At 54.0% G+C, this 69,987-nt stretch overlaps 3 protein-coding genes across 4 annotated transcripts in view; 2 read left to right on the top strand and 1 right to left on the bottom strand.

Annotated features, from left to right (window-relative positions):
• Positions 1–7,535, top strand: part of CDH23 (cadherin related 23) — a gene marked incomplete at both ends in the record, with an annotated part of 290,863 nt that extends 283,328 nt beyond the window's left edge. Inside the window, 3 exons of the mRNA XM_080694821.1 lie at positions 455–603; positions 5,435–5,570; positions 7,090–7,535. Coding sequence (XP_080550947.1) covers positions 455–603; positions 5,435–5,570; positions 7,090–7,535 — 731 coding nt within the window. The remainder of the gene's footprint in view (positions 1–454; positions 604–5,434; positions 5,571–7,089) is intronic.
• Positions 7,536–24,151: 16,616 nt separating this feature from the next.
• VSIR (V-set immunoregulatory receptor) lies at positions 24,152–42,651 on the bottom strand (the record flags this gene model as incomplete). The annotated part of the gene is made up of 7 exons (XM_080694591.1): positions 24,152–24,189; positions 24,337–24,530; positions 25,547–25,574; positions 28,989–29,096; positions 33,856–33,912; positions 34,231–34,659; positions 42,570–42,651. 7 exons carry the CDS (start codon positions 42,649–42,651, stop codon positions 24,152–24,154), a joined length of 936 nt encoding a protein of 311 aa, XP_080550717.1.
• Positions 42,652–63,739: 21,088 nt separating this feature from the next.
• The window catches only part of LOC308262624 (cadherin-23), a gene marked incomplete at both ends in the record, with an annotated part of 17,466 nt that continues 11,218 nt past the window's right edge, over positions 63,740–69,987 (top strand). For both annotated transcript variants that reach the window (XM_080695160.1, XM_080695161.1), the window contains 6 exons: positions 63,740–63,848; positions 64,844–65,068; positions 65,575–65,744; positions 65,879–66,016; positions 66,966–67,085; positions 69,732–69,909. In XM_080695160.1, coding sequence (XP_080551286.1) covers positions 63,740–63,848; positions 64,844–65,068; positions 65,575–65,744; positions 65,879–66,016; positions 66,966–67,085; positions 69,732–69,909 — 940 coding nt within the window. The remainder of the gene's footprint in view (positions 63,849–64,843; positions 65,069–65,574; positions 65,745–65,878; positions 66,017–66,965; positions 67,086–69,731; positions 69,910–69,987) is intronic.

Consider the following 69,987-nt stretch of genomic DNA (forward strand, 5'->3'; position numbering starts at 1 on the left):
GAATCAAGAATAAACATACATAAACCATGTGTGCTGAATGTAGGGAACGGTGATTCCCAAAGAAAAATCAGGGGGCATTTCCAACCTGGAGATGTCTACTACTCCTGGATTCAGCCACTCACAGAGAATTTGTTTTGGTCCTTCTGGCTGTAACATTCCAGATCCTTGTGCATTTTTTAAAAGGCCTCACTCTGCCCATGTCTGGGGGTGTGCAGGTCCAGGGAGACCTGCAGACATCCCTTAAGGCGGGACAGTTGAACTTTTCCCACTGGCACCTCAGCCAGGCCAGAGCAGCATTAAACAGAGACCTTCTGGCCATTATGGGCTTCAGCCAAGTTCCCAAGACCTCTGTGCAGGGCCAGCATCTCAGTGGACCTGGGCCCCTCCCTTCCCCCATCTCACTAGCATCCTGCTCCAGGCTGAGCCCATGCACCTCATGTGTCCCTCCACACAGGTAACCAAGGCAACAACTTCCGGATCCACGTCAGCAATGGGCTGCTGATGCGAGGCCCTCGGCCCCTGGACAGGGAGCGGAACTCGTCCCATGTGCTGATCGTGGAGGCCTACAACCATGACCTGGGCCCCATGCGGAGCTCCATCAGGGTGAGCCGGGACAGGCGGGGCCACGGCCACAGCTGACCACCAGTTGGGGCCTGGTGAGGGCAGGGGCACCATAGACTTAACTGCTAAATGGCTTCTGGGACTAAGTGCTTGGGGACAGGGCCATCCTGGAATCTTGGAAGTGTCCTTTTGCTCTGCTGTGGAAGGGGATCAATGGTCCCAATATCTGTCTAAGGGTCAAAAGAGATATCCTTACTACAGTAAGCCTTACATCTACACAGCTATCTAGGATGAGCCACAGAGATCTCAGAGAGGACGGCGGAGGTGTAGCTTCCAGCCTTACTTTACAGACGAGAGAACTGAGGTGCAGAGAAGTCTAATGATAAGACCAGAGCCCACATCCTCTGTGTCCAGGTTCAGTGCTCTTTCCATTGAAAATGCCCCTCAAATATTTTAGTTTCTTTTCTTTTTCATGATGGCACATACCTGGAATCTCAGTACTTGAGAGGTTGAGACAGGAGGATTGCAAGTTTAAGGACAGCCTCGGCAACATAGCAAGACTCTCATCTACCTAGCAAGACCCTGATTCAAAACAAAAATAAAAAGAACTGGGGGTATAGATCAGAGGTAGAATTCCTCTGGGTTCAGTCTCCAGACCCCCCCCCAGTAAAAAATTCCAGTCCCCACTGCCAACTGCCCCCTCAGATGTATTTCTTCTTGCCCACCGCCCATCCTCACTGGTACATCTGGAATCAAATCTGCCTTAACCTTCCCAAAGAGTCAAAGCGAACACACAGGTGTTCCCCAGGCTTACGCACACTCCGCCCAGCTGCAGGGGGATGGCTGAGAAGGAGAGGCCCTCCCGAGACCACCTCTCCCAGCCTCACGGCACACTCAGCAGCTCACAACCCCTTCCTCTAAAGCGGAGGGAAGTGAGTCAGGCCCCACGTCACTCACGAGTAGGCAGGGATGGGAAAACGTGTGTGAGAGCAGGCAGGGACGGTTAGCAGGGCGTGGGGCAGAGTCAGCAGCCCTATCAGCCCATCTCCAGATGCTGCTTCCCTGCCTGGAAACTATGAGCAGAGCCTACCTGGCCGCCCACCTGGGCGGTGCCAGGCAGAGGGCTCAGCCCTGGCTCTGCAGATGCCCAGCAGCCTGGCCCCAGGGAGAGATGGGAGGAGATACCTGGGCCCTAAGCTGTCCCTCCCAGGAACACCTGCCAGGTGGAAATGGCATGAAGGATCAGATCCCTCGGATTTTATAGAGTCCAGTGACTGAGTCCCTGTTACCTGAGTGCGCCGGGACAGTCCCATGCAGGCATGCTCCCCGTGACTGAATTTCCCACTCATGTGGCTCTGGAAACACCCACGGCAGAGCCCGCCCTTTGAGGGACCCACTTCAGGCCAAATGTCACCAATACCAGCGAAGCGTGGGTGGGTCCCACTCCTTTCCCTCCTGAAGTGGTGGGCACCCCCACCCAGAAGGTCAGCACCTTGGCCCTGTGGCTGCAAGCCATTTTTTAGCCACCAGTCTTCCTTTTAAACCAAGTGAAATGTAGCACACCTGAGTGCTGTGTAAAACAGAGTAAAGCCAGATTGTGCAGAGCAGGGCAGGGGCAGGGTGCCCCGAGCCACCCCGCTGGCCCCCAGGTTCCTCTCTACATGAACCTACGGAACAAGAAATGCTCACAGGGTACTATGGCAGACATTTCCCTAAGTGTGCCATGTTCTTTAATTCTGGCTTCTGAGTAAACACTGTTATTACACCCACTTTACAGATGAGAATGTTGAGGCAAAAAAAGAGTCACCAAGTAGTAAGGTTCTAGCCAGGCCTCACACCTGGGTTCAAAGTTTGTTCTTTTAACCACCATGCTACGCTAACCACAACACTACACTGCCACCGAAGGCTCCTCTGAGCAGTCAGAAGCCACTGTCTCACCCCAAGAGTAACTTTAAGGTGAGAATTTGTGGGCTACCTCTCACCCCTGAGACCCAGGAAAGCCAAGGACCTTTCTGATGATGATGTGAGGACTCCGACTTTGCCCCAGATTCAGTTTCTCAGAAGCAGTAGAGATAGCTTGCAGCGGCCAGCCAGGCAGCCCAGGTGAGGGCCCAGGAAACATGGGGTGAAAGAGTCCTTGTGACGGCTGGGCACCTTGGGGTGCACCCTGCAGATGCACCTACCTCCTCTCCCATACAGAGTACAGCCCTGGACAGAAAGCAGGTCTGGAGCTCCGAGAAGCCCTGTGGCTCCCTCCTGCTCGGCAAAAACTGGGCAGGCTTCTGTGTTTCCTGTACATCTGTGTCTCTCAGGTTTGCAAACCGCACACCATCTTGCCTCTGCTTCTGTTACTAAAAACAAGGCCGAAATCATCGAGAGCTGGTGGCATGTGGCCAGGCTCTGTACCACCCCCTCCTCCACCTCTGGCACCGTCAGACTGTCCTCTTTCTCCCCCACGATCCTGGAACAAGCAGATTCAGAAAAGGGAAGGCTCACAGTCTTGAGAGAGGGATGGTTAGTTTCTGTTTACAGAGAGTTCCCGGAAATTCATCCATACACAATTTTCTCCCCACACCCACCCCACCCAGGATCTCCCCAACCAAAGTCTGTATGAAGCCAAACTTAGAAGGTCCCAGCCTGTAAACAGCTGTGCTCTGCGGTGGGCACTTTAGTCTGTATAATGGGTTCTCAGTGTCTAGACATGAAAATCATTTGACAGATCAGGGCTGTGGGACTTCATGAGCAGCCACACAGGGGGAGCTCCATGTGCCCCCACAGGCCTACAAACCTCTCTTCCCCAGCTCTGCCCACTACCCACTTGGAGGCCTCACCAGTTACACTATTTTCTGCTTACACCAACCAAAAGCTCCTCACTTCCCACCAGCCAATTCCACCTAAGCCTGGCTGACTCCACAGGAATTGACCAATCAGAAGTCAGATGTAAACTGAGCATGATGATGCCTGCCTGTTAATCCCAGTACTTGGGAGGCTGAGCAGGAGGGTCGCAGGTTTGAGGACAGCCTCAGCAATGTAGCAAGATTCTCAAAAACCTAGCAAGACCCTGTTTTCTAAATAAATAAATAAATGCTTGGGGTGTAGCTTGTAAGTAAAAGGTCCCTAGGTTCAATCCTCAGTACCAAAAAGAAGAGGAAGAGGAAGAAGAGGAGGAGGAGGAGGAAGAGGAGGAGGAGGAAGAGGAGGAAGAGGAAGAGGAAGAGGAAGAAGAAGAAGAAGAAGAAGAAGAAGAAGAAGAAGAAGAAGAAGAAGAACAACCCACCAAATGCACACACTCTGAGCTTCCTGTGCCCCTGGCCTTCCCTCGGTGTGTGAACCACATGTGTACTCTGCTCTGAGCCTCACTGCCCCTTCCCTTTTGCACCTTCTCCCTGCTGCTGGGTGCTTCTCCTGCTCTGGGGCCAGCTCATCCGGCTCAGAGCAGAGCGCCATAGGTTGGGAGACTGAAAACCAGGGCCCCTGACCTCTTTCCAGTTTTCCCAGTTACTGTGAGGCCGTGGGCAAGTTACTACCCCTCTCTGATTCTCTGTTCCCCTCTCTCCAAAAGGAGGCCTGCCTGTGTCTCCTTAAGCACTCATCTTCTGTGACATCCTCCCCTTTCCCTGCCTCCACTCTGGTCCCTCCAGACAGCCCTCCCATGTTTCTGTGGTGGGGTGGAGTTGTGGGGGAGATGGCAAAGAGAAAGGCATCCACCCATAAACGTAGCTCTCCACAGACGCCTTCTAAACGGCGTTACTTTTGCTATGCATAACATGCACACTCATTAAAGAGGATTTACAAAGTACAGATAAACAGTGAGGGAAATTATGCATAATTGTACAACTCAGCCATAGTCTTGGGTGGGGTCCCCAGAAACGAGCCCTGGGGCAAAGATTGCTAAGAAAGTAATTAGTAATACGTGTCCCCAGGGAAAGCTGGGAGGAGTGGCAGCCAGCCAAGAGCCTGGCGCGGTGCTGCACGCCTGTAATCCAAGCTGCTTTGGAGGCTGAGGCAGGAGGATCACAAGTTAGAAGCCAGCCTGGGCAATCTAATGAGGCCCTGTCTCAAAATAAAATAAAAAGAGCTGGGGGTATAGCTTATTAATTGAATGCCTCTGGATTTGATCGCCAGTACCAAAAACAAAACAAAACAAACATGCCAGTACAAAAAAAAAAGTAGCACAGAGGGGACTGTCCTCGGGCACAGGAAGTTCCAGTGGGAGCCAGCTCACTGCCCCAACAGAGCCTAGGAGAATGCGGTTGGGGGAGCTGTATTCCATGCCCTTCATCGCTGGCTAAATGCTGCCAGGGCAGTGATTCCCAGACACATCTGCTCTCTGGGTGTTGGTTTCCAGCAGCCCAGGTGGGGTCAGTCCTCCTCAAAGAACAGTGTGTGGCATTATAAAGGGGTCCAGTGCTGACCTGCTCTGCTGTGCCGCCGCTGCACTTTTATACCTCTGCCCCTAGGTGTATTTTGATGTTTGAGTGGGTCACTTTCAAGCCCTTCTGCTGGCCCTGGCTCGTTTTATCTTAACAGTCTTAAGAGTGGCATGCCACCGGTCTGAATTATTGTTATAGGAGTGTTGCCATTGTTGACAAACCTGATAGCCCCAAAGAGTCACTAATTACCCACAGGTCCCACAGGGTTCCCAGCAGAGCAGAAGGCAAGATAAATTTCATTCCTAAACAAACACAGCTTAAGTGCCAGCCTCCGGTGCCAGGTCCTATGCAAGAGGGGAGGACACTGGTCAGCAAGACGGCCTCCAGAGGGCGCTTCCAGCTGGCCAGGGAGGGCAGTGACCACAGCAGGCTACTTCAGGCCATACCCGGCTCACAGCCTGCCCCCACCTCCTGCTGACTTTTTGCCCCGCCCCACGCAGGTGATTGTGTACGTGGAGGATGTCAACGACGAGGCTCCGGTGTTCACACAGCAGCAGTACAGCCGCCTAGGACTCCGGGAGACTGCGGGCATCGGCACCTCTGTCCTCGTGGTCCGGGCCACAGACAGAGACACTGGTGAGGCCGGCAGAGAGCCAGGGTCCCCATTGCCCAAAGCAACCCTCGTGCTCACCCAACCCACTCCCAAGGAGCCTTTCATCCGCGAGTGCCTAAGGCTTCCCACTCGGCTGCTCCCAGGCCAGGGTGGGGCTCCTGGGACAGTCTTGGTCACTCCCTGCCAGATGCTCAGGCCAAAGAAGATTGGAATCAGGGAGTTGTCCCAGTCTCTGGGTGGACAGAGGGGAGGTCATAAGCTTAGAAATTCAGATTTGTCATCCCAGGACCCAGCAGCTGCCTGCTAGCCTTTGGCAAGGGGCTGGCCGGGCAGGAAGAGGCGGAGGGACTTGTCAGAAAGCTGGCTGAGGCTCGCTCGCTCTTCCATCCAGTCCTGACCTCATGTCCTGCAGGGCCAGCTCAGGGCCTGGCACTCACAGGCCTCCTAAGGGCTGGTCCACAGGGCAGCAGTCTGCACTGAAGGCAGCCTTAACTGCTGAGTGTCCCAAGCCCAAGGGGGCCACAATCAACAGTGCAAAGTGAAGGAGAAGGGAATCGGGGCACCGACCCCTTTATGATCCTGGACTGGCTAGATTTGGGCCGGCTAAGACAGGACCTCTTCTCAGAGCCCCGCTGTCCCCCAGAGAGGCTCCCAAACTGATTCCTGCTTCCCTGGATCCTCCTTTCCTTCATATTAGCTACCCTGGTAGCCCCCAAGCACTGTCGGCATCCCCAGATCACCTGAGCCATAGACCAGGTGTGTGGGGACATAGCTGAAGAGTCTCAGCTGGCTCGTCCTCCCTAAGCGGCACTTCGACACAGCGCAGGTCACACACACTGCTGTGGCACAGCTCATGGCCTTCTCTGGGTCAGGCGTCACTTTGAGATACTAGCAAGAGCTGTGCATCTCCCCACCCGAGTGCAGATCCAGTCAGAGTTTTGCAAGTGATTGCAAGAATTCTCAGACTTCCTAAGTGGTTTTATGACCACTCCCTTCCCAACCCCCTTGAGGTCTATGGACTTCAGCAAAGGAATCCCAGCCCTGGCTGCCGCTTGACGTGCATCCCAGGCACAGGGGCTTTGGGGTGGGGAGGACAGGGGCCTTCTGAAACCCTTCCACAGAGGAACCGAATGCAGGCCAGGCTGCCTCTGAGGACACTGCCTTGTTCAGCACGTTCTAAACCAAAGGCCCCACTACAGGAGCTCTCCTGTCCAAATCTCCCAGGCAGACACTTGAACTTGAATTTTGAGGCTGCAGGGGCAGAGCTGACCCCCTCTGATATGTCTCTGGTGCTGAGACCAAATCCCAAAGAGAAGGTCAACAGTGTGCAGGGCCTTGTCGTCCACGTGAGCTGGACCCCAGTCCCTGCCTCATCTCCTGGGACAATCTAGCCCTGGAGGTGGGAGCAGTGCATGCTGGGTGGCCAGCCAAGACCCACCTCGCCCCTCAGAAATTGAATGGCACCCCGTATGGGCAGCTCAGGAAGCCACAGGGCGGCCCTGCTCCTGTCTGGGACCACACGGCTTCTGTGTCTTCTGGCAGGAGCCGGCGGCCTGGTGAACTACCACATCCTGTCGGGCGCAGAGGGGAAGTTCGAGATTGATGAGAGCACCGGGCTCATCACCACCGTGGATTACCTGGACTACGAGACCAAGACCAGCTACCTGATGAACGTGTCTGCCACCGACCAGGCCCCGCCCTTCAACCAGGGCTTCTGCAGTGTGTACGTCACGCTACTCAACGAGCTGGACGAGGCCGTGCAGTTCTCCAACGCCTCCTACGAGACGGCCATCCTAGAGAACCTGGCGCTGGGCACGGAGATCGTGCGGGTCCAGGCCTACTCCCTCGACAACCTCAACCAGATCACCTACCGCTTCGACGCCCACACCAGCGCCCAGGCCAAGGCCCTCTTCAAGATAGACTCCTTCACGGTGAGGGGTGGCAGCAGGGACTCGCCCCAGGCACAGGAGCCACCATTTTCAATCTAACCCACATTTGTTGAGTTCCTTTTTTATGCACGGAACTCTCTTCTTCCTGTAAACTGGGTGGGGTGGTACACACCTGAGGCAGAAGGATTGCCTGGGCAATTTAGCAAGACCCTGTCTCAAAATAAAAAAAATTTTAAAAGGATTAGGAACTGGGTATGGTAGCACACCCAGTACCAGTACTTGGGAGGCTGAGACAGGAGGATCTCAGGTTTGAGACCAGCCTCAGCAATTTTACGAGATTTTCAGCAACCTAGGGAGACTCTGTTTCAAAGCAAAAGCACAAAATGGGAATACCTCTAGGTCCATCCCCCAGTACCACAAAAAATAAAAAATAAATAGAAATTTAAAAGGGGCTGGGGATGCAGCTCATAGATGGAGTGTTCCTGGATTCATTTCCCAGTACTGTAAGTAAAGTAAGGCTCATATCCCTACACTGTTACTTATTTTTGTATTTAGGGGTTAGATAACATTTATAGCTAGACAGCCTGGTGTCCTTCTTGTTAATAGATAGTGAACGTATCTATAATTACTGCTCACCCAGATGTGTGTGGGTGGATGGCCACCAGTCATTTCTCTGGCTCTGGACACCTGCTGGGCACCCTATGATGCATTCAATTCTGAGCTCTCCACCTGGAGTCAGAGTCAGAGCCACCGTCAATGAAGACCCAGCCCGAGCCCGCCCCCACTTCAGGTGGCAGTCACGTGCCCCGGGGTATCTCACCTGCTCTTCTGACCAGCTGGCTAGGAGAGGGTTCCCATGCCCCATCCTCACCTTCATTTATTTATTAGGGCTGCTCAGAGCTCCAGGAACACTGCTTACTATGCCAGTTTATTATAAAGGACGTTTTAGAGGATGCAAATCTCAGAGCTGGGTGAAGAGAGATATGTGGCAAGGTATGGGGGGAAATTCAGGGTGCTTCCGTGCTCTCTTTGGGCACACCATCCTTCCCTTGCCAACCTTTCAGCAGTCTGAAGCTCTCTGGACCACATGCCAGGGAATTTTATGGATTTTTTTTTTTTTTTTTTTTTTTTGTGTGTGTGTGTGTGTGTGTGTGTGGTACTGGGGATGGAACCCAGGGGCTTTTCTACCTCCGGGCTACACTCCCAGACCTATTTTATGTTTTATTTGGAAACAGGGTCTCTTAAATCAGCTGAGGCTGGCTTTGAACATGTGCGATCCTCCTGTCTCAGCCTCCTAAGCACTGGGATTACAAGCATGCGCCACCACGCCCGGCTAATGGAATTTTATTGACTTTTTTTCTTCTTCTTTTTGCTTTTTGGTACTAGATGCAGAATCAGGGCATTCTACCTCAGAGCTGTACCCCCGTCCTTTTAAGAAATGTGTTTGGTTTGGTTTGGTTTGGTTTGGTTTGGTTTGGTTTTGAAACGGTCTCACTAGGCTTTTGAATCCTACTGAGTTGTTAAGGCTGGTCTCAAACCCGTAATCCTCCTGTCTCAGCTTCCCAAGTACTGGGACTGTAGGCATGTGCCACTACACCTGGCTTCCAACAACTGTGGACTGAATCTCCAGCCTCTTTCCCTTGCCCAGAGGACAGGCTAAGACTGAAAGTTCCAAGCTTCTAATGTGGCTTAGTCCTTTTGGTGACCAGCCTGTCATCCAGGAGTCCACTGAGAGTAGTCTCATTAGAACAGAAGATGTTCTTATCAACCAGGAAATGTGAAGTATTAAGAACTCCAAAATTCAGGGCCAAAGACCAACTATTAGAACAAAAGATTCTTTTAGCACCTTTATTGCTCAGGAAATTACAAGGGTTTCAGGAGCTCTGTGCCAGCAACCAGGGACAGAGACCAAAAATATATTTTTCACATCACAGAAGGTTATGCAAGCTTATCATATTTCCTTTTTACCTTGGCTGTTAGGAAGCCCGCAGTGCAATAACTGCAATAGCTATTCATAGTTAGGATGTCTGGATGTCTTATCTACCACCTGTCCCCTACTTTCTTTCTTTCTTTTTTTTTTTTTTTTTTTTTTTTTTTGTGGTACTGAGGTTCCTGGAAACCCTTTACCTCTGGGCTACACTCCCAGACTTATTTTATACTTTTTTTTTAAATTTGGAAACAGGGTCTCTTAAGCCAGCATGACTGGCTTCGAACCTGCGCAGTCCTCCTGTCTCCGCCTCCCAAGCGCGGGATTACAAGCGTGTGCCACCATGCCCGGCGCTGTCCCCTACTCTTCTATCTTTGCCTTAGTGTGTCCTATCAGAATCTCTTCTTTGAAAATAGGCAAGATTTGAATCACTACAGGGTGCCGGCCCTTGTCCTGGGGGATATTGGGAAAGCAAGATGAACAAGACCCTTCTAACCTTCAAAGAGTTCTCAGGCTAGGAGTAGAAGTGGGAATAACCCAGGGTAGAAATCAGACTGGCCCAAGGAAGATGTGAGGGGGCTGCTGTAGGAGGATAACCACATCTCTGAGGCCCAAATAAGAGTGAGCTGGGACTCAGCCAGGAGCAGGAAGCCTTTGTGGGAGAGTTGGCCTCTGGAGGTGACCTGAGAGCAGTAGGATTTCCATCCCCAGCTCCACTGGGGAATGAGGCAGAGGGACTGACATGTGGTGTGGTGGGGGGAGTCCGGTCTGGCTGGCACAGAGCTACAGGGCAGGTGGGGGAATCTGCCTGACGGGTCTGATGGCAGCAACCCTCACCCATCACCTCCTCCCTGCAGGGTGCCATCACAGTCAAGGGCCTGGTGGACCGGGAGAAGGGTGACTTCTACACCTTGACAGTGGTGGCCGATGACGGTGGCCCCAAGGTGGACTCCACTGTGGTGAGTGGGTCCTCACGGGAAACCCCTGGACGCAGACCATCCCTCACCCAAGATGGCACCCACCCAGCAGGCCAGGCAATGGGTGCAGGCAGGTCCACAGCCCATGAACCGCCCTGTGAGCAGCATTGCCTTGCCTTCCTGGGGCGGCCTGGGCCGGAATGAGCCCTCAGGCTCCCGGGAGGGGGCATCACGGAGGGACTATGGCAGGAAGTGGGGTCTGGAAAAGCCACAGAAGCTGCTAACCACATGCATCTTTCTCTCCATGCTCTCCTCCTGCCCATGCTGCCTACAGAAGGTGAGTAGCCTGTGACTGGGGCCCTCCTGCAGCTTAGCCCCATGTGGCCCTGAACCTTATCGCTCCCCAGAGAGAAAACACAGGGCTCCTGCTCAGACCCTGCACAGCCTCCCAGTCCATCTGCTCCCTGACTCAGAGTGCCCCTGAGCCCCTGCCCTGAGCTCTAGGTCGCCCCTCTACCCTGTGTTCTGCACAAGTTCCTATGGGGTCCTGGGATGGAGGCTTCCCTCTCTCTGCTTCCCTTCCTTGGGTCTAAAATGAAGATGGCACCAGCGGCCCTGGCCTCAGAGGATGCAATGAATGGGGGACCCCACAGGAAGCCCCTGGGTCCCTGGTGGCCCTGCAGGCAGGCATGATGGTGGTGGCGGTCCCAATGCCTCAGCTGGCGTGTCTGTAAAGGGGACCCCTTGCTCTTAGGGGTTGTACAAGTAGTATGCTCTACTGACGTGGGTGTGAGATGGGGTGTGCAGAGCTGGGCCTGGGATGGCAGCTGTGGACTTGGGAGAGATGACAGGGAAGTCTGCTGGGGGCTTCTGGAAGGGTGGCACTCAGATCAGAGGTGGCAGACAAGTGCCTGGAGGGCCCTACTCAAAGGGTGGGGTGCTCAGGCTGCAGATCAAGGAGGGATGGGCCTGGGAGGCCACCTGAGGGGCCCAGCAGCAGCCTGCTGAGACCAGAGGTGGGGGACAGGGGGAGGCACTAAGCCAAATTCTGCATCTGAGCTTCTGGAAACCACATGTGATACTGACGCCTGCTACAGCCACACTGTCGCTCCTCACACCATCCCGACTGTGGAGCCTACTGAGGTCACCCCAGTGACCAGGCCAGGAGCCAATCACACTGCCTGGGGCCTCTGCTCACAGCTCCCTAGCGGTGCCAACTGGTGCGTGTCTAGGTGAGACTCAGCCATGCCAGACCCCTTCCGTGCTCAGTTGGCCCTGGGACGAGCAAGCTTTGATCAAAACACAAGTCTACATCTCCGCCCAAGAGGCAGCTGGGGAGCAAGACCCTCAGTGGTGGTGGGTGGGTGGCAGCAGGTGCTCTTCATCCTCTGGGTCCAGGCCGAGGCCCCTGGCTTACCGCTGGAGGGTCCAAGACTAGGGCATGGTACCTGGGCTTCTTACAGGGCCTTGGCATCCTCATCCTGGGCAGGGCCACTGCCCCTCAGTGAGCATGAGGAGTGGGGATTGGGGCAGCTGGGATGGCTGGGTACCCCCGAGGCCACTGGCACCCCTCCTGTGGACCTGAGGCTCTGCCTCTGTGTGCCTTAGGAACATGGCTGCTCCTCCTTGGCCCCAGTGTTCCATGTCCCTCACCTCTTCCAGGAAACAGGGCCCACAGCCCTGCTCTGCCCAGCTTCCCCTAGAGGCTCCTGGGACCGCTGCCCCAGATACACAGCCCTGTGAGCCCAAACTCTGAGGGACTTGGGTGGAGGCACAGGAGGAGCCCTTAAAAATGTCACTGTTTCCTCAAGGAGGCCAGAAAGCAAACCGCAGCTCACCTCCACCTGACTCCTCCCTGCACAGGAAGGGGCGGACTGTGAGTGTGCTGTAAGAGCTCCTAACTCCTCAGGCTATATGGGTGGCATCACCAGGCTGCAGATCTAATGCCCAGGTGCCCAGGCCCTGTCCCTCTCTCTAATCCAGAAGCGGCCAGCAAGGAAGCTGGTATTTGGCCGCCACATATGTTTCAATGTGGTGGCATCGCCAGGCTGCAATGGGGACATATCAACTAATTTCACTTAAAAATCTGGATTCCTTAAAAAGAGGAATCTATGCCAGGCATGGTGGTGCATACCTGTAATTCCAGGACTTGGGAGCCTGAGACCAGAGGATCTCAGGTTCAAGACCAGCCTTGGCAATTTGGCAAGATCCTTAGCAATTTAGTGGAGTCCTATTTCAAAATAAAAAGGACAAGAATATATACCTTAGAACTAGAATGCCCTTGGGTTCAACCTCCAGTACCAAAAAAAAAAAAAAAAAAAAAAAAGAAGAAGAAGAAGAAGAAGAAGTGTGTGAGTGCACTGTGTCATCCCAGCCTCTGCCTCCGGTGGCCAGGGCCATGCTTTCCAGTTCTCTCTACCCCACCACAGCTGAGAGCCCCCCCCCCAGGCCTCTTCCCTTCCTCTCCTGCCCCATCATCGAGTGTGTGTATCCCCTGCCCCCTTGTGTGCAAGGAGAAATGGGCTCTGGCCTCCCTGGGACAGTGGGACAGGCTTAGGCTGGCTCTGAGAGCTTGCTGATGTTCCAGAATAGATTGGGGACCTGATCTCCATTGGACCCATAGCGGTGCCCCAGAGCTTGGGGCAAGGCGGGGGGAAGGAGGCGACAGGTGTCTGACCATATTCACCCACCAGGTCTATATCACTGTGCTGGATGAGAACGACAACAGCCCCCGATTCGACTTCACCTCTGACTCTGTGGTCAGCGTGCCCGAGGACTGCCCCGTGGGCCAGCGTGTGGCCACTGTCAAAGCCCGGGACCCTGATGCTGGCAGCAATGGGCAGGTGGGCACAGGGTGAAACAGCAGAGATGTGCCCTGTCATGGGGCTCCCCCAGCCCCTTGGTGGCCATCTAAGCCATTTGCATCACCAGCAGAAGCCAGGGGTGTGCCACAGATTTTTACCTCTCTCTCCTGGCTCCCAGGCCACCGTGTTTACATCCTCGGGCCCCAGAACCCACCACAGGCGCTGCTGCCCCTCGGTGGACCCCGCACCCCTTCAGAGGGCTAAGCAGCTTCTGCACTGGGCTCTCCTCTCCAGTGTCCTGGCTGGACAGAGGCTTGGGCAGGGTGGGGGAAGAACAGGCAGTCCCTCAGCCTGACCTGGCCCCTTGCCTCCCCATCTCCTCCCCTCTCCTCGCCCTCTCTCCCCTAACAGGTAGTCTTCTCCCTGGCCTCCGGCAACATTGCTGGGGCCTTTGAGATCATCACTGCCAATGACTCCATTGGCGAAGTGTTTGTGGCCAGGCCCCTGGACAGAGAAGAGCTGGACCACTACATCCTCAAGGTGAGGACTGGCCTGGCTCTGGTTGGTCAGTGCTGACAACTCAGGAGGGAACTCACCATCAGCAACTGAGTATCACAGGAACAGGCTGTACCTCTCAGGGCCAAGAGTGCAAGGCAGGTGGCCTGGGAGGAATCTCTGGGGCTCCCAGGCAGAGGATAGAGGGGCTGTCCTCACTGTAAGAGCCAGGAGAGAAGCCAGATGGAGCGTTTGAGCTCTGGCCTTTCCACAAACACGGTGCTACCTTAGGTCATGTATTTACTATGTCCAGACCTTAGATTCCCCTTTATGCACTGGGCACAAAAACCCCTCCCCAGCCTGCCTCTATGGAGTGAGATAGAGAAGTGAGGGACAGGTTTACGTGTGAGAGAGCGCAACAGCCACCATCGCTGCTGAGTTGCGTGGTGACTGCCCACTGCCGGGTCTCTGACACCTCAGGCTGTGCTCAAACAGGGCCTGAGCTTCAACAGCACTTACACCTGCCCATGGCCATCTGGGCAGCACAGGGGCTCCACACACAGGCCTGGCCTATGGTTAGGACTCCAGCTCCTTGCAAAAAGATTATAAAAAGATTATTCCAGGCTCTGTCCCTGTTTGCAGGGACCAGATCTGAGTACATGGAACAGAGGCCTTGGAAAGCTAATGGCAGGTGTCCTGGGTCAGATCACAGGTTCGGGGTCACAGTCAGGGGCTGGCCCAGCCTGCAACACACAGGCAGGGGCAAGAAGGAAGACTTAGACACACTGGTCGGGTTGCAAATGAGGTCCCCAGGTCTGAACAGATTTAGGCAAGAATCCTTTGCAGTGTGGGGCAAAAGGAGAAAAGAATGTTATGGAAAGCCCAGACTGAGCAGGCCACCAGGGACAAGGATGGCTCAGTGAGCCTCCCTGTCCCCCCAGTCCTCCTCACCAAGGGGACAGTTCTTTGGGCTCCATATTCCTGCTCGTTCCCCACCCTTTAGCCCTGACTGGGATCCTCCTTCCCACAGGTTGTAGCATCTGACTGTGGCTCCCCTCCGCGGAAGAAGGACCACATCCTACAGGTGACCATCTTGGATGTCAACGACAACCCTCCAGTAATCGAGAGCCCCTTTGGATACAATGTCAGTGTGAATGAGGTGAGAGCTGGTCCATGCAGCTAGACATGCAAGGTGGACTGTGGATGTGAGCTGACGGCAGGCACCTGTTTCAATGTCTATCTGGCCCACTGGTCCCTCAGATTATGGGATGGAGACTGTGGCTCACTCAGAATCACATCCTTAACCCCTAGCCTAGATGGTAGAAGTCAGCACAGTAGAGAAGAAAAGAAGAAGAGGGAAGTGGTGTCCTTTTGCCCAACAGAGAGCTAAGGTTTGCCCTGAAGAGCTGTTGTTGTTTTTTTTTAATAATGTATTTACTAGTTGGTCCTGAGATTGGGCCAGTCTGGGAGAATATTTGCCCTGGCATTTCTGGGCGTGATGCCAGGTGGGGTCCTAGGAAGGCAGAGTTACATAGGTAGAGCCCAGCTCTCAGGCCAGATACCCACGATTCTGGCCTCTGGCTGGCTGTGGGCTTACATACACCTGCACCTCAGATTTCTCACCAGTAAATGGGGAGGATGCCAGAGTCTTTGCCCCAAAAGCCTTAAGTGCAGAATGACCACTTTCTTGCTTGCCCCCCAGAACGTGGGCGGGGGTACCGCTGTGGTCCAGGTGAGGGCCACCGACCGTGACATCGGGATCAACAGTGTCCTGTCCTACTACATCACCGAGGGCAACGAGGACATGACCTTCCGCATAGACCGCCTCAGCGGCGAGATCGCCACGCGGCCCGCCCCGCCGGATCGCGAGCGCCAGAGCTTCTACCACCTGGTGGTCACCGTGGAGGACGAGGGCACGCCCACGCTGTCGGTGAGCCAAGGGAGGAGCCAGACGGGCAGCTCCATCCTCTCCTCTAGTCCTCCAGCCCAGGGTCCACATGGGGAGCACCTGAGGCTGCAGCTGCTCTGAGCCTCCGTTAGTCCTCTTTGCTGTCACAGGGCCGCTCTGAGCCTGGTGTGGGGGACTGGCCTGGGGAGCAAACGGGGGGAAAGTTCAGCCCCCATAAGCTACTCACTGTAGACCACACTAAGCCATAATGTGGTGCCTTATGGAAAGGTACCTCTCCAGCCCTCACCCTTTATTATGTTGGTGTGACCTGGGCTAATGTCTGTGGTCCAGTCTGATGCTCTCATGAATGGGGACACTGCTCGTGGCAGTGTTTATTATGGGTTGGGGGAGGAGCAGGCCTTGGGGGTGGTGGCTGTGCAGGGTAGTTTGTGAACTGAGAGCAGGAATTTGGAATCGGGAGCACCGTGAGCTGGCTGTATGGTGATGAGCAAGCCAGACCCTCTCAGAATCTCGGTTTTATCACCTGCAAAAGGCAGATAACATCTACTACACAGCTGTTGCTTGGGGAAGCAAGTTAGCACAAGCCTGTAGAAGTGCTTCATAAGCCACGAGGAGAGCTATATCAGCTGTCTATTGCACAGAGGCGTTAAACAGCAATCGCTCCTTTAACTCCAGTTCTGCTGGCTGGCAGTTCAGACCAGGTTAGCCGGACGGTTCTTCTGGTCTCAGCTGGGCTCCCTCAGCTATCAGCTGGCAAGCCTGTCTTCATGGTGTTAGGAAGAGAGTGTTTCAGGCCTGGAGCTGGCACAGGGTGGATCCTTCTGTGGCATTCTCTGGGCCAAAGCACGTTACAGGGCCAGATTCAAGATAAGGGGAAATAAGCTCTACCATTTGAAGGAGCAAGCCAAGGAGAGGTGAAGACTGGGCACACTGCTGCAATCTGTGTCCACTCAGAACCTGATTATAAGCCAGGCCTTCTTGCCCCCAACCCCGGGCCCCAACAGGCGACTTTCGGCCTCTCCCCCTGGCAGTGGTGCTGTGGTCAGAGTGGGCCTAGGCCAGGCTCTTGTTCTGGAGTGTCTCTGGGACAGGGGTAGGAATTGGGCCCGTAATCCCAGGAAACCTAACCACACTGAGGAGCCCAGGACATGGATTGGCCCTGGGTATCCCGGGTACCCTCGTGGGCCTGCCCAGTGGCTAAATAGGAACACACTTATAGATACATGTAACACTGGGAACAGGTGTCAGACAAGTAGGTGTGTCATTTATCTTGGTGACATGGAAGGACTCAGTTTTTTTATTTTGTTTATATTTTTTTGAGGGTCTGGGGATGGAACCCAGGGGCATTTGACCTCTGAGCTATACCCCCTGCCCTATTTTTATTCTTTATTTCGAAATGGTCTCACAAAGTTGTGGAGGGCCTCACTAAGTAGCTGAGGCTATCCGTGAACCGCGATCCTCCGGTCTCAGCCTCCCGAATGCTGGGATTACAAGCGTGCGCCACCACGCCCTGCCAGACTCAGTTTTGACATAACCTTTCCCCAACCACTTCTGCCCCTTTATGAAAAAAGTGTGCCGTGTGTTTCCCAGAACTAGCTTCCGGGGTTCTCCTATGTCTTATTGGTCTGAGGTTGGTCACCTCCTGCAAGGAGGTTGGGAAAAATGAGAGACAGGATCATAATGATTGGCTTAGTCCTTGAGGGTCACATATGTCACTGCCCCAGGCATCAAGAGGACTCTTCAGTGAAGAAGAGGTAGAGGATAGATGTCAGGTAGCCCTCTGCCCTTCCTCATCCTGATGCAGGTCCATCAACACCCCCTCCTACCCCGACAGCCCTGGAGCTTCCCAGGGCAGTCATTGGACCCATAACATTCCAAGACCCTGAAGTGTGGAGACCAGATCAGGATTCCTCTGTGTGTGTGTGTGTGTGTGTGTGTGTGTGTGTGTGTGTTACTGTGGGTGGAACCCAGAGGCTTTTCTACCTCCGGGCTATACTTCCAGACCTAAAATAGGTCTTTATTTGGAAACAGGGTCTCACTAAGTTGCTGAGAGCCTCACTCAGTAGCTGAGGCTGGCTTCGAACCTGTGCGATCCTCCTGTCTCAGCCTCCCAAGCGCTGGGATTACAAGTGTGTGCCACCATGCCCGGCAGAATTCCTTTTGGTACCCCCACAAAAATAGGAAATCACCTAAGCCCCATTTAACTATAGAGAGTGGAGGGCTGCCATCCAGATACCCTCCTAAAATCTTGGGATTGGTCTCCGTAGTCAGGAGTTTCCAGCTGTTGGCCAGATCCTCTCTGGAAACCCATCCCAGCCCTGTGGGGAGTGCAAACCCTCCCTCATGGGCAGCCCCTGACCTTTGGCCTTCCCTGCAGCACTCTCAGCCTGGTGTCTCCCTGGTGGACATGTAGGAAGTTGGGTGGCACCCACCCTTCCCAGTCTGTCAACACCAGCTTTGCTCCCCTGGGCCCCAGAAATATCCACAGATGGCCCGGAGCAGCACTGGGGCTCCTGCAGCCAGCAACCGGGGAGGATGCACTTGGCCGCCTGGGTGGAATCAGACCCAGGCTCTCTCTGGACTGTAATACAAACAGCAACAGGGACCAATGTGAAGAGAGTTACTGGAGAAAACTTAAGTGGAAAGGAATCTCTCCCTGCTCTAGGTTTGGCCCTGCTTCCTCAAGTTGGGGGAAGATCTCTCTTAGTTAGAACTTCGCAGCAGGCACCACAGTGAAGTTCTGCGGTGAGACAGAGGCCTGGTTTGGGAAGATGGCCTGGGTTCTACTCACCCACGCATTTGGCCTGTGCTCCCTGAGTGCCCGGAGACCAGGCACTGGATATACGCAGATGAAGACAGGGTAGTCTCCGGCAAGAACTGTCATTGAGTGAGGAAGGCAATGGGAATGTCCATGTAGGGGCTTCTGTTCAGATGGGGCACTGAAGGGGTTCAGTGAGGGCTTCCTGGAGGAGGTGGCACTGGGCTGTCTTGCCCAAGTAGCACAGTCAGAGGAGACAGCATACTCTGACCTGGGATCAGCCTGAACAAGGGCCTGAGAGCATGCAACAATCCAGGCGAGTCCTAGGAGCTGCAGGAGCTCAGGGCAGGGCAGTGTTGAGAGGGAGGGCAGGGCTCTCTACCTGCAGCCTCCCCGAGACATTCTCAGGGGTCACCCACGCCCTGTGGCTGAGCTAAGCCCAACCGAGATGGGCAGAAGCTGGCAAGCAGGACCCTGCAGCCAGTCTCCCAAGGACACGGACCTTGCAGGTTTGCTGCCTCTGACCAGATCCTCACTCAGGGCAGTGGCCCCAGGGACAGAGCCAAGCTGAAGGTGACTGGAAGGCCCTCCTCAGCCACCAGGCAGATTTCATTGGATGAGTGTGCAGAGAAGGAGGTGTGTAGGGATCCCTCCTGGAGCGTCTGAGCCCAGAGCAGCACCAGGCCAGCCATCCTGAGCATCCAGGGAAGAGCGCATGGTCGAACTGAGTGCAAGGCCCTGCCACCTGCACTGATAGTCCGGAGAGATCAGCGGGCCCCGCGTCTGCCTTTCATCGCCATCTGCATTTTGCTGCCTGGTTTGAAGCCCGCCCTCACTGGCATGGGACCACCTTTCCCAAGGGGCAAGGGCATTTAAGAGTCATTCATTCATTTGACACTAAGGAATCCCATGCTAGAAGGAAGCCAGGGATGAGTCAGGCCCAGGTCTACCCTCCTGGAGCCTTCGTGCTGGGGCTGGGGGTGGGGGGCCGTGGAACAGAGTTGACACTGGATGACAGAGAGCTGAGAGATCAGAGACGGGGGCCAGGGAGGTTTACTAGAGGAGGCACTGTTTGCCTCCCTGTCTTAAAGGATGAGGCTAAGCACAGGGCCTGGAATGCTGCTATCAAGAGCTTCCCCAAAGCCCAGAAAAATCCTTTATCTGATCCTTCTCCCACCCTCTGTTTTTCTCCCTCGGCTCCCTCCCCCTAGTTTCCTGAGAGCCGGACATTCCTGCAAGCAGCCCAGGCTGTCTCCACCCAGCCGGCACTCAGCCTGTATCGCCCAGGCCCACAACAGCTGGGCTGCACGGGGCATCCGGGCCAGCCCCAGGCCTGCCACACAATGGTGTGCCACCAGGCCAGAGGAAGTCATTGCACAGCTTGGCCCTCTGGCTAGCTCCAGGTCACGGGCAGGGAGGCCAGGATTGGAAGAAAGGTCTAAGTGGCCACCAGGGAGGTCCCTGCAAGAGGAAAGGCCAGGCCCAGGGAGGAAGGAGAGAAGGCAACTGGAGTTCAGGAGCTGAGCCCCACCCTCGGCAGCACCTTGGCAGTGGGGTGAGGGGTTGAGAGGGCCTGACACGGCTTCTCTGCTATAGGAACTGCAGCCAGTAGGAAACACAATCCCAGATAGCAAAGCCTGGCGTCTCAGGCCAGTGGAGACCTGTCCAGGCAAGAGAAAAAAATCTCCCATCACCCACTTCTGGTACACAAGGCCCCAGAGGTGGCCCCATGAGAGTCTGTGAGCCGGGGACATAGCCCTTGGCAGCTCACCTGCTGTCCTTAGGGCAGGGGGCTCTTCTGATCACTCAACTTGACCCCTGCTGCCAGTGCAACCCCACTTTCCCTGTCTTGAGTTTGGGAACCCAGCCCGGCCCTTTCCCTGTATGCATCCCACACAGGCCTGCCTTCTCTGGCCCAGCATGAGAAATGGAGACCATTGCCTGACCCCTGTTTCTTGAAGGATGCTCAAATGCTGCGCACAGCTGAGTTCCTCCAAGAGACCGCAGGGCTCAGCAGTTAGCTAGTGGTTCTCCCTTCCTTGTCCCTGATGCAAATAAAGGGGGGAGGCCTGAGCATCCAAGGAGCCCTGAGGCTTCAGGTTGCCAGGTGGAAGGGGAGGCAGGAGCTGATGAAGACAGTGTCACAACAAGGCCACAGCAGGGTCTTCTGGATCCAGGAGAGGAGAAGGCTGAAGCCAGGACAGGCAGAGCCCGTGCAGGAACATCCCTGGTGTGGAAAGAGATGCGGCCATGGACCTGTGCCCCTGGTGTGTACCATAGGCAAGTCCAAGGCAAAGGCCACACCAGGCCCCAGCCCACAGTGCCATTCAGTGAAGTAAAGGAGACAGGTCTGGCAAGAAGGAGACCCAAGTGTCAGCCCTACCATTCACTGGTTTTGATAAGACACAAGCCTTTCAGACTGACAATGTCTCAGAGCATTAATGGGGACAATAAAGCTTTCACATGTCTGTGACAGTGTCTTGGAAAGCACAGAACATCTATCAGGAGAGGCAAAGATAAGGCACAAGTACTGCCATTTCCTTATTCTGTGGCCAGGGTGGCATCGCTAGCCCACTTGTACTTTCTACTATATTAATACATCGGAATCCCTCTTAACACACTGTCCAGGAAGCCATACCAATAGATCAGAACTGTGAGACAAAATGAAGCTTGTACAAGCTCAGAGGAGATCCCGCCAGGCCCAGATGAAGCTGCTAGAAACCGGGCCTGGTGGGATGGCTGAAGTGGCCCTGCTCCATGTGAGTGGCCCGGAGAGCAGAACCCTGGCATGGTGGTTCAGCCCAGCACCCAGTGGCTACGTATCAGTATTAACTCTGCAGCCAGATCCAAAGGCCAGACTGTCACTGAGGCCCACCTTCCCAGAACCCGCAGCACAGTTAGGGAGAAGCAGCATGGGGGGGGGGGGGGTGTCAAGCAGAGCCCGCCCAGATAGTCGGGCCTCTCTGCGGGCTGGGGCAGGCACTTGGCTGGGCTGCTAGTGTCTTTTTTTCAAGAGGACTTTGTACACAGCATGGTAATTGGTGACCCTGCTTCCTCTTTTGCCCGTTGCAGTTCCCTGAGCAACTTTTAGCCCAACCCCCAGCACAGCCAGGCCAGCTCTGGAGTGCTCCAGCTTGACAGGCAGTCCTCTTCCAGGAGGCAAGTCAGCTAGTGGATCTCCTCTGTCCCGGGCCCTGAGCCACTGCGTGCATGGGAGCTCTGCGTAGGCAAGAATAAGGGCAGCCATGAGACTGGTCTTCTGAGGAACAGATTCCAAGGTTCCTCCACACCCACCCCAGGGCCCATCACCACAGATCCTGACCCGGCCAGCCTCACCAACATGGCGTGTCAGTGTCCCCACTGTTCAGCAAACTGTCCCTCTGTCTCTTCCTTGGAGTCCTTTGCTAATGTGAACAGCAGGACATAGGTAAGAGACTCATCCTGGGGCTCTCCTAACTGTGAATTGGTTCCTAGAAGCACAGATTTCACTCCCGAGGCTCAGACAGTGCCAGGAACCCAGCGCTGCAGGGACCTCCCTGCCAGGTGGCAGCTGTCCTCGGGCCCAGGGTCCTCCTGTGCCCTTCCCCACTCGGTCTCTCCAGGGCTGGTGTCTCCGAGGCACCACCATCCTGGGCATCGTGGCTATTTCAGAGCCTGCCCTTCCCTAGCAGCAGAGGGCAGTGTCCAGAGAGCCATCGCAAGCAGGGCCTGTGGTCCAGGATGGAGACGGAGCCTGGAGCTCTTAAGTCAACTTCACTGAAAACAGGAAACCACGAAGCTGAGATGTGCTCACTCGCAAGGGTCCAGAGAAGAAGGGAAGGGAGCCGCAGGGGAGGAAGCTGGGCAGGAAGTGCGGTGGCTGTTCTGCTGGGGGTGACACCCCTCTCCTCCTCAGCAGCCAGGCTCAGGGTATGGCAGCCAAGTTCTTAGAAGCTGTCTCTGCATCGGGTCCAGAGCTGAGGGCTGGGCTTGGGTCAGCTGCCCCCAAGGCAGGCCACACACTTTCTGGATCAGGTGGAACTGTAGTCTGGGCTGTGGGCTTGTCCTTCAACCCTCAGGACAAGTGTTGCCTCCACTCCGGCCCAGTGGCCCCTAGGAACTGTGAGACCAGCTCACTCTGCGGCAGCAGCACTGAGTGTCCACAGCAGCAGGTGGGGTAGGAAAGGACACAGGGAGCCAGGGTTTGGATGACCTGGCCACTCTATGTTGTGAGACCTGTGCTTGCTGTCTCAAGTGCTCCAGGCCCCGCTGGAGGCCTACCATGCCTCCTGCTTGACAAGGGGCTCACCAGGCACCCTGGCCTGGGCTCACTGCTGCTCTGTGGCTAGAGCCACCTGCCCCATCCCCAGGCCTCGCAGGGCCCTCTGTTCTAGCCCAAAGTGATGGCTTTCCATGTCCAGACCCAGCTCAACAGAGCAGGTGGACACCAAATCGGAACTGTGGCCTTCACAGTGCTCCCGTCCCACTGGAGGGCCCAGGGGAATTTGCTCTGCCCTGCCCCCCCACCTTCCCCAGGCACCCCCTACTCTGTTCCATCCCAGAGTCGCTGCCCCCCTCCTAAAATCGTCCAGTGGCAGCCCCACAAAGAACTGCCCTGTGTGCATGTATAAAAACAAACCCGGGTCATGCCTGGACATGAAAGACAGCCGAGAACCCTGGGGCAGAGTGGAAACAAGCCCTTCTCTCCCGCCCTCCCATCTGATGACCCGCTCTAGCTCCGAGGAGAGGGCCAGGCCCAGACTGTAAGGAACTGAAGACCAAAGGCAGGGGGTTGGGGGCGGCAAAGAGCTCCCAAGGCCTCAGGCACACCAGAAGAAAAGAGGGGTTAAACCAGTGCCTCCAGTCCACTTGCAGGGTTTGCACCAGGTGCCCATGTCTTTTCAATAGCACCCCCTTTTTTGTGGTACTGGGGTTCCTGGAAACCCTTCTACCTCTGGGCTATACTCCCAGACCTATTTTTATATTTTTTATTTGGAAATAGGGTCTCTTAAGCCAGCAAGGCTGGCTTCGAACCAGCGGGATCCTCCTGTCTCTGCCTCCCAAGCACGGGGATTACAAGCGTGCGCCAGCACACCCGGCCAGCGCCCCCTTTTTACACTCAAAAGGGTTCCAGTATGGAGAGATATTATGGGACCACCCCTGCCATTGGCCATACTGAGCAGGGGTCAAGGGGAAGGGCGGGAGAGGGGGCCATTCCATCACCGTCTAAGCAGGCCCCTCCCACCCTCCTTGCTGCCTTTTTGTGGTAGGTGGGGCAACCTCAGGCCTGCCTCGGCATTGCCCAAGATACTAGTTGGCTCACTGACCACTGTGCCCCAATCACTTCCTGTTATGGGACCTCTGGGGACTGTGAGGCAGGTAGTAGGAGCCCCAGATGCACTAAAGGCCTGTGCACAAATCCTCAGAGGCAGCCTGGGAGGCTCCAATGGCAGGGGGATGGAAAGGCTCCCAGAGCACCCATAGGTGCAAAGATGAGGCCACCAAAGGAGCGGCCTCAAGCAAGACACAGTGGGCAGAGTCTCTCCACATCCTGTCCTGTGTCTCATGCCCCAGACAGCAGCACCCCATCGGGTCTATGCCACCAGGTCCCCGGTGAGTTGGCTGCAGATCTGGAACTCCTGAGGCTTCTTAGGCTGTGAGTCGCTTGGCATCTGAAGCTGGTGAATTCTAGGTCTCAGGGGATCCAGCAGCCCCACATCCTTGGGACAGGGGTGAGCAATACAGTGTCTTCTCCCTTCCCCCATGTAGCATCCAGAAGGATGGAGGCTCCACACATCAGGGGTAGAGAAGTAGAGTTCGGGCTCAGAGCAGGAAGAAGGGAGCCAAGGCCACTCGCTGGGCCAGTCCTGGCTCCAATGCACGTGTCCCAGACACAGCCACCACTGCCTGCTGTCCCCAGGTCAGTCTAGATGTCCTCGAAGTTTGGAGAGTCCGGAACTGGGTCTGCAAAAGAAAGGAGCAGCGGGGTGAATGGGGAGCTGCTCTGTCTCTCCCACTCCAGCCCCATGCCATGAGGGTGCCAGGATTCCCCAGGGGGTGCTCTGCAGATGGTGGGGTCTGTGAGGTGCTGAGAGGTCAGGAAGCACTCACCCAGGGATGGAAAGAAGACGTCCCCAGGGCCTGGAGGAGACAGAGGAGTGCTAGGCTCTGAGAGCAGGTGCCGCCCGGACTCAGAAGGCTGCCGCTGGGCCATGTAGGACAAGGGGGGCCTGGCCTTGGCCTCAGGCAGCACCTGGGTGGGCGGAGAGGCCTCGAAGCCAGGGTTTTCAAGTCCTTGGATGTTGCTGCCAGAGAATCAGAATGGAAGGTCACTTGTGCTGCCCAGAGAATGGCCTCTGCCTCCCTGCCTGCCCTGTTCTCTTCTCTCTGCCTCCCTCACAGGCCCCAGCAGCCTCTTGTAGCACATGGAAAAGAGGAACCAGGCACTCTCCCACCTGCCCAAGCTGCAGGTGCCAGAGGAGCCACCAAAAGTGACCATAGTCGCTCCTGCGGTCTGACCATCAGGCAGGCAGACACTTGTAAAACACCTGCCTTGGGAGTCTGGGGACACATTTCTCTTTGGCCAGTACGGTTAATGGCATTGGGGTTGAGTGTCCCCAAAGCATGTTTGAGCTCCTTTCTCTTCCCAGAGGGGAAGCAGGGAACCTCTAAAGGCCCCTCCCACTCTGAGATCCCAGCAGGGCTTCCTTTGACCTGTCATGGAAATCATCCCTTGCAAACACACAGAGAAGCTCTGGGTTGGGTGCAATGGGACTAGGGCCAAGCTCCTGAGAGTGGCTTATTCCTGAGCCCGACTTCTGGGCCAGCAACAGGCTGCCATCCTGCCCAGAGGACAGAACACACACTCCCTTGCCCACCCATCCCTGACCTGCTGTTTCTCTGGCCCTTCAGCAGGCACCCTCCTGGCTGAGATGCCCCATGGCTCTTTTAAAGTGGGACCAACATCCTCACCTGAGGGGGATGAAGGATGAATTGAGGGGGGACAGATGCTGTGAGCCTGACTCCTACAGGGAGGAGCCCTGCTCCAGGGTGGACTGGGCCCCACCCGATGGCCTCCTTTGCATATTTCAATGTCAACTGCTTCTCCCCTACCCATTACAGCCCAGGCTGACCACGGAGGCCCAGAAGACAGGTGCATAGCACTTTCAAGCAGAATCAGGACTCAGCCTAAAGAGTAAACAGCCAGCCAGGACAGATGTGTGGCTCCAGCTGCAGATGCCCTGCCATGCTAGGTAGAGCAACAGCATTCCTACTGCACAGAAATAGCCCTTGCCTGACAGCTGGTCTCCACAAGTCTTACCTGTCCATCCGCACCAACTCCTGAGCACCTAGGGACAGAGAGAAGCTGGTCACAGAAAGGAAGACTCCCCAGGGCCCTATCCCTGCCCCCACTGGCAGATGACCCTCAGGGTACAGGAGCACATCCAGGCAGGTTCTGCTGGGCCTGGACTTCACTTCTGTTCACGGGAGGCCCCTGTGGCCCTACTTTGCATGTCTGTGCAGTACGTGGGCCTCATTGAGCAACAAGCAGGTAATCATCAGTAAGAGAAACAGTCCACACTTGCAGATACGTGGGGCAGTTTGCCACCAGGAAAGGCAGCTCATGCTCCTGCAGCTTGCCTTACACAGTATAAGACCTTCAGAATTAAAGCATCAGCCCAAGGCCTGGCTCTTGAGTTCGTGAAGTGTGATTTCCTGTTTGGACATTTGTCCCTTTTTGGTCTTTGGCCATGACTTACTGGGTGGAGTGGTCAAGGTCAGTTCCTAATTAGAGGGTTCCTAGTCCTTTCTTGTGGCGTCCTCCAGGTTACCTAATAGAGCTGACACCTCTCGGGGAACATCAAGGGGTCTGAGCACCTAATCGCTTCCCAACCAGTCTACGCATTTTCACCTCTCCAACCATGCTGCCGCTGCTTTGCCCCACTCTTGGGGTTCCCCAGCCCCCAAACTGGCCACCAAGCAGATTCACTGCCCACAACTTCCCCCTTTTCTCAGAGCTCCCCACCTACTCCCTCAGATCCTTCTCATTTTAAGGAGCTTTGCTGCTGATTATGAAAGGGAAACGGGCTGGGGGAGGGGCACGCTGCAAAACAAACTCAGGGGAAGTTACACAAAAGTTCCTGAAATCTACCAGAATCATGGCTCCTGTTTACGGGCAGCTCCACGTGTCAGGCTTCCTGCAGGCTTGCAGCAGCTGCCCCCTCAGCCCATCCTTCCATCCCCCTCAGGCGAGGATGTCCCACTTCAGAGATGGAGAAAAATGAGCCATGGTCTATAGCTGGACAGGAATCCATACCCAGCAAACTGCCTTCCTGGGTGTCCCCAGCCCATTCTTTTTCTTCTTTCTTTTTTTTTCCTGAGTATGGCTCATCCCTGATTACCCCCTCCAGGCCTGGCAGCTTCCTGCCCAAGCACACCACACACACAGTCGCCCCACCTGCCACCCACTCTGCCCAGCCTCTGCCCGTTCCTGGAGTTTCCCAGGCACTTTATATTTTATTCATTTGTTTTGTTTTGTTTTGTTTTTGCAGCACTGGAGATTGAACCCAGAGGCATTTTACCTCTGAGCTACACCCCCAGCCCTATTTTATTATTATTATTATTATTATTATTATTATTATTATTAGCAGGTCTGGAGATGGAACCCAGAGGCATTTTACCTCTGAGCTACACCCCCAGCCCTATTTTTTGTTCTTTGTTTTGAAACAGGGTCTCATTAAGTTGCAGAGGGCCTCACTATGTCACTGAGGTTGACCACGAACCTACAATCTTCCTATCTCAGCCTCCCGAGTACTGGGATTACAATCGTGCACCACCACGCCTGGCTATCCCAGGCACATTTTGTTTTCTGAATCCAGCAGCTGCTTCTCTGGGGTCCACATCAGGAGAAGTGACATGAAGCTCTGCTTCCCCTCTCTTACACCTGTTCCTTCTAGCATTGTCCCCGGGCATCTCTTGTCTCTGTCTCCAAGTCTGAAATCCTGACAATTTTTTTTCTCCTTTGGCTCCAAAAATCTCTTTATCAGGAGATAAAGTATTTTTGCCTCTTTGTTATTGCATGTGAGAATGCTGGGTGTACGGGCCAGAGTGGCTGCTAGAGTCTGGGGACACAGCACCCCCACCACCAGCCCCTTCTTTCAGTGCAGCTCACCTACGTCCTCCTGGGATAGGTTGGAACCTTCTAGAAAGTCCCAGGAGCCAGACTTAGAATGAAGAGGTCAGTGTGTAGAGGAGGTTCTGGTGGCTGTCCTGTCTCCTCTCTGACCCCCTCCCCAGCCATCCCTATTCTAGATAGTCCCCATAGGCAGAGGGGCATCCTGTGAGGAGGCTGGCAGGCCACACAGGCAGGAGTGCCCCCACTCCAGGCACAAACACAGCATCCTCCACCCAGAACATGCTTGTTCTCCAGTTCTGTGCCCTGCTCTGACCACATGACGTGGCTCTGTGAGCTGGTGCAAGTGGACAGAAAGCACCTCTGTATCTGGGAGCTGAACCAAGCTGGATGGCCTCCTGCCTCATCCCCTCCTCACCTAGGAGAAGCGCTCCTCAGAAGATCGCAGCTCAAGGCAACTCTGTGGCCAGCCCTCTCCGAGGGGTCCCCTCTGCTCTGGCCTGTTACCCGCCTCTGCCCCCACTGCTAGCCTCAGGGACTCCTCTGGGGAGCCCCTGTGGGTTTGTGAGGGGGACAAGGCCATTCTGAGATTACGCCCCAAGGGATCCACTGTGGGGCCTCAGGTGGGGCCTTTAGGAGAGAGGGCAGGGAAGGATGTGGAGGCCAAAGGTGTGACCTGGTGACTGCGGCCCTTCCCAGTGATCTTCTGCAGCCAGGGAGAGGAATGTGGCTGCAAGACAGAGGATGACCATCCTCCCCCTCTGGGAAGACACAGCTTGAGCAAGGCTCATGGGTAGGGTCAGAGGAGGGCAAGGGCCACTGTCACACAGAACAGGGCTACAGAGAGTGTTTGTGGCCATGAACCTGAAGCCTGACTTCATCTCTCCTTTGCTGTGTGTTTCCTTGAGCAAGCTACATACCCTCTCTGAGCCTCAGTTTGCCCATCTGTGAAACAGGAAAGATAGTGGTACCAAGTTCTCGAGAGTTGTTCTGAAGACTAATGAGGACTAATGTGACAAGCTTGGCATGGAGCCTGGCACAGCAGTCCCAGCAGCAGGTGCCATTGGCTCTAGTGCCTGTGCTGATGGGCGTTTCTATCATATGGTGGAATTGCATCCCCTGGAAGGAGCAAGGTTGAGCCGAGGTTGAGTCTTAGCTCTGACGCTCACTAAGTTCCACAACACTTGGTTAGTTACCCATCTCACTGACCTTACGCTTCTCGGTAAAAGGGGAAGACTGAGCTAAGTGATCCCTCAAACCCCTTCCACTTCGGATACAAGTCATTTTAGTCTCAGCAATTGCTATTAATTATAAATCAAACCTACCTGTGCATTATAGCAAGTCCCCAAAAGAATTCTGAATGGCACCCTTTTTATCAACCACTCTGAGCTCTTCCTATGACTCCTATGATTATCCATTCATTCACTGATAAATTTGACTCCCAGACAGCCTTGTCTGGGAGTCAAAGCAGCTGGCGGCCACTCAGGCCCCAGAAACGGTGTGCCCGTGTCCCCTCCTCTTTTGGCCAAGGAGCCTGGCTTCCTTCAGGGCATGTAGCAAGGAATGGCGCAGAACCAAGTCTGCCTGGCGCCTTTGCTAATCCCAGGAGCCAGGCTCGGCAGGTACTCACGGCGGTGGGAGGCAGCCTGCCTCTGCTTGTAGACCATGAGCAGGATGAGCGGGAGACAGAGGATTCCCACGATGCAGGCGCCAGTGGCCAGGGCTGCAGCTGTGATGTCTGTAAGGACAGAGAAGTAGCCAAGGTGAGATCCGTGATGCTCCTCAAGGGTAACTGAGGCCCAGCAGCAGGGGGAATCCACTCTCAACCAGAGCCAGAAACTCAGGGACCGGCAGAGGTTGGGAAGGTCTGGCAACCTCCTTTCCAAGACATCCCTGTGCCTCCCCACAGGTATGCCAAGATCCCCGTCACTTATATCTAAGGCAGCTCCAGGGAAGAGAGAACTGATATCTTTCCTGCCCACAAGGAACAGCTGGACCACCCTGGGAAGCAGGCTCTTCACAGATCCCCCATGCCACAGAGTTCAAGGTCAAAAGGACCCAAATGATGAAAAAAAAGCTTAGAAACAAATGGTAGCAGGTGCTCAACATTGAGAATGTGGTTTCGCTGCATTCAAAGATGGTTAAAATGGCACATTTTATGTCATATGTTTAACTGGGATTTAAAAAATAGCCCAACCCACCCCCTGAGGGGCCCCTTGGCTCTGGGGCTGGGCCCCAGGAAACCCCACCTCTTGATCTCAATGTCATGGAAGAAAAAACACTTGTAGCAAGAACATTCAAATTTGCCAGACATTTTTTTTTTAATTATTTTTTCTGGTACTAGAGATTGAACCCAGGGGCATTCTACCTCCAAGCTATACTACCAACTCTTTTTATTTTTTTCATTTTGAGGGCCTGGCTAAGTTGCTGAGGGTTTCGCTAAATTGTTAAAATTGGCCTCGTACCTGCAATCCTTCTACCTCAGCCTCCCAAGTACTGGGATTGCAGGCATGTATCACTGATTCTGGCCATTTTAAAATTTTTTAACTTAACAAAATGAATAAGTTAGCCGGGCATGGCGGCACATGCTTGTAATCCCAGCATTTAGCCGGGCGTGGTGGTGCACACTTGTACTCCCAGCATTTGGGAGACTGAGACTGGAGGATCGTGGTTCACGGACAGCCTCAGCTACTTAGTGAGGCCCTTTGCAACTCAGTAAGACCCTTTTTCAAAATAAAGAATAAAAAAAAATGGGCTGGGGGTGTAGCTCAGAGGTAGAATGACCCTGGGTTCCATCTCCAGTACTGAAAAAAAAAAAAAAAGTTAAAAAGTATTCAAAAGTTCTCTCCTCCCCCTTTAGTTGTCCCCCTTCAAAGAGGCCCTCGCTGTCCCAGCCCCTGGTCTGTCCATCTAGACCCACTCCCTGCACATACAGCAAACAGGAACTCAGAGGACAACCGCTCTTGCTGCCGAGCAGAACAGACACCTCGCCACCATTTCAGTGCAGAGGCCCAGGGCAATCTGCTTAGAGCTTTATCACGCACAGCTGACCCCAGATTTATTGAAACATCCCCGACTGCTGGGCACGTCGTTTGCTCCATTTTCAGCCTAGTTGATTCTATAGCTGTGAACTTGTGCTCACATCCCTGCTCGCTTGGGCAAGCGCATCTAGACATAAATTCCCAGCAAAGTGCTGAGCCAAAGAGTACAGGATGCAAGTTTTCACTCCGGCTATTGCTAAATTACCCTCCAAAAAGGTTGTACTGCTTCACAATCTCCACAGCGTGGGGAGGCTTGATTTATTTTAGTCTATCTGCTGACTCCAGGGGTTTAGCTGGGAACAGACGAGCCCGCGGAACCACAACAGTCTAAGCGTGTTTCCTTCCCGATTTGAGCCCTCCCCTGGGCCAAAAGACGGCCACTCTGCCTCGACACGGTAGCCGCTTTGCCCTGGAGAGCTCTGCGGGTAGGGTAGCCCTCGTCGAAATGTTGCCTCTGCATTCGATTTGGGAATGAAGGCCATTTTCATCTCATGGTACGGCCAAACAACCCAGCGGCGTAAACTAGCTTGCAGGGGGTTTGTTCGCAGGGCAGGAGAACAATCAGTGTTCAAGCATTTTAGAAGTACTCTTCCATACAGGAGCAATTGCTGGGCTAATTACAAAGCAGGTTCCACTCCACATTAAAGCAGGGTTCCTGCAGATTTAGTGAGGCTGCATTTTCACATGGAATTTTGAAAGCAAAAGCATTCTATAACTCAAGAGTTTCCGTATTTCTAAACCCCATCAAAGGACCATACTGTGGGCAATATCTGAGAAACTGGTTTGCAAACACACTTTTCTGCTCATCAAAGCAGGTCTCCTTCCACTGTTACTAAGCAACCTTCCACCAGGTGCTCACTAATACCATCTGCCTGAGCTAGATCTTGCCTGCTTCTCATCCTCAGGTGGAGGTCTCCCTCTGTGGCCCCTCTAGACAATCAGAATTGAGAGGCTGAGTGTTGAGGCTGGGGTGGGGCTTTGGGGACAGGCCTGTGGGCCCAGCTGACCTCTGAAGCTATGGGCAACTATGCAAAGCCCAGCCTGGCCATAGTTCCCCATCCCTCTCCCCAGTACCCACTGGGGGAGAGGGGCATGCTTGGTCAGCATCCAGAGCCAGGCTCATGCTGGGGAGGTGACCAGGCCTTGGCAGAAGCAAATGCCAACACCGTGCTGGAGAATGTGCCAGGCACTTGCCCAGCAGGGTGGGACAGGAGGGCTGGCCTGTGCAGTTGGTCTCTGTCGAGGCCCTGCCAGGTTCCCCGTGGGTCTCTGTGGAGGAGGGAGTTGGGCTGCTGGGGGTTGAGCCCTCTGGCTGTCAGGGAGGAGGCAGGAGGAGAGTAGATAGCACATTCTGCTGTGTTGGGCTGGGGAAAGGAAAGAGATGGGCTACCCAGCCCCCTTCCCTGAGCTCAGTGAAGAACCACAGCCCCTGTAGCTCAGGGGCTAGGTGGGCATCACCTCCCCCTAGCCTCCCTCCCCATTACTCCTTCCCACCTCAGGCCCACAGGACTTGCACTAATTTTATGGCTTGGATATTCTCCATATCCCAAAATAACATTCAGAGACTCAGGCTGAAGTTAGAAAAGGAAAATTCAAAGAACTTCTTGGCCTGCAGAATTATTAACTGACTGGGTGCTCTGAGCACCTGTCTTAGTGCAGGGGCCGGGACCTTCAGAAGGTACGTGACAGCAGGAAAGAGCATCCGGCACCCAGCCCGGATGCCTGTGAGCAGTGACACGCTCCCCATGCAGATGGTCTAGAATCATTAGGAAACAAGACCACGCCCACCACCCTGTCCTGGCACAGGGGGATGGACGAGTTGACTTTGGAAGTCAGTTCTAGAAGTGTGCGAGGAGTAACAACAGAGCCAGGCACAGTGGTTCACACCTGGGGTCCCAGCCCCTCAGGAGGCGAGGCCAAGGCAGGAGGATTGAAAGTTTGAGGCCAGCCTGGGCAACTTAGACCCTGTCTCAAGGTCCCCTTTGGCCTTTGAGGAGCCAAGTCCCGGGACAGGAACTCTAAGGAAGCAGAGGCTTAATGCTACAGCCTCAAGCATAGGAGAGAGATGAAAATGTCGAAAGCCAGGGGCAGAGGTGCCCAGCAAGGGACGTCTGGCCCACTCCTGACAGCCAAGATCCAGGTTTCTGCCTCACTCTGCCCTTTTTCAGCCTCACTCCTGGGCCTGCCCAGGCACCTTCCTTTAGCTGAACCCTTCTCTGGAGGCCAGGTCAAGAGAAATGAGCCCAGGCTCCACTCTCTCCCCTCTGAGCACCTCCTCTCTCCAGCACCATTCCAATACTGAAAGTTTATGGCTTACTTTCAGCAAATGGCGCTGATCTAGGGGCAGGCAGCTGGCCCACAGTCAGGGTACCCTGACATCTCTCACTCTGGGTCCGAGAGACTAGGAGCCACCTGTTTGTGCCTCGGTTTCCCCTCCTGTGACATGAGGCAGTGGGGGAGGTGACAGTCTACACGTGACCATTGCTCATTCCCACTGGGCCAGCCACTCAAACTTCTCCATAGGCCCGTGTGCACACTGTCCTGAGCTGCCGAGAGGGAACGCAGCAGTCACTCGGAGGGGAAGCAAGGCCCACAGCTCTATGGTGTGCCCGGAGAGGGCCTGGAACCTTCTGAGGTCCACAGAAGTCTGGCTCCGACTAAAATGCATACTCTGATTTTGTTCCTGGCTGGTCTATGTGTTTGTTTGTTTGTTTGTTTGTTTGTTCTAATGGATAGTTTGAGTTAAAGTAGTCCTGGCCTTCCAGCTGGGGCTTGGCTGGGGCTATAGTTTAGTTGTACCCATCCTGGCGTCAGCCCTTGTGCACATTCTCCTGGAGGTCAGGGACCCAGTTTTTCCTTCTGTATCTGTAGTGCCTGGGCAGGAGCTGGTCCATACTGGACACTTGATAAATACTGGGTGGCTAGAAGGACGTGAGGATGAGGAGCATGCGCCAACCCTAAGAAGCATCCTCTGGCCTGCTGTCTCCAAGCTGCTGGGCTTTCCTGCCTGGCCTCTGAATGCCCAGCCACCCCCAAGAACAGTGTCCCCTTACCCTCTGGGCACCTCACTAGACAAACACTGCTGCTGACAGCTACCCATGGCTCTGCACACCCAGTCTCCTCCCCCTCCCATGCGGGGAGAGGGGAGTGAGCAGAGCTAAGCGGGCTGCATCCCTGCCACACCACCCTTACTGGTGTGAGTTTGGCGAGTAGTAATGCCTCTCTGGGCCTCTGTCTGCATGAGGCCTGCTTCACAGACCCTCAGGGAGGTCAGAGCAACTGGAAGGAGAATGGACTCCCAGGGCTGCAGCCAGGGAGGAAGCCAAAGGTCTTGGGGCAACAGAGGAAGAAAGCCGGTTCTCAGGTATGAGGCAGTGAGGTCAGGGTTCAGAACAGGGTTGATGATGAGGACAGAGAGAATGGAAAAGCAGGGAAGGCTGAGAGGGTGGTCCTTACTTTCGCTTTCCTGGGGGGAGGATGGGTACATGATGCATTTGGTTGGAGCATCTTTGCCTGTGGGAACAAACAGAAGGGCTGTTAGCTGGGTCACAGGCCCAGGAGGCTCATCCTGGCCAGCGTCCCCCTCTAGTGCCCGCTTGGCAGTGCTGGCCCAATGGGAGCCTGTACAGGCATGCACACATGCACGCACATGCACAGATGCACCCTGGCACCTTCTGGCCTTGCCCATTCTGGTGCCACTTCAGGAGCAGGTGGGTGCAGCAGGTGCCCACACCGCTACCCAGTGTCCCTCAGGTGCTCAGCAGAGCAGACATGTGCACACGGCGGTTCACTCGCACCCCAGGCCCCCAGCTGTACCTACAGGCAGCTCACCTCTCTGCACCTGCAGCTCCATGGCACCGTGGACCCTGTGCTCCGAGTGGTGGTGCTTAAGCTCCACCACCAAGCAGCAGTACAGGCCGCCGTCCCACCGTGTCAGGTTGCGCATGGTGATAGAGAAGTTGCCGTGGTGGTCCGAGGCTGACTCCAGCCCATGGCTCCGGGCCAGATTCTGGCTGGTGTTGGAGATCTGGTGGCCCCCATGGTACAGGTGAAGCTCCTGGAACGTGAGGTTGCGAATGGGCCGGCGCTCCGTGCAGACCTGCACCTCACCCCGCGAGCTGCGGTACCATGTCTTGTAGAAGGTCACATCGTGCCCTTTGGACACGGGGCCCAAGAGCCTGCAGGTGAGGGTCACGTTCTCTCCCTCCGGACACACGTACAGGGAATATGGAGTGGCAACCTTGAAGGCGGCCACCAGACCTGCTCAGAGAGAAGAGACTCCGGTCACCAGCCTGAGTGAGTGCTGTTCTCTGGCCTCCCTGGACCAGCACCAGGGAACCTCAGCCTGTGCCGCTCCCCCTCCCCGGCCACAGGCTTGGGGCAAGTCAGCTGACCCACCCCAGCCTGGCTTCTTCTTTAGTACAGACCACACTCCATCCCAGGCTGCGTGGAGGAGCAGAGCCTTCCCAAGTGGCGGTGCCCTGGGGACTGTGCTGTGTGGAACACGGCCAGGAAAGACTCCAACGCAGGCGGCCAGCAGAGTGTGGCCCTCTCCCAGGGACAGCATGCACCCTGGCTCCAGCTCCCAGCTGCAGGCACTGAGGCTCTGCCTGGGCTGCCCCTGCACCACAGCCTCCATACCCAGTGCCGTCCAGTAAGACGCAGGACGCACAGCAAAAAGCCCATGGAGTGGCAGCTTTTTGTCTTTAGCTACCCTTTTGGGGGCCACTGACTCCTTCTGCCCCCTCCTGTTCCTAGGATAGGACATGCCTCCCGCCTCCTCCTCAGTGGGCACCTGCATGTGCAAGGCTGCTGCCCGATGCTGGGCCTCGCCTGGATGCCCCCCTTGCCAGCCAGTGGCCTTGCTGAGCAGAGAAGCCTGCACTGGTGATGTAGGAAGCCTGGACAGAGGCAGTCAGGGCCCACTTCAGAACACTTGGAGGAGGAAAGAAATGGCCTTCTGGGGATGGTCAGGGCACTTCAGGAAGAAGGAAGGGTCTTTGGACTCCATGACAGATAGGATTTAGCAAGGGGCACAGGTACCCCAGGCAAGGCAGCAGGGAAGTGGGGAAATGCACATGGAATGCAGGAGACATCGTCTGATCCCTGCACCTGCCCCCCCAACCTTAGAACCATGTTCCAGTCCCCTCCCAATAAGCACATGAAGCAGCCCCTAGTCCTCTTTACCCTACTCTGTTCCTCCAGCATTTAACTGTGCAGACCTTCAAAGCTCTGGCTTTTCAAAACAAAATGCTGGGTGGAGTCCTTGCGCCTCTGTCTAGCTATGTGATCCGCAGCCTGCTCACCTGGGCAATGAGGGGAATACAAGCTACCACACTGAGCAGACAGAATGACTGAGAGATGGGGCGTGGCCAGAGAAAAGGCTCCCCCAGGAACCCCCAAAACCCATCCAAAGAGTGGGCCCTCTTCTGCCCCTTCCACCTCAGGTGCTTGGTAGCTCCCACCAGCACCTCTCCTGCCGACCACCCTCCTTCCTTTTACCGAACATCATCTCCAACCCTGGGGGGCCAAATCCACCACCTGCTGTATTCACCCCAATGGGAGCCTGTACAGTGCAAATGTACAGGGGGTGGGAGCAAAGCTGAGACAGGTGGGGGCAGGGCCACTGAGTACACAGGTGTGGAGGGTCAGGGCCCAGATGTGGCGGTAGCTGGGTTTCCCTGTTCAGAAGGGCAGGGCCCTGGCTGAGAGGGGCCCAGCAGCGGGGATGAGTCTCGGCCCTGGAGGCACTTTCCCTGAGATCCTACAGGGGACCTAGAGACCACAGGTCAGGGGCATTGCTTAATCCCCCCAAACACCCCCAGGTCCTAAAAGGACCTCTTCCCCTTTTAGAAAAAAGGAGAAGCTGCCCTGGGAGGCAGGTTTGGGGAGACTGCTCCATTTCAAGCCAGATAAGGGAGGGCCTCAGATCCAAGAATTTTGTTTGTTTGTTTGTTTGTTTGTTTGTTTGTTTGTTAGGGGGACAGAAAGGTCCCTTTTGTTGTGTCTGAGGCTCCAGCTGGGCAAAGCCCCGGTGCAGGCTGTCCTTGGGAGGGAGGGGACTCCCAGGCTCAGCGCTGGGGGCAGACTGAGGAGCCAGGGCCTCCGCGCATGCGCACGGCTCCTGTTAGCGGGTTCCCATCGCCCGGCTGGAATTATAATTATGAGGCTGGAGGATGTTGCTTATTGTCAGCAGCAGATCCTTCTGGACACCTGGGTCATTGTCAGAGACCCGGCAGAGTGGGTGGGGAGGAAGGGCCTGGCTCCAGGGTGGCCAAGAGCCAGCAGCACAGGAAGGCAAGCAGAGCCCTGCCCGCAGGCTCCTGAAGTAGCCGGGCACCTGTTGAGCCAGGACAGCTCTGGAGGGCAGCCTCACAGCTCCGGCCTGAGCAGTGAGACCCCGGGGCCCCAGGGCTCTGCAGCGGTGCCCTTGCCTCCCTCTCTTCATCTCCGCTTGGGAGACTCCTCATGTTCCTGTTCCAAGGACCCTTCTGGCTCTGAGACTCTGTGGGCAGGAGGGACATCCGTGCTGCCTTATAGCCATTTATTCTGTGTTAGGTACTTGCTAAGCATCTATCCTTGCCTCATATAAATTTTCCAACACTCCCTGATGTGGGGGGTTATCGTTCCAATTGTAGAGACGCAGACACAGACTCAGAGAAGTCAAGCAACTTGCCCAAGGCCACACAGCCTTCTGTGGCTGAACTGAGCTCCACACCTTAGAGCCCAGCTCTGCAGACAGGAAGAGCTCCCCCCCCACCCGTGGGTGGAGCTGACACTCATCTTTCAGCTATGTAGAGATGGGACTGACCCTGACTTGACCTCAACGTTCTTCTTTGCAAGGATCCTTGCTCGGCCTCAGGCCCAAACTGAAAACACCATTCTTTCATTCCACAAATATTTAGCAAGATCCTAACATAAGCCAGGCCGGGGCAGAGAGGCATTCACTTCCAGATTGTCCTGTTCTGCCGCTTTCTGTCTGTGGTCACTCAGCCAAAGGTGAGTTGGGCCCGCGGTTCACTTTTCCTCCAGGGACAGGGAAAGCTCTTGCTAGGCATCTTCTCGGGACCCAGGATGGATGACCTTCACCTCTTTCCACTCAGCAGGCTCTGGCTGAGCCCCGTGGGGTGTGCACGGGATGGGTGTGTGTGGGTGTGAACAGGCCTGCGTATTTTCCCTGACAGGCATGAGCTTTGCCCACAGTTGCCAAGGTGACGCCCAGGCCTTAGGAGGTGGTCCCCAACTTGATTAGTCAGGCCTCCCAGGCCCCACCCGAACATCTGAACTCTGTCCAGCTGCTAGGGTTGAGAGTAAACAGTAATCAATCCCTTGCTGTTGCTAGATGAAAAAGGCCGGGGCACTGTTCTCGCAGGAGGCTCCAGCACACGACAGAGCCGGTCCCAGCTCCCTTCCCGTCTCGGTTCCCCAGGAGCATCCACAGGGACTACAGGAAAAGGCCGGAATCTGTCTTTGCCAAGATGCAGAGGGTCAGAGACACAGGGATCAAGATGGAGTCTGCTGACTCTCAGATAGGAAGTGCCCCAGGGCGAAAGCTGAGGCGTTGAAGCCAGCAAGTCTGCCCAGGGGGCTCTCTGGTCAGCGAGGACAAAGGGCATCTCAGATGTGTTTATTGATACCTGCTCCAGCAGGAAGTGTCCATTCACATCAGACCAGGAGGCCGGGAAGGGGAAGCCGGGCTCTATGGGAGGAAGCCGCACTTCCAGCACCTTGGGAAAAGCGTCTGTGGGTGGACAGGGAGCCTCCGGGGAGGGCCTGGGCAGCGGGCCAGAGCTGGCCTGGACAGGGAGGCTCCTCGGGATGGCTGCAGACCCTGTGGGCCTCCCAAGGACAACAGCACCTTCAGGCGCTTATGCTGTGAGGACTCCCTAAGTTCCTACACAGGGCCGCTGGTCCGGACCACTGTAGCTTCTTTGCCTTGAACATCTTTCTTAGCACTTTGGATTCGCTTATTTAATCCCCCCACCTGTGAGCTTGGTGCTGGGATCACCTGCATTTTACAGATGAGGAAGCAAAGCGCAGAGAGCTTTCGGAGCTTGCCAGAGTCTCACAGCTGTCAGTGGTAAGAGGATATTCGGACCCAGGTCTCTGGATATCTGCTGCCATCGGATTCTGGAGACCAGAGGTAGCTAGGCACTGACTAAAGGCCCCACCTCCTGCCCATGGATGGACAGATGGCCTGGCCAATGAGGGCCTAGCTTGCCTGGCAGCTTCTATAACTTAGGTAGTTTTACTTTTGGTTTGACGACATTAAATAACATTGAATCATACTGAGAGAAAGTTATTCTCTTTTCAATTCTCTCTCAGTCCCGATTACATCAAAGAGAAAGTCCCAGTTTGATGTCCCCGTGTCTTCAAAACATCTCCCCAGCCACTTACTAATCTCCCATTCTTCTTCTCTCTTATCATAATAATTTTGCAAGAGACAGCAGCAGGTTTCAAACTCAGAGCCTTCCCCAGGCTAAAGTTTCCAGCTCAGAGTTAATACCTTTATTTGGTTTTCCTATTATGTACTTATTCAACTTTGTTCTATTTATGGCAGGTGATACTGGCGTTCCACTATGACAGTGACATAAATTTTCCTTTTAAAAATCTACTTACTCAAACAAACAAAAAAAAAATATGAGTAGATCTGAAGAAAAAAAAAAACTAAGTAGATAGGATGATAGGCAGACACTGCAGAAATGACAAAGGGGATGAGCAAATGAGGTCAGAAACCATCACCATGGAATTACCTTCAGAAGAGAGCAGCCTGCCTCACTGAGACCACGTCACCCGAACTGCCCACAGCGCAGACAAAGGGAAAGTGTGTGCTCTGGATCCCACAGGGAGTGAACAGCAGAGGCAGGACTTGACCCCAAGTTGCCACGGGCAACAAGATCCTGAGGAGAAAGGCTAAAGGAAACTGGGCTGGCTTGGTCAGTTGCAGGACAACTTCATTACTGAATTACTGATGGGCAAGATGGTGGATGCTGTCTTTCTTTTGGGGGATGGATCAGCAGCCAAAGGTACTCAGATGCAAGAAAGACCCCACAGAGATAAGCCAACCCTGGGCCAGGCTTGCCGTGGAGTTGCAATGTCCCATCTCTGGAGGACTTTAAAGAGGAGAACCTGTGGGCACCTCCATGGACATTTCAGACTCTAAGTGCCTCTAAGTGGGTACCTGAGGTTGTCTGGGCCCAGCGCAAGCATCCTTCAGACTCCAGGATTCTAGAAGGTCCGCTCCTTCCCATGCCCCACTCTGCAGGGCCTGTAGGCAGCAGGGAGCTCTTGTGTAAAGCCAACAACATGGGTCCCCAGCTGAAGAGGTAACATGCTACACAGCTTTCACAAGCATCGGGCACTGGGTGAGGTATCTGCTCATCTGTTCTGCACAACTTCCTCTTCAAGAGGAGCTGTCACCCCAATTTAAGATGGGGGAACTTGCCCAGGGATGCTGGGGAACTTGTCTGATATCACATAGCACTAAGTGGCCAGCTTGGGATTTGAACCTAGGTCTACCTGACTTCCAAAGCCAATCAAGGGCCATATGTGAGCCCAGCGTGCAGGACCCACAACTCCTGACCCCTTGCTTTGTGTTCCCACTCTGGGATGCCACTGGAAAGGCCATGGCCATGCCACAACTGCTAATGGGATCCATGGGATCGTGCTGATCCCTGGCACACCCTCCTCTGGTGAGGCCAGACTGACCATGCACCAACAGATGGCCTAAAACCCAGGTCCTTGGGCTAGAAATATGGGCTCAGGTGGGCCCCAAGGACCCCTCCCTCCCTTCCTTCCTCCTGCACAGGCCAGGCCTCAGCAGGGAATCTATGCCCTGCTTGGGCAAACAGGAGCAGTGATCCGAGCTCAGCAGGGGGCTCCTCAGTATTCCTAGTCCCTGAATTTTCCTGGCATAACACAGAAGCCCTCACGTGCCCACGGACTGGCACAGGCTGCTTGCCTCCACTCCAGGGCCTCTGGGAAGTGGGCCACGGATTTCCTAAGAACTGACCACTGTTGTGTCAGGCTTGCAGCATGGGTTACTCAACAAGCTCCTGCAGCCTCATTTACCATGAAGGGGAAAGATGGGTCAGGCCCTCCCCAGCCCAGTGCACCCCCAGAGCTTCAATGCATTGGTCTGAGTTTGGGACTGAGTCAGCCTGGAGCACAGGGCAAAGATGGTAACTTCCACAACCCCTGGAAATGCCTGTGGGATAAAAAAGACTCTTGCACTCTTGGGCTCTGCTGAGTCCTGGCCCCAGAGGTGCCCCTCCACCTGTCCCGCTCTGAGTCAGGCCCATGGAAGGGGTAACATTGATGTTTCCTGGGATCGTGGGCACCTTACAACTGTCATTCTCCTTGGTGCTGGCCCAGCCCAAGGGCTGAAAACAGGTCTGCCCCAGAAGCACAAAGGCCTTGACCTTGGACAGTTCTGCCCAGAACAGTGCCCATGTCTCAGCCCCCAGGCCTCTGGTCCTCCTCGCTGCACACTGTGCGAGGTAGGAGGAGGAATGTCCACTAGCAAGTATGTCCAGTTCCAGTTAGCACTGAAGCCAGAACAATTTGAAGATAGGAGGAGGAGCCTCCTGATCCCTTTCTCTGGAAGCTGCCTGGAAGCCTAGCGACCTCTCTAAGCTGGGCTGCGGAGAGATGGCCTTTTGGCACACCAAGTAGTCTGAGTAACCAAGACGTCTTGGAGTGAGGGCTCCCAGCTCCATAGCGTGATAGGGTGAGGGGTTCTGAGCTCCCCTCTCGGCTTCTCCACTACTATATGTGCTGTGAGTCGGATACCAATGCTCTAGGACTCAGTGTCCCAACTGGAACTGCTGAGGGCAGGGAAAGGGTTAAAAAAAAACCAGGAAGGGCTGTGCAGAGTCACCTGGGGCAGGTGGCCCATGATGGGGTGGGGTGCTAGCCTTCCTGCTGCCACTGTCCTCTGCTCTGCCTGGGGCCATCCCTGCCATGAGCTGTGGCCTTGGTGCCAGGCTACACCATTCCCTCCCCACACCCCGATCCTCTCCTTTCAGGGATCATCTTGGGGGACATCCAGCCCAGGCTTAGGCCGCTCTGCGGGTGTGGGCTCCATTTTCCTTATCAGACTCTCAGGGGGCCTCGCAGTGCTAGATAACAACATGCTGCCTATAACCACCCTATCTTGTTTCTGGGGCATCCTCCAAGCTTCTCTCAAAGTCCTCCTCTCTGCTCAGCCTATCTTCTGCCTTCTTCTGACCTGCCTATTGAGTGTCTCTGCCAAACCTTCCACCTCCGTCCTGCCTCCCTCTCATCCCTTCCGTGACTCACTCTTTCCCTGGGCCTTTCCCATGAAGTTTGGATCCACAGCTGCCAGCTGCCCCCTTCATCCCTTGAGATTCAGCCTCTTCAACTCTGGACAGGCAAGAACCAGGGCCCAGACTGCAAATTCCAGAACCTCTGCCCCGCCCCCAGGAGACCCTATGCCCTGGCCAAGTCACAGATGGTGTCCCGTGGTTTTGGAAGTAGAGCCTCCGTGTGTTAGGCTTCTGTGTTTGAACTCAGGAAACTGAGGCCAGAAAGATGACATAAATTATCCAAGAACCCAGAAAGGGCTCAGACAGAGATAGTGTCCCTTGTCTTCCCCAGTGTCGCATGCTGCTCTCTGAACTGCAGCCTTGCAGGTGTCAAGAACCCACTGGCCACTTTGGCTATCAGACCCACGAAATAGGGAATTCTAGAAGTGGACCAGTGACCGCCAAAGCTTTCCCAGGAATGTCAACAGGGGAGGACCCTGGCTGAGTACTGGGGCCCTGAGGTCAGAAGGGCAAGGAGATACCAGAGCTGTCAAAAGCCAGTCACATCCACTAGTACACACCGGGACTGCCCCCATCCGGTCCCTCTCCAGCCTTACAGGAGCCCCGTGCCTGGGGCTCTCTGGGCTGGGAAGGGTGGGACAGAAACTCCTCAGAGGACAGCGCTGCCTGCTGCTTGGGCAGCTCTCGGGTCATGCAGATGTGCCCAGTGTTCAGCTGGTGCACTTGGCTCCTTGGCACCCTGCCCAGCAGCCCCAGCTGCCTGTCAGGTTGGCCGGCAGTCACGGCAGGTCATAGGGACTTCTGTCCTGCCTGTGTCTGTCCACCCTAACCCGCCGTCCTCTCCCAGGGCTTTTCCCCAGCCCCAGCTGCCTGGGACCTTACCTCGGGACGCAGCCAGGAAGATAGTAAGGAGCAGGGTCCTCCAGCGCCCACTGCCGGCCTCAGGGACCTGGGGGACGCCCATGTCGCTGTCGGGCAGAGCAGCGCCTGGCACTTCAGGGTAGTGGGCTCGCAGGGGAACTGCAGGAGCTCCAGCGGCAGGCGGCAGGCGGCAGGCAGTGCAGCTGGCGGGGCAGCCTCCTGAGTGAGTGCGAGAACCAGTGCGAGCCAGTGCGGAGCCAGCGAGCCCAGCAAGCGGGCGGGCCGCCAGCCGGCTCCAGCAGCCACAGCGCCCCCCGGGGGCCGCGGGCCGCACTGCATATCCAGGACGCCGCGGGAGGGGCTCCAGCTGGCCAGAGTCCCAGCAACTCAGCACCATTGACAGTTGGTGTCAAGCCCTTTCCACTCCCAGCAGTGCTTTTTGGAAATCCTTGCTTCACACAGCCCAAAAAGAAGGCTTCGTCCCACCTACCTTGAGGCATGATTAGCATAGTTTGAATCTGCCCTCATCCACCTGCCTTTGAGATGGCCGGGGATAGGACTTGAACCCTGCATCCTCCAGCCAGCCTGGACTCAGCTCAAGTTGTAGAAGAGATGGATGGGAGAAGGCCCTGATGTTGGTAATGAGCTAAGCAAGTTGGAGTGGGCATGACTGTGGATTCAGTGAATGCCCGAGACACAATTGTGCACCTCCATGTACACGCAGTGTGCACACATGCATGCCTGGAACAGGTGCAGGAGTACACGGCAGGCTCTGCACATTTCTATGCCAAGAACACACAATGTGTATGTAATGTCTAGTGGTGTGTCCCATGGAATCTCATCCGAGCTTCTCTCCCTGACCCAGCTCTGTACCTGCTCTTGCTCCTGGTGCCCTGGGTGCCCTGGCCTCTCTTCCAGTGCATCTCTGCCCAGCCCTGAGGGCACCACCTGGAAGTCCCTCCTCTCATCTGGCTCCAGTCCTTCCCTTCACAGCAGGTCTGTCCCTCCCATCCCTTCTGTCCATGCACCGTGGCTACCACACTGGGCGAGGGAGTGACCAGCTGCATCTTTGCCTGGGCTCTTCGGCTCTCCCAAGCTTGACCGTGAGCTTTTGGGGACCACAGGCTCCTCCCCAGGCCTGTGAGTTCCTGGCACAAGCCAGGCAAGGAGAGGCTGTGTGCTGCATTCCTGCCTGAGAGTGAGCGAGCACCGGCCACCTGAATGGAGTGGAGGCGGTGACCATAGCTGGGACCAGGGGTCACTGAGAGGAAGGGTGCTGCTCTGGTGCCAGTGTACCCAGCCCCACTGAACCTTCCAGGGGGGTGCTGGCCCCTCAGGAATCTTGAGCTCACAGGTGACCCCAGGCTGAAGGACAGAGGACAGCCAGAGTTCAGCAGTGTCAGGAATCAGGGTAGTGGGACAGGCTGGGAGCGGGGAATTGTGGGTGCCCATGGTGGCCAAATCTGAGCCACAAACCCATGGGGTGTGGGAGGGGGGGTTCTCTGCCCCACTCCTGGGGCAAAGAAGGCCACAGCAGAGGAAGGGTATAGCAGAATGTTGTTGCTAGGGTACCTTTTACAGGCCCACACCTTGTCCTTGTGACCCTGATGGGGGCACAGCCCTGGGCCCTTCCTGGTGGCTGAATGTGTACCCCCTTCCACTAGGGGCAGTGGAGCCAACTGAGATCAGGTGGGCACTGTGCCTCCTTCCCACTGCAGCCATCTTCTGGCAATGATGGGTGGCACTCCTCCCACCCCCCACCCCCTGCCCTGAGCCTCCTGGGCTTGCATCAGGGGTTGCCTAAGGTGTGGGCCTGGACCAGAAGCCTCAGGCACCTTCCCTGAGCAGGGGCGAGGCAGGAAGGGCTTGCTGAGAGGGTCTCTGGGGCTGGCTTCCTTCCTGCTCGCTCCAGAAGCCAGAGGAGCATGGTCTCAGAGCAGGAGGGGCCGCAGAGCAGCTGGCTGTATAGGGAGCTCCACCTCCAGGCCCGCAGCCTACACCATAGCTAGCCCTGTTCGCCGGGGGACTAGCAGGTGGGAAATACTGGAACCCAGCCCCTTCCATGCAGGATGGCGCCCTTGTGCTTTTGCTGTCAGCAACCCCCCACCCCCACCCCAGAAAAGGGATAGCATGTGCCCAAAGTCACACAGCTCCTCTTCAAGGCCACCCGTCCTACCTGCTTTGGAAACAGCTATCCCCAAGAGCCAGAGCTACAGATCCTAGGACTCGTCACCTCCTCAGGGCCAGTGACAGGCTTCTGGAGTCCAGGTCTCTGCCCATCTCTCCACCCCTCTGCAGGGGGCTCCGGAGCCAGCCAGGACCAAGGGAAATGTGTGTACACTTTGTCTAGACCCAGCTCTTTGTCCACCTGCTTTCTGCCCATCAGCTCTCACAGTCTCACCCAGGCATCTTTCAGTTTTTGTAACCAAGCTATTTCAGATTCATCTTTCATTGTGGTTTGTAGTCATTGGGGTCCTGGCAGGAAACAAATGGCACACTCAGAAAGGCCTTAACTTTTCTTGAAGTTGAATGGAGGGGCTGTTTAGAGAGGGCTGAGACTAGGAGCCACACTAAGCCACTACCCCCACTTGTCCAGTGGGGAAAAGAAGGCAGTGGTGCCATACGAGAAGCCCTGGAGCTGTGGGAGGGGCTCCCCTGTGGGGCTGGAACTGTAGAGGTGCACCACCATGCCTGGCTTCAGTCTGGGTTTTTTGGGTTTTGTTTTTGTGGTATTAGGGATTTTGTGGTATTGAAGCCAGAGACATTCTACCTCTGATCTATACCCCTACCCCTTTTTATTTTTTGTTTTGAAACAAAGTCTTACTAGGTTGGTGAGAGTTCCCTTACATGGCTGAGGCTGGTCTCAAACCTGTGATCCTCCTGTCTCAGTCTTCTGAGAACTGGGATTACAGATATGCACCACCAGGCTCCACTCCACTTGGTTCTTGACTAGTGATTTCTGAGTTCTGGTTGGCTGAATGATACTGGTGATCTGGTTGGCCTGAGATTCAGCCAGAGACAGGCAATCATAGGATTGCTGAAAATGATAGTGAAACCATGTTTTGTGAGGTTTATTTTTCACAATTCAACCAATTTTGCCCATGAATTGCCCCAATCATTAATCTTCCCTCTTTACGATACTGAAAATATGTATTGCTTCCATTTACATGAACAGTAGGTGAAGCTTAAATACTGTGTTCAGCCTGTGTAAGACCCTGGCCTAGGCAAAGCTCTAGGTTGGAGTGACTGCTGGGGTCCATCCGTATGCCAGTTTTAATCACTACATCATATACTAACGAGAATCCCAAACTTGCTTCTGGTCTCAGCAGTGCTGTGGTTGATTAGTGATGTCTGCCATGCACAGAGCCATAGCAATGGTGGTACAAGTGCCACCTTGGACCTAAGCAGTTACCTAGATTGGTTTTGATGGAGCCTCTGTATTTTCTTCTTCAACCAGCCTGAGATTTTCCTCCCTCCCATGCTTTCTTCTTCCTTTCCTTCCCCATGTTGGATCACATTCAGTGAGTTCAGTCCAGAACTGTCCATCTGGATCCACTTCAATCCCTCCAGTCCCCTGACCAAAGCACCTGCCCGTGCTCTGCTCCACAGGCCACCACCCATGTATACGTGACCATCGTGGATGAGAATGATAACGCTCCTGTGTTCCAGAAGCCTCACTATGAGGTGTTGCTGGACGAAGGTCCGGACACAATCAACACCAGCCTCATCACCATCCAAGCTCTGGACCTGGATGAAGGGCTCAATGGCACTGTGACCTACGCCATCATCACAGGCAACATCATCGACACCTTCCGGATCGACAGACACACGGTCAGCAGCTGATGGCGGGTCCGGGAGGGGCAAACCCTCTTCAGGGTTGGCAGGGAGCTTGGTGATGTCAGGGCAGGGAACGAAGGTGCAGTCCTGTGCTGGAAGATGAAGAGCTTGGGTATACGGGGACCCGTCTAGAGGGTGCAAGGGCTCCCATCATGGCTAGGAGGTCAGGGCCCACTCCTGGGCCCAGACCCCCACCTATCCCTCGTCCCTCCATCTGTTTCAGGGCGTCATCAGTGCAGCCAAAGAGCTGGACTATGAGATCAGCCATGGCCGCTACACCCTGATCGTCACCGCCACGGACCAGTGCCCCATCTTGTCCCACCGCCTCACCTCTACCACTACGGTGGGTAGGGGATGCCACCCTGGTGTAGAGGTGGGAGGAGGACCAGGCCTGAAGGCTGTGGTGGGGAATGGCCAGGAATGATGACCCAGAGGAAATGCCTAAATTCAAGAGCTCGGTCCTAGCCTTGGCAGCTGGCTCAAACTTGCTGTGTGACTTTGAGGCGCTCTCTGAACCTCTCTCTGTGGCTCTACCAGTGAGGTGAAAGCACCTGTCTTCCTCTCCTTCCTAGGAAAAGCAGGAACTCTGGTCAAACTAACAGTGGTTCAAATCCCTGTTTCACTTCCTAGCTGTGTGACTCTGGGCAAGTCACTTCACTCCCTTGAACATCCGTCTCACTTCAGTCTTCACTGTAAAAGAAGAATAATAAAGACTATATGGTTCAGCCGGGCGTGGTGGCTCACGCTTGTAATCCAGCATTTGGGAGGCTGAGACAGGAGGATCTCGGTTCGCAGACAGCCTCAGCTACTTAGTGAGGCCCTTTGCAACTGAGACCCTGTTTCAAAATAAAGAATAAAAAAATAGGGCTAGGGGTGTAGCTTGGAGGTAGAATGGCCCTGGGTTCCATTTCTAGTAGCTCAAAAAAAATTTAAAAAAATAAAGACTAGATGATTCAGCATGTGGGAGGAGCAAATGAGCCCGTGTAAAGTGACCCCAGTACAGCCAGCACGGCACGTTCATAGTACTGTCATCAACCTATTATGCCCATAAGACTATCTTGATAATAATTCACCCACATGGATAGCTTAAAGTACCCTCCCACATCCGTGCCCCATGTGACCCGGCCTCTGTATGCGGCGTGAGGGGCCCAGTTTCCAGATGCAGGAGCTGCAGCCCAGCGAGCAGGGCCCAGCACACGAGTTTGTTCCCATCTCAGGTGCTCGTCAATGTGAATGACATCAACGACAACGTGCCCGCCTTCCCCCGGGACTACGAGGGGCCGTTTGACGTCACCGAGGGCCAGCCGGGGCCCAGAGTGTGGACCTTCCTGGCCCACGACTGGGACTCAGGCCCCAACGGGCAGGTGGAGTACAGCATCGTGGACGGAGACCCTCTGGGTGAGTGGGGCCTACGCTGGATGACACAGACAGGACCCAGAAGTGCTCTGCCCACGCCACCAGGGGGCTTCAGGAAGTTGGTGCCCTGTTGTGTGATCTTGCCCTGTTTGGGCCTTGGTTTCCCCAGCTATAGGATGGTGGGAATAATCCTCTCACACCCCTTCCTCACAGTGATAGGGCAAAATCCGGGAACGGGCTGGTGGTCATGGAGGGTCATAGACCCCTCTGAGAATCTGACAGAAAATGCTCCTGCAAGCTGGGCATGTACTTGGGAGGCTGAAACAGGAGGGTCATGGGTTCAAGACGTACCTCAGCAACTTAGTGAGGCCTTGTCTCAAAATAAAAAATAAAAAGGGCTGGGCTATATCTTGAAAGTAGAATGTCCTGGCCAGTCGTGATGGTGCACACCTGTAATCCCAGCATTTGGGAGGCTGAGACAGGAGGATCACGGTTCAGGGACAGCTTGAGCTACTTAGTGAGGCCCTCTGAAACTCAGTGAGTTTCAAAATAAAGAATAAAAAATAGGGCTGAGGGTATGGCTCGGAAGTAGAATGCCCCTACGCTCTATCCCCAGTGCCACACACACACACACACACACACACACACACACACACACACACACAGAAGTAGAATGTCCTTGGGTTCAACCCCTAGTACCAAAAAAAGAAAAAAAGAAAAGAAAAAGAAAAAAAGCCAGCCCTGTGTCATACCCAGAAAAAAGGCCCAGGGCAGAGGAAGCACAGCACCCTTCCCACATGCATGGACACAGCCCAGCCCTGGGGCCCTGGTGCACACATCCAAGGAGCACCAGGCTGGCCCTGCACATCTCCTGCCACGCCAGTCAGCCTTTGCAGCGGTCACAGCCTTCTCCGGGCCATGAGAGCCATCTCAAAGACCATTGGGATAGGCCAGGTGTGGTGGCGCACGCTTGTAATCCCCGCGCTTGGGAGGCGGAGACAGGAGGATCGTGCAGGTTCGAAGCCAGCCGTGCTGGCGTAAGAGACCCTGTTTCCAAATAAAATATAAAATAGGTCTGGGAGTGTAGTCTGGAGGTAGAAGGGTTCCATCTCCAGTACCACCAAAAAGAAAGGAAGGAAGGAAGGAAGGAAGGAAGGAAGGAAGGAAGGAAGGAAGACCACTGGGGACTGTGGCAGCCACTACTCAGCCCCTGCTGGCTGCAGCCGTGTCCGGTGGTGATGCCCTCAGGAAGGTCCAGGTACCCAGCCTTCCTGTTTTTAAGAGAAAAGCAGAAATCCAGATCTTTGTGAAACATCCTGCTCTTCAATTGATCCTTCAATGATCACTACCGAGAAGCCACCATTTGCCATGTCCCGGTGCTGAGGATACAGATCAGGCCTAAACCCCTGCCCTTGCAACATGAGTTTGAGTGCCCTGTGGAACACGAGGACCCAGGCAATGATTAAGTAAATGATTTAGTGTTTGGGGAAGTACTAAGTGTTATGGAGAAAATAAAATCAAGCCAAAGAACAGAGGGGGCTAGGGCGAAGGCAACCATTTGAGAAAAGGTACTCGGGAAAGACCTGTCCAAGGAGGCGACATTTGACAAAGACCTACAGAGGGTGAGAAATGGTTCAAATGGATATCTAGGGAAGAGGTTAATAGAGGAAACAGCCAGTGCAAAGGCCCTGAGGTCAGAGAAGCCCTGCAGCTGGGCAGAAGTCAGGCTAGAAGATGAGGAGGAAGAGAAGAAGTCAGAGTGGTCATGGGACCAGAAGCTGCCAGCCCTTGAGGGCCATGAAGAGGGCTTGGCTTTTACTGAGTGAGGTGGACACCATAGGGCTTCAAGTAGAGGAGGGATTCAGTTCAGGTCTTCACGGGGCCACTCTGGTTCTATGCTCAGAACAGACCACAGGGGTGAAGGAATGAGAACAGGAGGCCAGGCCAGAGCCATTGAAAACTGCTGGGCTGGCAAGAGGGCAGCTGGGACCAGGGTAGCAGCCCTGGAGGTGGCAAAAAGTAGTCAGCTCAGCCGGACATGGTGGTGCACGTTTGTAATCCCAGTACTTGGGAGGCTGAGATGGGAGGATGGCGGTTCAAGGACAGCCTCAGCAAATAGTGAGACTCTCATTAACCTAGCAAGACCCTGTTTCAAAATTTAAAAAAAATAGGGCTAGGGGTGTAGGTCAGAAGTAGGATGCTCTTGGTTCAATCCCCAGTGCCACAATATAAATAAACATATATATAAGAAGCTCAGGAGAACTGGGCGTGGTGGCGCACGCTTGTAATCCCAGCATTCGGTAGGCTGAGAGCGGAGGATCACAGTTGGCAGACAGCCTCAGCTACTTAGTGAGGCCCTCCGCAACTTAGTGAGACCCTGTTTCAAAATAAAGAATAGCCGGGTGTGGTGGCGCACGCTTGTATTCCCCGCACTTGGGAGGCAGAGACAGGAGGATCGCCAGGTTCGAAGCCAGCCGCGGGCGCTGGCTTAGGAGACCCTGTTTCCAAATTTAAAAAATGTAAAAATAGGTCTGGGAGTGTATCCCGGAGGTAGAAGGGCTTCCAGGAACCCCAGTACCACCAAAAAAAAAAAAAAAAAAAAAGAATAAAAAATAGGGCGGGGGTGTAGCTTGGACAGGTATGGAGGGGTAGGGAGATCTGGCCCAGGCAGGCTGCTAAGGAGGCTGATCTGCAGTGTGAAGGCCTTTGGCCTCCTGCCTTCCTGATCTTCAAGCTGACCTTGTAAGGGTCTAGCCTGGGTCCAGCACCTCAGCCTGCTCCCGAGCCTTCAAGGACATAGTGATGGGCTCTCTCCTGGCTTTGAAAGGGGGCAGGAGGCCATCTGCCAGCACATGGTCAGGGCCTGCGCAGGGCTGGGAAACCCCTAGAAAGGGAATCCCCAGTTCTTGGAGACCGTGGAGCATCAGGGGCTCAGGAAATCCTGCTTCAAGCAGCTTCTGCCTCCCAGTCAGGGAGGGGCCAGTGGGAAGGGAGCAGAAGGGCTGGCGGGAAATCCCAGCTGCAGGTGGGCATGGAGGGCTGCTTTTGCCAAGGAAGGCAGTTGGGGCTGGAGCAGGGAAGGTCCAGGAGGATGTGAGGTGGCCAGGGAAAACTGTTGGGTTGCTTGGGCCTCTGTTTTTGCCATGCCCGGTGTTCTTATGTTGTAAACAAGTCAATGTCCCCCTCTGTTCCCCAAGTGTAGGAGGGGAAGTGAAAGGAAGCACCCCCCCCCATTTAATTCCTGGTGGAGTGCACAGAGGTGAGCCCCCTCCCTTGTCCTCTCCCCACCTGGCAGTCTCAGCCTCCATCTCTACTCCAGCGGGGCTCCCCTCCTCCCCTGGTTTCCTTCTCCCTCCCTGGTCTTGCCCCTCCCTCCCACACCTCTTCCCCATAAGCTCTGAGAGCTGTTGTCTGGAAGGCCACAAGTTCTGTGGGATACGATGGGCTGAGACCCAGAGCCGAGGCTTCAAATCCTGATGCTGCTGGTAACTTGCTGCAGAAGTGTGGATAAACGATCCATCTTCTCTGGACCTGACTTCATTTCCCCAAGGTCATGTGAAATTGGGTGGGCTGGAGCCTGAGAATCTAAGGGTTTTGCTTCAGACACTCAGACATCTGTTCCCTTAGCCAGGCCAAGATGAGGCTGAGCCCAGGGGGGCAGTCAGGGTGTTCAAACCAGAGACCTCAGGGAAAGGAAGTCAGGGTCACACAGGCCTGGGAGAACATCCCTGGGCTCCAGCTGGGACTCAGTACGACCCCTCACCTGCCTGCTCTGCCGCCTGGCACCTGCCAGCTCATCATTCCTCTGTGGGGAGCTTTGTCCCTCCCCAATGTCACTTCTTACAAGACATGCTATCTAGAAGAGATGGGCCTTTACAAAGTGTCTGATATCATTATTAGTTAATTTCTTGTCAACAGTAGTTAGAAAAGGCATGCCTGTGCAGGAAGGGAGCTCCAATTTTCAATACAACCGACTCTCCCAGGGCTAGTCTCCAGCTGCCCAGGGCCCAGGGAAGGACGTTGATTGTTCTGGAGCTGCTGACACATGCAGAGAGCAGCTTTGCCAGCCTGCCTCCCTGGGGCTTATCTGCAGCCTGCCCTATCTGTGAGGAACGGAAGTGGGGTGCACCGGAGGCCCCACCTTGTCCCACCCTGGCAAGGAAGGCTGACTAGAGGGAGGGGAGAGACCTGGCTCTCCACAGCTCTGACTAATGGCTAACTCCCACCTTTTCTGGGCGGCACCAGGGGAGTTCCTGATCTCTCCTGTGGAGGGGGTGCTGCGGGTCCGGAAGGATGTGGAGCTGGACCGGGAGACCATTGCCTTCTACAACCTGACCATCTGTGCCCGAGACCGGGGGGTGCCCCCGCTCAGCTCCACGGTGAGTCAGGGCCCCCATCCAGAGCTGCCCTCGCTGACCCCTGCACTCTTCATAGAGATTCCTGCAAACACTGACACCCTCGTGCCAGGAGAGGCCATGGGAGGTGAGGGCCTCGGGGCTAGTCCAGGCCTCTGAGTGCCCCTCAGAGCTCATCCCTGCAGGCCGGGCAGGGGCTTGGAGGCTGTGGCTAATCTGGACACTCTACACGAGGGGCCTCTGCACCCAGCCCCTCCCTATCCCTACCTATCTTCCTCCTCTTCCTCTTCCTCCTCCCTCTGTCTTCACCTTTTCAGCTTCTCTCCTTGTCCTTTCCTTCCTCTAGCCTTCAGTTTGATTGTTTTATCTGCCTCTTTCTCTCTTCTCCATGACCACCTGTGCCCTCCCTCCTTCGATTTCGCCCCTTTGCTCCCCTGCCTGTCTCCTCCTGGGTGGTCATGGCTGCCACCCCTGGTTCTCTCCCCTCCCCCCTCCCGGCACCAGATGCTGGTGGGGATCAGGGTGTTGGATATCAACGACAATGACCCAGTGCTGCTGAACCTGCCCATGAACATCACCATCAGTGAGAACAGCCCCGTCTCCAGCTTCGTCGCCCACATCCTGGCCAGTGACGCCGACAGCGGCTGCAATGCGTTCCTCACCTTCAACATCACCGCGGGCAACCGGGAGCGGGCTTTCGCCATCAACGCCACGGTAGGCCCGGCCAAGCAGGGTCCCAAGGGCTCTTCCTAGAAAGAGGACTCTGCCCCAGAGCCTTTCCAACCGCTGGAGCCCGGGTTTCAGGTTCCAGTTCTGCTGGGAACCGAAAATTCCAGGCTGTGGCGGGCATGGAATCTTGGACTCCCCAATGAGCCATGTTAAAAGGGAAAATTCCTTAAGCCAATTATAGCATGTAAAACTTAAAGAAAAAAGAAAACACAAAAGGATAAGTCAAAACAATAGACATTCTTACATGGGGCCGTTCCTAGAACCAGAACAGGTTCTGGAAATTTCAGCCAACAAAATGATCCATCAGCATTAATTAATTAATTAAGTGTGGGATAGAAAAAATTAACTGGCTACAGCTTAGTCAATCAGCCAGTCAATAGCTTCAAGCTAATTAGTTAATCAGCTACAGGGCCTCCTGTAGCCAAACAAAGCACTTACCGTGATTAAGTTCCATATTGGTTTGCTCTGTGGGTGCCTAGTGCTGAAGCCTAGCTTAAGTCTGTGGTCTCTTACACTTTTAGTTAGTGGCCACTCTGGTGTCCACCTGGAGCCACCCCTGAGGCTTATCATGTGCAGAGACAGGGCCACGCCTCCAGGACTGCTGGAGTTGCCCCAAGATGCACCAGAAGTCCTCACTTGACCTCTGGGAGTGTCCACACACTACTGACACTGCAGGGTCCTCGAAGGGCCTCGACTTTGGAGGCAGTAGGACCTGGGCATCAGCAGCTCACCTTCACCCTGGCAAGGGCCCGCTGGCCCACATTTGGACCTCCTCATCCTCTCTTAGGGAGGGAGCTCACACCCAGCCCTAGAGCTGCAGGCACAGCAGTTGGGTATCTGGGGATCCCAGCCCAAAGTGGGGGATGTGTGGGCATTCAGCTCACCAGCCCTGCACAACCCAGACAGGGATTGTCACCGTGAACCGGCCCCTGGACCGAGAGCGGATCCCGGAGTACAAGCTGACCATTTCCGTGAAGGACAACCCAGAGAACCCGCGCATAGCCAGGAGGGTGAGCTGGAGGGCGCTGTGGGCTTTGGAATGAGACAGAGCTGGGTTCCTGTTCCAGCTCCTCCTACCCTTAGGTGCATGGCTTGGACAAACTCCATCGCCCTCCACTTTTTCTTCTGCTAAGTAAAGATCATGCCCGTCCCAGTGTTGCAGAGAGGATGAGGAGGCAATATAGTAAAGTTCTGAGCCTAGTGACCGGCACTTAGTAGTCCCTCAATGAAGGCCAGCCATTCTCCCCAACAGAGACCTTGGTCTGCATGAGCTCTACTATTATTATTATTAATTTTTTTTGGTATTAGGGATTGAACGCAGGGCATTCTAATTCTGAACTGTACTCCCAGCTCTATTTTGTTTAGTATTTTGGGGGATAAAATTAACCTTTTATTTTAATTTTTGGTGCATCGTAATTATACATTATATTAAGGTACAGAGTAAAGAGATTACACACTTTTTTTTTTTTGGTACTGGGAATTGAACCCAGGGGCATTCTACCTCCAAGCTACACCCTCAGCCATGCTTTTTACTCTTTATTTTGAAACAGGGTCTCACTAAGTTGCAGAAAGCCTCACTAAGTAGCTGAGGCTGGCCGCAAACCTGAGATCCTCCTGTTTCAGCCTCCCAAGTATTGGGATTACAAACATGTGGAACCACACCTGGCTGGAAATATACTTGTTTAAGTATTTATTTATTTATTTATTTGGTTCTGGGGATTGAATCCATGGACATTCTACCTCTAGGGATACACCCACAACCCCATTTTATTTTTTATTTGGAAACAAGGGCTCTCTAAGTTGCTGAGGCTGGCTTTGAACCTGTGATCCTCCTGTCTCAGCCTCCCAAGTACTGGCATTGAGCAACCCTTGAAGGTCTGAAGTCCTTTATCCCTAGGAGATTAAATACCATTCATTAAATACCTTCACGCCACTTCCACAAAGGAGTTATGATCATTTGCCAGATTGGAAAAATGTGGCCCAGACAGAGAGGAACTAACTTGTCTCAGGTCAGCCAGCAAGCTGCTAACAGCGGGGGCTTGAACCTAGGTCCCTGGACCCCTGGCACAGTCTTTTTTGATCTCACTTCTGTGCCGGGCTCCTGCCCCCAGCCCTCCTCCCACTGGGCCCTGTGCTAGGGTCCAGCCTGCAGCTGGCTCCTCGTCCTGTCCCTCCCAGGATTTCGACTTGCTGCTGGTCTCTCTAGCGGATGAGAACGACAACCACCCCCTCTTCACCGAGGGCACCTACCAGGCAGAGGTGATGGAGAACTCTCCCGCTGGTAGGTGCTGAGGATGCTGTGCCTGGTGGTGTACCTGGATGGAGAGCCCACTGGGTGCCCAAGGAAGGGGCAGGAATGGTTCTGAAGGCTGGGCTGCCTGGCCTCTTGGGGGCCACTAAAGGAGGCTGTTGGTCCAGTTAGAAGGGACAGCTGTGGTCACTGGTCCCAAGGTGGTCTGAGAGCCCCACTGCCCCTCAGGGGCTTTGAAGGAAGGACAGCTCAGGAGGGGAATGAGCTCAGCTCCCCCGGCTTCCCCTGCCCAGCAGGGTGGAAAACTCTGGGAGAGCTGCTTTAATCAGATATAGGAGGCAGGGACAGGCCAGTGTAGCCACAGATGTGCACTGACCAGCCATGTCACCCCTTCCAAGGGACAGAATCTGCCCTTTACCACCCCCGGGGCAGAGCCCTTGTTTCTTGAATTTGGAGCCTCCCAGCTCCAAAATTCAGATCTGAATTAGAAGAGACAAGCTGAGATCCTCCTTGCCCCGGCTGGGCATCCCCTATACACAGACCTGACTCTTCCCTGTCTGTGTGAGGGCTCACACACATGTTGGTGCACACCCATATCAAGGGACACATGTGGGGTTACATGTTTGCACACACACGGGCACATGAGTGTCTGTCCACACTATACACTCAGGTGCAAATGTGCAGAGGCAGATGAGCACACAGTCTGGGAATGCCAGGCCGGGCGTGCTCCTGTGCACACATGGCCGCTTGTGGATTCCTACTCGTGTCTGCTCAGACCCCAGTGGATAGAACATTGTATCATGCACACACACAGAGAGGGGACGCCAGGGAGCCCCAGAACCTCCATGGAGGAACCAGCCTCAAAGGCTGCTGGGAAGCAGGCGTGGCTCCGGCCAGCCAAGGGGCTTGCTCACCGCTCTTGTGTTTTCTCCCCAGCAGGGCTTTGAGGCCGCTCCCCAGGCAGCTGCGTTCAGTGTGCCAAGGCTGTCGCAGACCGTGCCCACCCCCACCCCCTGCCCACCTCACCTACCTCCCCCTCATCCATCCTCAGCCATGCTCACCTCACCACCGGGACCGGCCGGGAGTGGGGAGGGGAGGTCAGGTTGGCCTGCAGTGATTCCTCTCCTCCTGGCCCAGGGACCCCCCTCATGGTGCTCAACGGCCCCATCCTGGCCCTGGACGCAGACGAGGACCTGTACGCCGTGGTCACCTACCGACTGCTGGGCCCCGAGAGCGGCCTCTTTGACATTGACAACAGTACGGGTGAGGCCCCTGCAGCTCCCTGCTCTGGGGTGGAATCGGCCCCACTGCTGGGTCTGGGCCTCCTCCTTAATGCTGATAAGGCTGCCCTGGGCCGCTGCCCCCAGGCAAGACTCTCAAGGACTGCAGAGGGAGGACTGTCCTGTGTGGCACAAACGTGGGACCCTCCCTAAACATGGGTGACAGACCTTTGGGGAAGGAAGCCATTGAGCTGCTTCCTCTGCTTCTCTTCCATCTCTGCCCCTACCCGATTGGCTCTTGCCCTATCCTCCCTGCACCCGTGGCCTCTGTGTCTCCTGGGCTGGTGGCCTGGGGACACAGGCATAGTGACCGTGAGGGCAGGTGTCGTCATTGACCGGGAAGCCTTCTCACCCCCCATCCTGGAGCTGCTGCTGCTGGCTGAGGACATAGGGCTGCTCAACGGCACGGCCCAGCTGCTCGTCACCATCCTGGACGACAATGACAACTGGCCTACCTTCAGCCCGGCCACCCTCACTGTCCACCTGCTGGAGAACTGCCCACCAGGTAAGCCAAGGACAGGCCCCACCCCACAGTCCCCACAGGAGCTGGTTAGTGGTCACTGGGAGCTGGATGTAGAATTGACCTCCAGCAGGGAGCAAGATGGACAGTACTGTAAGCAGGGAGTCGGGAGTTCCTGCCTGGCCAGCTCCCTCCTTTGAGTGAGTGTGTGTGTGTGTGTGTGTGTGTGTGTATGTGTGTGTGTGTGTGTGTGTGTTATTGGTGCTAGGAACCAAACCCAGGACCTAGTCCTGTACCTCAGTATTATATGCAAAACAAGATTATTAAATATATTCCATTTATGTTCATGGTTAGAAAGTTTGAATATTTTAAAATTAAAATAGGATCAATGTGATTTTCATCATGATCAAGATTTTATTTGGGAGCAAATTTGGTTCTAAAGTTCATCTGGAAGAATAAGAACATTTCAAAGTGTTAATAAAGCCAGACTTGCTCTAATTGATATATGACAAAGCTACGGTATTTAAACCCATGGGCTATGATCACATGATTGGGGCAAAGAAAGCCAGAAACAGATAATAGTAAGCTAAAGAAATAATCTTGTGTGATGAAGGCAATAGTAAGGATATTTAGTGAGAAAAAATCTATTTAATATCTAATGTTAGATTAGTATATAATCCATATGTAATCTAATTATATAATAATCTAAGAGTATAAATTTTCAACCTCATATCAGATATTAAAATAAAACCTGGAGACATTATAAGGAAAATATAATGCATATGATAAAGGAAATGCATATTATACGGAAAATATAATGCAAATATAAAGCATAGAAAACACTGAAAAATAAGAAAATTAGGTGAATATTCATCGAATTTCTAGATAAGAAAGTTCTAAGCATAAAAGAAACAGAAGAACTAAAAAATAAGAGTATTAAATTTCAGTACAAGCTGGGTGTGGTGGCACACACTTATAAGTACTTGGTAGGCTTATAAGTACTTGGGAGGCTGAGACAGGAGGATCACAGTTTAGTTGCCAGTCTCAGCCCCTTAGTGAGGCCCTTCACAACTTGGTGAGACCCTGTTTCAAAATAAAGAATAAAAAAATAAGGCTGGGGTGTAGCTCAGAGGTAGAATGTCCCTGGGTTCAATCCCCCGTACCTGGAAAAAAAAGTCAGTACACAAAAATAAGAACTTTCAAAGGCCGGGAGGATAGCTCACTAACAAAGCATGTATTTAGTTCTATCCCCAGCACCACTTCTGGGGCAAAATAGATAATAGTAAGCTAAAGAAACAGATAATAGTAAGCCAAAGAAATAATAGTATGTGGGGGGGGTTTTGGTTTTTTTATTTGTTTGTTTGTTTTGGTGGTACTGGGGTTCCTGGAAACCCTTCTACCTCCAGGCTACACTCCCAGACCTATTTTATACTTTTTTATTTGGAAACAGGGTCTCTTAAGCCAGCGCGCAGCTGGCTCCGAACCTGCGTGATCTTCCTGTCTCCGCCTCCCAAGCGCGGGGATTACAAGCGTGCGCCACCACGCCCAGCTATGTGATAATTTTTACATGTAAATATTATCACTTCTTTACATCTACATCAAACAATTATAACAAGTACTGAAAGGCAGTAAAGAAAAAGATATTTGCAGCGGGCATGGTGGCACACACTTGTAATCCCAGCATTTGGGAGACTGAGACAGGAGGATCGCAGTTCAAGGACAGCCTCAGCTACTTAGTGCAGCCATTTGCAACTCAGTGAGACTCTGTTTCAAAATAAAGAATAAAAAAATAGGGCTGGGGGTGTAGCTCAGAGGTAGAATGGCCCTGGGTTCCATACCCAGTACCACACACACAAAAAAATATATTTTCCGTAAGTTATTGTGTTAGCTTTGCATTACTGTAACAAAATACCTGAGGAGGAACCTAGGAGGAGGAAAGGTTGATTTGGGTTTATAGTTCTCAGGGTTTCAGTCCATTTCAGACCCCATCGCTTTTGGGTCTGTGACAAGGCAGAACATCATGGCAGGAGTGTCTGGAAAAACAAGCTGCTCACCTTATAGAGGGCAGGAAGCTAAGAGAGGTGGTGCCAGAGTCCTGGCATCTCATTCCAGGGCACAGCTCCAAATGACTGATGCCCCCTAGCAAGGCCCACCTCCTCAAAGTTACACTACCTCCCAAGAAAGCCACAGGCTGGGGACCAAGGCTGGCCTCCCACTTGTGATCCTCCTGTCTTAGTCTCCCCAGTACTGGGACTGTAGGTGTGTGTCAACACCCCAGGTGGGACCAAGCTTTTAGCACCTAAGCTTTGGGGGAGAGGGATACATATCCAAACCAAAAGCAGTTATCATTACATACAGCAGTTTGCAAAACTTGACAGAAATGAGCAGAAACTTTCAAAGTAAGACACAACAATTAAATTTTAAAGTATTTAATCAAAGAATGTAAACATACTATTTTCCCATAAAATTGCAAACATGAAAATTTCAGAAGATAAATGCTAGCAAGGCTGTGTGCCACCGATAACAGTATCTGAGTACGATGTTCTGGAAGAGGCCGTTGTGCTCAGCTACCTGCCCACCCCTCCCCTCCCCCACAGGATTCTCAGTGCTTCAAGTCACAGCCACCGACCAGGACAGCGGCCTCAACGGAGAGCTGGTCTACCGGATAGAGGCGGGGGCTCAGGACCGCTTCCTCATCCATCCCGTCACTGGGGTTATCCGTGTGGGCAATGCTACCATTGACAGGGAGGAACAGGAATCCTACAGGCTGACTGTGGTGGCCACCGACCGGGGCACCGTCCCTCTCTCGGGCACCGCCATCATCACCATCCTGATTGATGACATCAACGACTCCCGGCCCGAGTTCCTCAACCCCATCCAGACAGTGAGCGTGTTGGAGTCAGCCGAGCCAGGCACCATCATTGCCAACGTCACTGCTATCGACCTTGACCTCAACCCCAAGCTGGAGTACCACATCACAGGCATCGTGGCCAAGGACGACACTGACCGCCTGGTGCCCAACCAGGAGGATGCCTTTGCTGTGAATATCAACACAGGTACAGGGCCTGCTCTCCCCTCCCTCCCTCCCTCCTTCCCTTCCCTTCCCTCCCTCCTTCCTTTCCTTCCTTCCTCTCTGCTGTTCCCTTTGTACTCTTCTCTCCCCCACTGATACTGTGTCCCCTTTCCTTTTTCTTCTCTCTCCTGCCTCTTCTCTCTCTCCTTTCTCTTCCTCCTCCCTCAACCAGCTCCTCTGACTTTTTTAGTTCCTTCATGCTACAGCATTGCACGAGAGTGCCCATCTCACCACATTCATGCCAGCATTCTTTATTATATAGTTTTTATGTTTGTATTTTTAGAGGAAATTGATACCTTGTTTTCAATATGCATTTCTTTAATAACTAGATTCAGCCACTTTCTTCATGTGTGATAAAGTGTCTATAAGCTATGTTTGTACCCTTAATGATTTTCTCACACCGTCACAAAACAAAGAGAACTGTGGCTTATCCTTTATACAGTTTATGCAATTTATAATTTGATCGTTTTTTGCCATTTTTCAAAAATTCAGTGTTTTTGTTTCTCTTGGTAGAGAAGGGACATGGATCCTTCAAAGTATACTTCTTAGAAGCTCCACAGGAAAGATAGAAAAATTAACATGGCTCTGACAAAATGCGAAAAGTCATTGCTATTCAGAGAACTATATCTTTATAAAACATGAGATGCCAACTTTCATGTGTGATTAGCAGATACTGCGGGGACAGTATGTTCTCTGGTGATCACGTGGGGACACCAGAGCCCTCGTGCACTATTGTAGCAGTTGAAACTGATTGCACCATCAGGACAGCAACCAGCTCAAAGTACACTGAGACCCCACAACTCAGAAATTCTGCTTCCTAGAATTTCTTCTCCCAAAGAAATTCTCAGGGCTGTCGTGGGACTGCCAGAGGATGTTCACTGACGTGTTATTAGTGGAGGGTGGAAAGTAAAAAGTAGCTGGCACATACCACAGGGAGTATGTGCCCAGGGAAAGTGGACAGCAGTCTACTGTTAGACTGTTATTATCTATTGTCTTTTTATTTTTTTGAAACAGGGTCTCATTGAGTCGCAAAGGGCCTCGCTAAAGAGCTGAGGCTGTCCGCAAACCATGATCCTCCAGTCTCCACCTACCGAATGCTGGGATTACAAGCATGTGCCACGATGCCTGGAATCTTTTTTTTTTTTTCTGTACTAAGGATAGAACCCAGGGCCATTCTACCTCTGAGCTCCACCCCCAGCCCTATTTTTATTCTTTATTTTGAAACAGGGTATCAGTTGCAAAGGGCCTCATTAAGTAGTAACTGTGGCTGTCTTTGAACCATGATCCTCCTGTTTCAGCCTCCAAAATGCTGGGATTACAAGTGTATGCCACCATGCCCAGCTATTATCTTTTTTTTTTCTTATGTGAATATGACACTGGGAATTGGACCTAGGGGAATCTAACTCTGAGCTACACCTCCCAGCCCTCTTTTATTTTTATTTTTAAACAGATTCTCATTAGGTTGGTGACAGTCTCACTATTTGTTGAGGCTGTCCTCAAACCTGCAACCCACCTGTATCAGCCTCCCAAGAACTGGGATTACAAGCATGTGCCACCAATGCCTGGCTCTGTTATTATTATTATAACAGTTAGTCTATAGTTATTCTCTTAAAAATAAGTACTAACTAAAAAAAGCAAGGAATAGGATGAGATGCAGCTCATAGGACCATTTGCATAAATGTGAAACAATACATATTTTCATTAATGTGTGTGTGTGTGTTTTACTGGGATTAAACGCAGGGACATTCTACCTCTAAACTACCCCCCCACCCCCAGCCTAGATTGCTGAGGCTGTCCTTGAACCTGCAATCCTCCTGTTTCAACCTCCCAAGTACTGGAATTACAGGTGTACACCACTGTGTCTGGCTAGAAATACTTTTAAATAAAAAACACACGTCAATACATTGTATTGATGGCCAGAGAGGAGATTGGAAGGGGAGAGGGGTAAGGGAATAAAAGGTAATGCATGCATAAATGAGATAGGTGCCAATGATCACAGCATGCAATGAAGCCAAGATTATGGTTAACTCCACCTGCATCTGGAACCCAGAGGAAAGAGAAGAGCGCTGGGAGACCTTAGGGAGCCTCAGCTGCGCCCTGGTTCCTGGAGGTCCTGCTGCGGGGCTCGGTCAGGACCATGGAGAGCTGCCCTGCACCTGCTCTAACTGATGCTGCCCAGATTTTTTCTGCTTTCCCTTCCTCCACTGACTCTCCTTTCTCTTTGTCTTTCAGTGTCTTCTCTGCCCCTTCCTCATGCTCTACCACCTCGCTTGCCCACCTTCCCTCTTCTTTCTTCTTGCCAGAGTCTCAGCCCCCGAGCTCTCCCGTCAATTCCCAGTTTCCCCTCTGCCTCCCCCACCATCCCTGCCCTGGCCGCTCCGAGCCCTGACTGTGCCTCACGCCCTCCCCCCCTGCACCCTGAACTAACTGACGTTAACCTTCTCTTTCTTCCTCACGGCTGGCAGGCCCACAGGTTTGAGCTCTGTTTCTCTGTCACTTCCCACCTCATCTCTTCTCTGTTCACCCCATTGTCCTCCATGCCCACCGCACCCCACCACCCTCCCCGCCCTGTGGGGCCTGGGCCGTGGTCTGGCCTTTGCAGACTGAATGCAGCTGCCCTCTCCCCATCCTCGCTCCCCAACCTGGGGGACGGGGAGCGAGAGTAGGAAGAGGAGGAGGAGGAGGAGGCGGCGGCCCAGGGTAAGTGACGACCTGTGGAGGGGACCCATGGAGGACGAAGCCCAGCAGGGGATCTGCCGAGGGGAAGGGAGTCCTGAGCCCCCGGTGCTGAGAAGGAGAGAGGGGTGTCAGCCTAGGATGGATGAGGCTGATGGGACAAGGAGTCCCCAGGCCCTCAGCAGGCAGGAAGAAGAAAGGCCCCACAGCACCATCCCTGTGCCTGGCCAACGCGTTCTGCCCAGCCAGGCCTGGGCTTCTGGAGGGTTCCTCTCTGATTCGGGGAGCAGGCAGCAATTCTGGGAGGCAGGAGGTAGAAGAGAAGGATGCTGCTTGGGTTCTAACATAGGTCCAATGTTCTTAACCTGCAATCAGCCCCTGTGGCACCCCAGTTAGTCAAGACCAAGGGGTACACTGAGGAGTCCAGCCTGGCCCACCATGGTGGATACTTCAGGGGACCTTATTATGCCTTTAGTTGCCAACACCTTTCTTTATACTCGATCTCCTCAGCATATAATCTTTAAATATTTTTTTGTGTGTGGGGGGGGTACTGAGGATTAAACCCAGGGGCATTCTACCTCTGAGCTACATCCCCAGCCCCATTTCTTATTCTTTTATTTGAAACAGGGTCTCACTAAGTTGCAGAGGGCCTCTCTAAGTAGCTGAGGCTAGCTGCAAACCTGCAATCCTCTTGTCTCAGCCTCCCAAGTACTGGGATTACAATCATATGTCACCATGCCCGGCTATATAATCATTTTTTAATTTTGATAAAACACATAAAGTTTACCATCTTAACTCTTTTCACGTGTAGAGTTCAGTAGTGTTGGTTACATCTGTGTGGTAGAATACAAGAATTTTTTAAGCAAAATTACTTAGTGCTTTCTGTGTGCCAGACACTGTTCTAAGTACTCCAGAAATGGACACTCATATCATTTTTCTGGGAACTGAGGTGTAGAGATTAAATGATGTACCCAAAGCCACTGGCCCCTAAGCACTGAGCGAGGGGCGAGCATGATGTACCTAGCTCGCGAGAGGCTGTAGACTGTCCCAGCCACACATCTCAGGCCATTGCCCGCTGGATGAATGCAAGGGTTGGCCAGGTGCACCCCAGGGAGGCCCACATGAGGGGTTCCTTCAAACTGAGCCTGAGCTGCTCTGGTCCACAGGATCTGTGATGGTGAAGTCACCCCTGAATCGAGAGCTGGTTGCCACCTATGAGGTCACTCTCTCAGTGATTGACAACGCCAGTGACCTACCAGAACGCTCTGTTAGCGTGCCGAATGGTAAGGTCCCCGGACTAGGGTCTCACCATGGTTACTCAGGGCCACAGAGGGTCAGGGAGGGCCAAGCGCAAGGCCCGGCCCTGAGGAGAGAGCAGTTCTCCGCTGTGAGGGCTGCTGGGAGTTGGGCAACACCAAGAATATAGAAAGTGGCAGCCACCATTAAAATAGTGTGGCTGTGTCCCCAGTTGTGTGTGGTCTGAGTCCTAAGGCTTGGTGGAGCCTTTAAGGAGACTGGGGAAGGATGGTCCACGGAAGCACAGGTTGGAATTCAGCCATCAGAACTGGTGGCCAGACAGTGGCTAAGACACAAGACAGAAACCTCATGATCTGATAGGAAGCCGTGGGGGATCACAGAGGAAGCAGAGAGCAAGAGAAGGCAACGTGAGGTCACAGACACTGCACTGGGATGCAGACACCAAGGGGCAGGCACCGTCTGCCTGCAGCCCGAAGATGAGCTAGGAAGAGGGTGCCACGGGGCAGAGGTGGCCTCAAGTCACCCCTGTATGAGGCAATAACACTACTGGGTGAGGGGCTAGGTCTGGCAGACATCAGCTGCTTATCTCCATAGCCCAGACCCCAAGGTTTCTGGAAGGAAGGGAAGACTCGATCATCTTTGACACATCCCAAGCTCAGAGGGTGATGGGCCCAGGGTGGTTATGTAGAGAGGGAGACTCAGGCCTTCGTGGGAAGGGGTTCAAAGATCCCCTCAGTCCTGTGGCATTGAACAGGCTAGGAAACTGAGGCTTGATAAGAACCAAGGGCCCCACCATGGCCACCAGCCAGTTGGTGAACCCAAGTCCCTTCCCCACATGGAAGGGCAAGTAACCAGGCCAGAGGAAAGGGTCACCCGTCACAGCCTGAAGGTTGCATCAACCATCAGGAAGTCCCAGGAGGGTGGTGAGATGCTGCCCTCCTCCCCAATCTGGGTCGAGGCTTAGGAAGGCTGGCCACACTGGTGCCCCCTCCCCTGGCCCTCACCCCTGCCTGCTCCCCAGCCAAGCTGACGGTCAACATCCTGGATGTCAATGACAACACGCCCCAGTTCAAACCCTTCGGGATCACCTACTACACAGAGCGGGTGCTGGAAGGGGCCACTCCAGGCACCACACTCATCGCTGTGGCAGCCGTGGACCCTGACAAGGGCCTCAATGGTCTGATCACCTATACCCTGCTTGACCTCACACCCCCGGGCTACGTCCAGCTGGAAGACTCCTCAGCAGGTAGGTGGGAAATCGGCAAGAGGAGGGCAGTGGGACATGTGCTTGCTCAGCTTCCCGGAGGGGCTGTGGCCACCTTCTGCCCTCCAGCTGGGGCCTCACCCTAGGCCCTCAGTGGCTTGGGCCAGGTCCAAGATGGCCAACATGCTGTTCACTCCCAGAGCACCTCGTCCCAGGTAGGGATAGAGATCTTGGGATCTCTACCACCTACACTCCCGCTGTCAGTATCTCTAGGGAGCAAGGCAGCTAGAAGGCAGTATCTCAGAGGTCCTGCGGTTTCTCATATTAATCCTAGTGCCCATGAGACCCTTTCTCAACTCTTCTGATAAGCTACCGGATGCCAGTCCCTCTCAGCCTCTGACTGCCACGGGGCAGTGTTGATGCCTACCTTCCTTCTTTCTGGGCCACAGCTGCTCCTCAGAGCCCAGCGCTTCCTCTTCATGCTTCAGAGATCTTCCCCAAGGGAGCAGTGCTTGAAATGGCAACGAGCACCCTTCTTTGTGTCACAGGGAAGGTCATCGCCAATCAGACAGTGGACTATGAGGAGGTGCACTGGCTCAACTTCACAGTGCGGGCCTCAGACAACGGATCGCCACCCCGAGCAGCTGAGATTCCCGTCTACCTGGAAGTTGTAGATGTCAATGACAACAACCCCATCTTTGACCAGCCCTCCTACCAGGTCGGTGGCAGGCCAACAGACCAGGCCCTCATTCCATTGCTACCCTAGCAGCCTCTGAGCCCTTGGAAGGACCTGTTCCCCACATCAGAGGCAGGGACGAGATGACCTTGACCTATGACCTGCTCTCTCTCCAGGAGACCATCTTTGAGGATGTGCCTGTGGGCACAGTCATCTTGACAGTCACTGCTACTGATGCTGACTCGGGCAACTTTGCCATCATCGAGTACAGCCTTGGGGACGGAGAGGGCAAGTTTGCTATCAACCCTGCTACGGTAGGTGGGCAATGGGGGGTCTGGAGGTGGAAAAGCCCACTGTTAAAAGTATGGCAGTCATTCCCCCCATTTCTGGGACCTGCCACTTGGATATCTAAAGCTGCAGGGCTCCTTTAGCCAAGTCAGCAAACTGTTCAGAGTTCTGGGCATCCTGTAGATTACGGCCTTTCTATCCCTACAAACTTGGATGGAAGGGGCCAAAGTCTTTGGCAAGTGGCCCTTTGTGGATCTAGGACTTCTGAGATGTGTCCTTCCAGACCAAAGAATTTGATGAAAGTCCGTGGGACTACTTTTTGGGACTGTCAAAAGAGAGGCCTGGGAAACTCTGTGGAAAGTGGGGGCAGTGTTTGAGTGCCTGCTGTATGTATGGCCCTAGACTCAGTGTCCCAAAGGGTGTATCCCCCATGTTCCCATGAGTCTCAATCCTACGGGAGACCAGAAGTTCAGGAGGAAAGATGGGTGATGAGTTTAAATGTCTGCACATTGGTTCGAAAGTTTCAGGTTTCAATGTAAGGAGGGAACCCTGTGGCCCTGGGATAGATTTTAGGGATACAATTGGGCCTTCCTTCCCACTGCCCCTCACCGTCCACATCCCTGGCATTCTGCCCTTCAGGAGGGCTCGCTCCTACCTTGTATGAGCAGTAAGACCTGGCTCCTGGCCTGCCATTAAGAATGGTGATTGTTTTGAAATATTTGATCTGTGCCAGGCCTTGGTTAGGCAGTTGGCTGCAGCCTGGGTTGGTCACCCCTCCTCAGATGGATTGGAGTCATGCCACTAGAATGGGACCCCCATAGGGAGCCAGGGGGCTGGGATGAGCCTGCCCATGGGCGCAGGGCATTTTGTTCATTTTGTTATTTCCAGAACCCCAAACAGCATCTCACCACAGTAGGTGCTCAATAAATACCTGTTAAATGGATGAAGGAACTGAAGCCACCCCCCTTCCACTAGGGTGACATCTATGTGCTGTCCTCTCTGGACCGGGAGAAGAAGGACCACTATATCCTGACCGCCTTGGCCAAAGACAACCCTGGAGACATTGCTAGCAACCGTCGTGAAAATTCAGTGCAGGTGAGGGGCGCCAGCCTGTGCCAGGGACACCAGGGACTGGGATTGTAGAAGTATCAAAGCCCATAGAGAGTGACAGCTGCGAGCAAAGCCACCCAGCCCCAGAGATGCCGCAGCAGGAAGGAGAAGGCAAGTGCCTGACTGGGTGGGCTACGGTGGCTATAGCTTAGGAAGATGGAGACTCCAAGAGAAATCTCTCACTCCAAACTAGTGCTTAGGTAAACAATCCTGGTTGTGATCCAGAGGAAGCTTGGAGTTCCATGTGGCCCAGTGTCTTTACAGTGTCCCATTGGAAGAAACAGTCCAGCAACCTCATAAAACATACTTATCTTTATATATGACTCTTTAGGAATAATGAGTCACAACCCCACTGGGCATGGTGGCTCATGCCTGTAGTCCCAGCACCAGGGAAGCTGAATGAAGCAGGAGGATGGCTTGAGCCCAGCCAACCCCAACAACACAGCAAGACCCTGTCTCAAAACAAAAGAATCCTGCTAGGCACAGAGGTACATGCCTATAATCCCAGTACTTGGGAAGCTGAGACAGGAGGATTGGAGGTTCAAGGCCAGTCTTGACAATGTAGTGATACCCCACTTCAAAATAAAAAGGCCTGGAGTGTAGCTCAGAGGCAAAATTCCCCTGGGTTCTAGCTCCAGAACAATAACAACAAAAAAATTCATGACTTTCTGGGCGTGGTGCTGCACATTTGTAATCCCAGTATTTGTGAAGCTGAGACAGGAGGATCACAGGTTCAAAGTCAGCCTCAGGTACTTAGGCCCTCCGTAATTTAGTGAAACCCTGTTTCAAAATAAAAGAAAGAGTAGGGCTTTGGGTGTAGCTCAGAGGTAGAAAACCCCTGGGTTCCATCTCCAGTACTGCATAGAAAAAAATCGCGACCCCATTCTCATTCCAGTTCTGGCGTCTAGTTTTTCTCAAGCCTGCTTCTCACCACCTATGCTCTCTACTCCCTTCTCCCCCAAGTCCCAACATATGAGGCTCTGCCTCTGCCCCCTTTTTCTGCCTTCTGCAGGCCTCGTCTTCTACCTCCAACTTGGCCCCAGGTACTAGGGATTGAACCAAGGGATATTGCCACTGAGCTGCATCCCCACCCCTTTTTATTTTTTAAGACAGGAGCTTGAGTTGCCTTGGCTGACCTCAAACTTGGGTTCCTCCTGCCTCAGCCTCTGCAGTAGCCAGGATCACAGGCATGGGCCACCAGACAGGGCTACAGGCCTGTTTTTCCCTACCTGTCTAACTCTTCCCTCATAATAACCTAATTATGCAAATGAAACTTAATTATGTAAACAAAACCTAATTATGTAAAGGAAAAGGGGGTAGGGAGGTGAGAAGCTGAATGGGCCAGGTGGAGGGACAGAGCAGGGAGCACTCACACACAGCTGGATCTTGTCACCATGCTGGGGAAAGCACAGCCCTTGGAGTCACAAACTCAGGTCGCACCAGCTGAGAACACTGGGTTTGTCAGGAAATCTCCGACCCTTAGTGTCAAGTCTGCAAAGGAGGTGTCAAATGTGTTGATGGGGAATCAGGAAGATTGATTGAATCAGGTGGATTGAAAGTGCTTTGTGCAGGGGTGGGGAGCGCGGTGGCACACACCTGTAAAGCCTAGTACTTGGGAGGCTGAGACAGGAAGGCGCAGACGAGATGGCTGGAGACCCCCAGAAACTTAGCAAGACCCTGTTTCAAAGTATAAAAGGAGGTATAGCTTGGAGGTAGAGTGTTCCTGGGTTCAATCCCTCGTACCAAGAAAGGAAGGGAGGGAGGGAGGAAAGAAAGAGCTTTGTGCACTGACAGAGGATCTCTGGAATCCCTGCCATGCAGGAATCTGATGGCGGCACAGTTGGCCGCAGTAGCTGGGAAGAGAGGACCACGTCGTGGTCAGTTGTGCCAAGAAACCTGCACTGGGCTGTGGAGTCAGCAGGGGGAGCCAAGTCCCAGCCAGGCACAAATCCCTAAGGAGTGGAGTAACCCCAGCATTAAGGTGCAGAGCCTAGAGTCAGAAGTGGGGGCTTCTGTGGGGTGGAGTGAAAGGCACAGAGGGGTGGGCTGGTAGGGGTTTCTGTTTCAGGGCCCACATCAGGCTCCCTTATATCCACCCATGGTCCTAGTACTAACTCCGGCCAGGAACTGCACTAAAGTCTAGCAGACATCACTGGGGGTGATATCGAAAGGACCCCAAAAGAAAAAACTGAAACGGTTGTCTCCTTGCACAGCTAAGATAACTGAGACTCTGCGACTTGGGGTTCAATAAGTTGCCTAAAGTTGAACTTGGTGACACATGCCTGTAATCCCAGCACTTAGGAGGCTGAGACAGGAGGAGGAGCGCAGGTTCCAGGATAGACAGCCGGGGTAACTCAGAGAAGACCCTCAACAACTTAGTGAGACCTGTTTCAAAATGAAAAATAAAAAGGTCTGGGGGCATAGCTCAGAGTAGAATACCTTTGTGTTCAACCCCCATAGCAATTTTTTTTAAAAAATAAAAATAAAAAATAAGCTGCTTGAAGTCAGACCCCAGCGCCTTAGAAGGCAGGGCCTCACTCCCAGGATGGCCCCTCTTCTACACAGCCTTACCCCTGTGGGTCCCCGAGGCAGCCCTGTAATGCTCCTGACCTGCAGCCTTGCCTCCCGCAGGTGGTGATCCAGGTTCTTGATGTCAACGACTGCCGGCCACAGTTTTCCAAGCCCCAGTTCAGCACTAGCGTGTATGAGAATGAGCCAGCAGGCACCTCAGTCATCACCATGATGGCCACAGACCAGGACGAGGGCTCCAACGGGCAGCTGGTCTACTCTCTTGAGGGCCCTGGCATGGGTATGTGCCTCTCTGATCCATCCTGGGATGGGGTGGGGCAGGCTGCCATGTCTGTGGCCCCAGGCTGGGAGGAGGAGG

The sequence above is a fragment of the Muscardinus avellanarius genome (genome assembly GCF_963383645.1).
Source record: "Muscardinus avellanarius genome assembly, chromosome: 4".
In the NCBI taxonomy this organism is placed as follows: domain Eukaryota; kingdom Metazoa; phylum Chordata; class Mammalia; order Rodentia; family Gliridae; genus Muscardinus; species Muscardinus avellanarius.